The sequence below is a fragment of the Oncorhynchus gorbuscha genome, unplaced genomic scaffold, assembly GCF_021184085.1.
Source record: "Oncorhynchus gorbuscha isolate QuinsamMale2020 ecotype Even-year unplaced genomic scaffold, OgorEven_v1.0 Un_scaffold_3080, whole genome shotgun sequence".
NCBI lineage: Eukaryota > Metazoa > Chordata > Actinopteri > Salmoniformes > Salmonidae > Oncorhynchus > Oncorhynchus gorbuscha.
The window spans coordinates 1-57,483 of record NW_025747423.1 but is presented as its reverse complement, the minus strand read 5'-3'; the positions used below and the strand labels follow the sequence as shown (position 1 = coordinate 57,483).

At 45.3% G+C, this 57,483-nt stretch overlaps 3 protein-coding genes across 9 annotated transcripts; all 3 read right to left on the bottom strand.

Moving 5' to 3' along the window:
* Window positions 1-4,359: 4,359 nt before the first annotated feature.
* On the bottom strand, window positions 4,360-9,970 carry LOC124027302. The gene is made up of 4 exons (XM_046339765.1): window positions 9,687-9,970; window positions 5,389-6,309; window positions 4,867-5,056; window positions 4,360-4,590 (listed from the first exon to the last, which is right to left on the bottom strand). Exons 2-4 carry the CDS (start codon window positions 6,210-6,212, stop codon window positions 4,360-4,362), a joined length of 1,245 nt encoding a protein of 414 aa, XP_046195721.1. The 5' UTR covers window positions 6,213-6,309; window positions 9,687-9,970.
* A 372-nt stretch (window positions 9,971-10,342) lies between these two features.
* Window positions 10,343-25,250, bottom strand: LOC124027301. Of its 2 annotated transcripts, XM_046339764.1 has the most exons (5): window positions 24,977-25,250; window positions 24,484-24,685; window positions 12,046-12,187; window positions 11,252-11,490; window positions 10,343-10,594 (listed from the first exon to the last, which is right to left on the bottom strand). In XM_046339764.1, the coding sequence occupies exons 2-5, from the start codon at window positions 24,549-24,551 to the stop codon at window positions 10,399-10,401; spliced, it is 645 nt and encodes a 214-aa protein (XP_046195720.1). In that variant the 5' UTR covers window positions 24,552-24,685; window positions 24,977-25,250; the 3' UTR covers window positions 10,343-10,398. The 2 variants fall into 2 exon arrangements, with proteins under 2 accessions (XP_046195720.1, XP_046195719.1); XM_046339763.1 differs by lacking the exon at window positions 24,977-25,250 and having other exon boundaries at window positions 24,484-24,762.
* A 910-nt stretch (window positions 25,251-26,160) lies between these two features.
* Window positions 26,161-51,829, bottom strand: LOC124027300 (paralemmin-3-like). 6 transcript variants are annotated; one of them, XM_046339762.1, is made up of 9 exons: window positions 51,607-51,829; window positions 46,545-46,596; window positions 45,547-45,627; window positions 41,107-41,222; window positions 37,092-37,164; window positions 31,756-31,786; window positions 31,400-31,456; window positions 27,436-30,087; window positions 26,161-27,395 (listed from the first exon to the last, which is right to left on the bottom strand). In XM_046339762.1, the coding sequence occupies exons 2-8, from the start codon at window positions 46,587-46,589 to the stop codon at window positions 28,862-28,864; spliced, it is 1,629 nt and encodes a 542-aa protein (XP_046195718.1). In that variant the 5' UTR covers window positions 46,590-46,596; window positions 51,607-51,829; the 3' UTR covers window positions 26,161-27,395; window positions 27,436-28,861. The 6 variants fall into 6 exon arrangements, with proteins under 6 accessions (XP_046195718.1, XP_046195714.1, XP_046195717.1 ...); XM_046339758.1 differs by lacking the exon at window positions 51,607-51,829 and having other exon boundaries at window positions 26,161-26,785; window positions 26,833-27,395; XM_046339761.1 differs by lacking the exon at window positions 51,607-51,829 and having other exon boundaries at window positions 26,161-26,785; window positions 26,880-27,395.
* Window positions 51,830-57,483: the final 5,654 nt, after the last annotated feature.

The window sequence follows — 57,483 nt, the reverse complement described above, 5'->3', positions numbered from 1 at the left end:
TGGTTGTTTATGTATGAAGTATAGAGAGGACATGGTTGTTTATGTATGAAGTATAGAGAGGACATGGTTGTTTATGTATGAAGTATAGAGAGGACATGGTTGTTTATGTATGAAGTATAGAGAGGACATGGTTGTTATGTATGAAGTATAGAGAGGACATGGTTGTTTATGTATGAAGTATAGAGAGGACATGGTTGTTTATGTATGAAGTATAGAGAGGACATGGTTGTTTTGTATGAAGTATAGAGAGGACATGGTTGTTTATGTATAGTATAGAGAGGACATGGTTGTTTATGTATGAAGTATAGAGAGGACATGGTTGTTTATGTATGAAGTATAGAGAGGACATGGTTGTTTATGTATGAAGTATAGAGAGGACATGGTTGTTTATGTATGAAGTGGTTGTTTATGTATGAAGTATAGAGAGGACATGGTTGTTTATGTATGAAGTATAGAGAGGACATGGTTGTGAAGTTAGAGAGGACATGGTTGTTTATGAAGTATAGAGAGGACATGGTTGTTTATGTATGAAGTATAGAGAGGACATGGTTGTTTATGTATGAAGTATAGAGAGGACATGGTTGTTTATGTATGAAGTATAGAGAGGACATGGTTGTTTATGTATGAAGTATAGAGAGGACATGGTTGTTTATGTATGAAGTATAGAGAGGACATGGTTGTTTTTAGAGAGGACATGGTTGTTTATGAAGTATAGAGAGGACATGGTTGTTTATGTATGAAGTATAGAGAGGACATGGTTGTTTATGTATGAAGTATAGAGAGGACATGGTTGTTTATGTATGAAGTTAGAGAGGACATGGTTGTTTATGTATGTAGGTTAAAGTTCAGTATAGTAAGGTTAGCAGTGTGGTTAAAGTTAGGGATAAGGTTAGCAGTGTGGTTAAAGTTAGGGTAATGGTTAGCAGTGTGGTTAAAGTTAGGGATAATGTTAGCAGTGTGGTTAAAGTTAGGGATAAGGTTAGCAGTGTGGTTAAAGTTAGGGATAAGGTTAGCAGTGTGGTTAACATTAGGGATAAGGTTAGCAGTGTGGTTAAAGTTAGGGGTAATGTTAGCAGTGTGGTTAAAGTTAGGGATAAGGTAAGCAGTGTGGTTAAAGTTAGGGATAAGGTAAGCAGTGTGGTTAAAGTCCGGGATAAGGTAAGCAGTGTGGTTAAATTTTGGGATAAGGTTAGCAGTGTGGTTAAAGTTAGGGATAAGGTTAGCAATGTGGTTAAAGTTAGGGATAAGTTTAGAAATGTGGTTAAAGTTAGGGATAAGGTTAGCAGTGTGGTTAACATTAGGGATAAGGTTAGCATTGTGGTTAAAGTTAGGGATAAGGTTAGCAGTGTGGTTAAAGTTAGGGGTAAGGTTAGCAGTGTGGTTAAAGTTAGGGATAAGGTTAGCAGTGTGGTTAAAGTTAGGGATAAGGTTAGCAGTGTGGTTAACATTAGGGATACGGTTAGCATTGTGGTTAAAGTTCGGGATAAGGTTAGCAGTGTGGTTACATTTCGGGATTATGTTAGCAGTGTGGTTAAAGTTCGGGATTATGTTAGCAGTGTGGTTAAATTTGGGATAAGGTTAGCAGTGTGCTTAACATTAGGGTTAAGGTTAGCAGTGTGGTTAAAGTTCGGGATAAAGTTAGCAGTGTGGTTATAGTTAGGGATAAGGTTAGCAGTGTGGTTAAAGTTTGGGATAAGGTTAGCAGTGTGGTTAAAGTTCGGGATAAGGTTAGCAGTGTGGTTAAATTTTGGGATAAGGTTAGCAGTGTGGTTAAAGTTAGGGATAAGGTTAGCATTGTGGTTAAAGTTAGGGATAAGGTTAGCAGTGTGGTTAAAGTTAGGGATAAGGTTAGCAATGTGGTTAAAGTTAGGGATAAGGTTAGCAGTGTGGTTAAAGTCCGGGATAAGGTTGGGGTTAGGTTTAAAATATCATTTTTAGAAGAAATAGGCATTGTTTAGACTTTGTGGCTGTGATAACTAGTGGCGACCGTATGTTAAGGCCAGGTGGTTTTACTGACCTTGTGACTTAACCAGGAAATAAACTTTGAGCCCCCAGTGTTTCGTCCGGTTCTAAGAGCGCTCGTCAAAGCGTATGATTAAGCCCCGACCTTTTACCTACTCAGGAAAACTCCTGGGCCTATATAGATTACGTTTGGTGAGGGAAGGATATAACATACCTCTGATTGACTATCCGGATACTCATCTGTCTGTGGTGGAGGCCACATGCCCAGCTTCCCAAGAGACTGTCGTGCTGGAGAGTGTGGGAGGAGGAGAGGAAACTATGGTTACATCATGATCTATAATTGACAATAAAACTATAATTGCTCAGACACGGAGTCACAGAGAACTCTTGTTGTATTAGCACACCCTAACCCTGGCGTTCCTCTATTCAGTACTGTACCCAGATCAGCCTGTCCCTGTCTGTCTGGCAGCTACTGTGGGCCTACCGCTGACAACATACACAATACGCCCAGCTTGCCTTGGCACAGCACATCGTAATAATACTGGCACTAATTATTACTGTGATAACAGCTTCATACTGGTCACATCACTAAGCACTTTGAATGATTTCCAAGGGCGATTTACACCCTGAAATGTATAACCATTAGATTGTATTAGCTCATTACATATTCAGTCATGTTAAACATTCCCTTAGTGTCTACTAACTCCCAGAATCTAAAGTTGCCTCACAAGCATATATTCTAGGCTGGGTTCTACAATTCATCTCGGAAAAGATTTTCTAAAGCACTTTGTGTTTTGCTGACACAATGAAGGGTCAAGACATGAGTCAGTGATTTTCACTTTCATATATTTTCACTCACTTTTTGATCTGACAGTTAATTGTACAGACGATCCCAACTTTAGTTTAATCAGTTACCCAGTAGTGTATCATTCAGCCTGTTGGCAAAGGTTGCTTACCAAACAGCACCCACCCTATTCCGTGCACTACTTTGGCACCCTATTCCCTATTTAGTGCACTACTTTTGACCAGAGCCCTGGTCAACAGTAGTGCGCTATTTAGTGAATAGGGTACCATTTGGGATGCACAATAAGACTGTGATCTCTGGAGCAGAACTATTGACGACAGTGAGAATGTTGTATTAGATGTTTGATGATGTAGCACTACCTGACCCAATGGGAGATGAAATAATATCCTCACTGCACTATTACACTGTCTTTTCATCATCTCTCCTGACACACACACACACACACACACACACACACACACACACACACACACACACACACACACACACACACACACACACACACACACACACACACACACACACACACACACACACACACACACACACACACACACACACACACACGCGGAAACAATTGAACACACACACACTATACACTAACCTGTTGGTGTTGCAGAGGCTGTCCGCGATGAGGGGGTAACAGATAGTTCAGGGGTCACCAGTCCGTTCTGTAGTAGTAGAGGTGGAGGAGGAGAAGTGGGACTCTGTACCTCCCTACTGGCTGGCCTCCCCCCCTCCTCCTCCTTCCCCGTACAGACTGCTCCTCTGCCTCCGCAGCTCCTTCTCTCTCTCCCTGGCTTCCCGGATATCCTGCTCCACCTTGTCCTGAGACACCGATGAGGAGCGCAGCTTGAAGAAGGGGTTCTCCTTTGGAACCTCCTCTTCCTCCTCCTCCTCCTCCTGATCCATCCTCCCTCCATCCTCATCCTCCAAAACCCCTTCTCTCTTCTCCGCTGAGTGCACTGGTTGAGGAGTATATAGAAGCGGAGTCGACCACGGTGAGGCCCTGTGTCTCGGTGAGCGTGCCCGTACTGTGGGAGTGCCTGAGGGGCTTGGAGACGTGGTGGACGTGGGCCGGAGCGGGGAGAACCAGGTGGTGGTGGTTATCCAGGATGATTATCTGGCCCCCGGCGCTCTCGGAGAGAGTGGGGCCCCGGGGGACAGGGGCCCCATGAGGGGTGTAGGTGATGCCTTTAGGTGTTCCGGAGGGGCTCTGGTTCTGGGTCTGGGACATCAGCTCCAGGCTACTACGTCTTCTCTCCCCGAACGAGCCTCCGACAAAGGACACGGATGAAGCGTCATTCCCTGGATCTCCAGGGTGGAGAGGTCACTCGCCGAAGCCCAGGAGGGTGCCTTGCTCTGGGACAGTATCATCGAGGATGTCTCCTTGGGCTCCTGGAAAGCTTCGAATAACTTCTTCCTTTCCTTGAGCTGGCGTACTGTCCCCTTGTCATAGGAACCTCTAACTTTCCCTAGTCGAACCAGGACCTGTTCCCTCTGGGTCTCTACACTGATCTCCTTCTGCATCTTCTTCCCCGCAAACAGACGGTCCTTCCCCCTGGCTCTTGTCCGACTTGGAAGGAAGGGTCTCAGTCAAGATTGACTTCCTTAGGGGGGATGTCCACATATTCCTGGGTGGGAGGATTGTTGTGGAGGCCCCTGGATCTCCTGAGGGACTGCTCACGTTGCACTGCCCGACGGATCTCCCTCTCGATGGGGGTCTCGTCGGCCGGAGGCGAGGTGAGGGTGGGGGTGGAGGTGGTGGTTTGGAGCTCCACAGTACTACCAGGGGAGAAGTCGGCAGATACGCCGCTGTCACTCTGGTTGTCATCGAACAAGTTGTTTCCCAACTTCATCTTTGAAGCTTTGCTGTGACTGTCTCTCGACATCAACAACCCAGAGTTTGTCCTCTTTTCTTCGCTCCGTTTCTCTTTTTTCTTCCTGTCTGCCTCGCCCGCTGTGCCAAGTCCACTCGCTCTCTGCCCTCTCTCTTCACCTGTTTGCCTGTTGTCTCCCTCCCTCTTTCCCACCTTTCTCTCTCCACCCGCCTGCTCTTTCACTACAACACAGCCAGAGCCAAGGAGATCTGCCTTGACCTGATTAGCTGGCTCCTTGGCGACTGTCGCCAGGGGCGGAGCCAGAGTTGCTCCCTTGAACACCTGTTGTGCTGCCACTTCCTGGTTACTATGATGCGTCAGAGCAGCAGTGACATTTCGTAACAACTGCTCCCCCTGCTGTTTGTCTGGTGTAACTACACCCGGGGGCTGAGCCAGGTCTACTAGGTGGCTACAAGAGGAGGATCTAGAGGAGGTGGATTGCTCAGGCTGAGGGAGTTTGCTTCTGGTACTGTCCAGCCTAACCCATTGCCTCCGGGCTGAGCTGATGTCTAAAGACTTGGAGTCAACACTCTGGTTCTCCTCTCCATCACCGGCAAGAGCTGATTCAGGATTTTCCGGGGACTCAGAGAATATGTCATCGGAACTCTCTCTTTTTAGTGGAGAGTGGGTGGTAGTTCTAGTTTCAGCAGCCTTCATAGTATCATGGTTGTTATTGTCTGACATTGTCTTCTCTCTGTCACCACTGATTGGGCACTCACTAACCTCTTGCTTGTCAGCTACCTGCACTGATGGGGGCTACTGCTAGTTTCAACAGGACCCCCTTCTACAGAAGCCTTCTCAGTAGCACACACCGTCTCTGACAGCCTCTGCTCAAATTCACTACTAGCTGGATTCAACTCCAACCGCACAGCGCCATTTTCCATCATCTCAACAGACTGAAACTCCTCTACTTTGTCTTCCTTGGCACCATCTTCTTCTTCTTTGTCTTCCTCCACAACGTCATCAAGGTGAGATCTCGAAGGCCACTCCTGGCTACCCTGGCTGTCAGATGATGACATTTCCTCCTCTACAGAGTTAGAGATCACCTCCACCTTACCATCACTGATACAGTCAATGGTCTCCTCTTCTTCTTCTTCCTCCTCCAATGCACGTGGCTGGGTCTCTGGAGCGCCCTCTGCAGGTGAGGCTTGGCCAGTGCAGGCAAGAGGCGACCGAAAAGCAGCGGCATCTTCCTCCTTCTCACAGTGATTGTCATCTATCATTTTAAGGTCTCGTTTCAATTCACTATCACCCACCTGAATTCTACTACTAGGCACCTGATTTACCCCAGAAAGTGCCTCCTGCTCCATTTTAGGAACCACTTCTGCCATTTTGTTTGTTGAGTCTGTAAGGTTCTCACTTGAGGGAGACACTTGGGGTCTAGGCTTTGGAGCATCTGGAGATTCTGACCCCAGGTCTTCTGACTTTGCCCTGGGTGCCTGTTTGACCAACGGGTGAGGAGGAGGGTCCATTTCGCCCTCCTCCATGCCCCAAACCTCGCTGGCCCACTCGTCCAATGAGTCAGCTGAGCTCTGTCGGTTGGCCACAGGCTCCATTGTTGCCATGATGAGACGGGTAGACTGCCAATTGGCTGGCTCTGTTGACTTGAAACAACAGTCTGGACTAGAACAGTTTATAACAGTCAGTATTCAGCAGGTCGGTCTGGGAGAAAGAGGACAGAGAGGATATGGAACGATTAGTGGAGCTGAACAAAAAACAAACCTGGCGTGAAAACCCATTTTCAGACCAATTTTCTGTCCTCTAGGCTACAAACGCATAAAGTCAAATAGTGTTGTATTATGTCATTCATACTGTATTCCCATACTCCTTACTGTTTGACACACCATTCACTCTGTGTTGTAAAGCTAAATGGTTTATACACCTGTTATAATGCCAACCAGTTGTTGTTGTTAATGCATTGCAGAATGGTTATGGTATTGTATTGTGTTAGTCTTTGGCAATGAGGTAAAATGACTAATACACACGATTCTCCTCCTCTGCAGTAGCCTGACGACTCAAACTGAATTCTTCCGCTGTTCTGTAGTTCGCTACGTACTTCAGTGAGGAGAAGAAACGTTCATGGGCGTGGCGCTCGGTTGGAGCAATATGGTTGGGTAGCCAGGCAACCTCTGCAGTGCAACTTGGAAAGTTTTCTGCTGAGTGGGTCAATCTTTAATGTGCTTAACCACCTCAGAGCCAGAGGCTCAGCAATGCTCTCTCTCACACACATGCATGCGAGTGTTGTACACCAGCTGAGTGAGCAGAACAATGGGTCTGTACTTTGTCCTCATTATTGCCATGGCACCCATGGCACCTCTCTCTCTCTCCCTTTCAAACAACTTGAATAGGTTCATTTACACTCCAAAACAGTCTCACCTTCTAATGTATCACTTAAGCCCCCAAAACATTATAGTATATTTTTCTCCCCATCCTTACTTTAATCAACACTTTCTCTCTAGCATCTCATTTATCCCCCTTCTCTCTCACAGTCACACTTTCTCTCTAGCATCTCATTTATCCCTCTTCTCTCTCCCACAGTCACACTTTCTCTCTAGCATCTCATTTATCCCCCTTCTCTATCCCACAGTCACACTTTCTCTCTAGCATCTCATTTATCCCCCTTCTCTCTCCCACAGTCACACTTTCTCTCTAGCATCTCATTTATCCCCCTTCTCTATCCCACAGTCACACTTTCTCTAAAGCATCTCATTTATCCCCCTTCTCTCTCCCACAGTCACACTTTCTCTCTAGCTATCTCATTTATCCCCCTTCTCTCTCCCACAGTCACACTTTCTCTAAAGCATCTCATTTATCCCCCTTCTCTCTCCCACAGTCACACTTTCTCTCTAGACATCTAATTTATCCCTCTTCTCTCTCCCACAGTCACACTTTCTCTCAAGCTGTCTCTCGCCCCCCTTCTCTCGCTTCCTGGTTAGTCAGGTCCCCAGTTTCTAACACCAGACAGAAAAAAAAGATTCTGCATCCATCCTCCCTGCTGCTAAACCATTCACAGTGTGATTCACAGTACTGTGGGTTTTACACACACACACACACACACACACACACACACACACACACACACACACACACACACACACACACACACACACACACACACACACACACACACACACACACACACACACACACACACACACACAGTGCCCTGAGTTTTGGCACGCGCTGTAAGGAATCATTAGCAGAGGCATGTGGGACAGAACAGAGAGGACTGGGGGTGAACCAATGGGATGAACAGTAGATCTGGGACAGTACGACAGTGTGCAGCGGTCCTGGCCTGGCATACTGCACGTTACATTCAGAAAACAATGCCATGTCCTGACCTGGACGTGATTACATTCACATAACAATGCCCTGTTAGAACGGACAAGCCTGGACACCTTCACTATGAATGGAGGAACATGGGATAGGACATGGGGTGATGGGTTTATAACTGGCCATAGGGGCCTACCCTGCAGGCTATTCATTGGTTCACCTCCTGCCCTGCAGGCTATTCATTGGTTCACCTCCTGCCCTGCAGGCTATTCATTGGTTCACCTCCTGCCCTGCAGGCTATTCATTGGTTCACCTCCTGCCCTGCAGGCTATTCATTGGTTCACCTCCTGCCCTGCAGGCTATTCATTGGTTCACCTCCTGCCCTGCAGGCTATTCATTGGTTCACCTCCTGCCCTGCAGGCTATTCATTGGTGGGAAAATGTTGTGGATAGAGCTAGAATATCAAGGTTGGACATGCACCTTTTTACAGATAAATGATATTGTGACAGACAAGGCTGTCCCCTCTAACCATTACATTTCTATCATCAAAGTAGATCATACTTTTTACAACATAAGAATATTGGAAACGTGCAAGTCAACCACAAAGGTAGTGTACATTGGGACGCAGCCTGACTTGGATTCCAACAGTGAATACATTTCAAATGGATATGTAAATGAGTGTTCCTCCACTTGAGAAAATAACAGGTCCTTGGGCTATGAAAGAGGAGGGACACACACACACATGAAAATGATGTTTCGCCACAGTAGGGAGGAGTAAACATTTAACTATTGTGAGAAAGAAAGCTCCTTAAATCCCTATTTAGGAACACACACACACACACAGACAGTCTTGTTTAACTAACCTTGTGGGGACACACAATTGATTCCCATTCAAAATCCTATTATCCCTAAACCCTGATTCAAACTTTATCCCCAAAACTTAACCTGAACACTAATTCTTGCCTTAACCCTAAACGGCTAGAATTAGCCTTTTTTTTCTTGTGGGGACTGACAAAATGTTCCCAGTTGGTCAGATGTTTTTTTGTTTACTCATCGTGTGAGGGAGCTGTTGTTGGAAAGGTGGAATCCTATGACGGTGCCATCTTTAACGTCACTGAGCTCTTCAGTAAGGCCATTCTACTCCCAATGTTTGTCTATGGAGATTGCATGGCGGTGTGCTCGATTTTACACAACTGTCAGCAACGGGTGTGACTGAACTAGCCGAATTCACTAATTCAAAGGGGTGTCCACATACTTTTGCATATATAGTGTATTTTACAGGGAGCACAAAGCTGACCTCCAATGGGACTGTCCCAGGATATTCCCATGTGCCGTGAGGTAACAGGGAGTTGGGAAGATGCAGATCAGTGGGATATAATATAATAGGCTAATATCTCTCCTCATTAGCAACGGGGCTAAACTTGATCAAAGGAGCTTCAGGAAATGTGATCATCATTAAATATACATTTCCCACAGGGGGTATTGCATATAAACTTCATATTTTCTTTTATGGCTGGCAATTATCTGGCAACTAGTGGTATGTAAAGTATGTTTTCCATGTAATAAACATTGTATTGAAAACATCAAACCAACAGCATATTACAAATGAGATCTGTAACAGGAATTTGTAATCTGATAAAGCTAACCTTTTCCACACAAGAAGGACTACACTGTACCAGTAGCATGGTTACATACGGTGCATGGCACACACTGTGACATCACTTTAAAAGGAGCCCCTCAATACCTAGTAAGTTTATGGCACCTACCTGTTGATATGGTATCGTCTGTGCTGGTGACGACGCCACTGGGCTGGAACGGTCCTGATACACAGGGGACCTTCTTATTCTTGTTGTGGAATTTGGGACGTCGATCCTACAGGTACGTCATGTCTAATCAGAACCAAGTACCCAAGTAGGACCATGTACCCAATAGTTCTGAAAGTAGGTTACTCTCTCCCTGGCCCTGTCCATGTCCGTACTCACACCCACATTTCCCCCCTTGCTTGTGCACGCCCACATCTGCAGAAACACTCTCTCTCTCTCACAAATGACAAATTGTTCACTGTTCCATCCAGTTTAATCTGAGAATTAACAGTATGAGAACTTTAATGCATGGACAAATGAGGTTATGCCAAATTATACAAAAGTAATCCAATTATAAAAGACTTTTCTTTCCCATTGTGCATAGAGTCCTAATGACGTCCCGACATTCCCGCTGGATCCCACTGTCTCTGTGAATTAGCTTCAACTCTGGGACATTAAATCAGTCTGTGAACGTAATTACATCTGTTAAAGAAGCAAAGAAGACAGAATAATATGACAAATCGTGCATCTTTTTCCCCTCAAAATTCTACAGGTCATCGACAAACAGTAAACACAGAAATATTGGATTACAAAACAGATGACAGAAAACGTGTGTCTCTACATCGGTCTCACGGCCCCCACTCTCTGATCGAGCTTCGTCGTCTCCTCCTCGTCCTCAGTGTTTCCAGGGGAGCTGATAGGAACCACAGAGGGCATCCCCCGGCTCCATCACCACTGGCGGCGGCAGCCCCATACACTCCACCTGTTTCCTGAACTCTTCCATCTCCTCTTCCTCCACCTCTCTCCCACCCTCCGTCTTCCTCAGCAGGTACAGGTCCGTGGACTCCCTCCTCCTGGAGCTCACCTCCCACCTAAAAAAATAATGATACTTTACTGTTGTGCTTTTCTTTCTTGTAGTCACACCGGCACTTGTTTTTCTCCCGTCACTGGTTTAGCTGATAGAGCGGATTCAACTCTTACCCTACGAGATCCAGAGCTTGCTGGTTCTCCTGTTCTACCTGATAATTCATTTCACCCACCCAAGTCTAAATCAGTCCCTGATTAGAGGTCCAGAGTTGAGTTTGAGGGTGATAGAGGCTATCCACTGGACACACACTGGTTGAATCAATGTTGTTTCCACGTCATTTCAGTGAAATGACTTCTGTGCCCAGTGGGTGTTTTGAAGAACGGTTCACTTGGAGTGATTGTAATGCAGAATGTGGTTGTTTCTACCTACCTGACCTGAGTTGAATAGCCTACACCAGTGTTTCTCAACTCCAGTCCTGATCTACCCCCCAACGGTACACATTCTTGCTGTAGCCCTGGGCAACCACACCTGATTCAACTTGTCAAGGCCTTGGTGATTGGTTGACTAGTAGAATCAGGTGTGTTTGTGTGGATCTACAACAGAAATGTGGGTACACCTGGACCAGAGTTGAAAAACACTGGAATACCCCCTAACAGTAAGTTGTTCTGGATAAGAGTGTCTGCTAAAATGGCTCAAATGTACAATTCTATAAATGACCCACTTCATCACCAGACAGTCTGGGCAGGAGGTCTCCAGGAAGACCCCAGTGAGGTTGAATCGGCCCCCCACGTCGAACTGGAAGGTGCTGTTGTCGTTGATGAGTGAGATATTGTAGGTTAGAGACTCGCATCGGCTGCCGAAACGGTTAGTCTGGGTGTAGTGGACGGTTGTGGTGGTGTTGGAGTTCTGGGTGGTGTTGGGGGTGGAGGGTGAAAACTCCATGGTGATGCCGTCTCTGGTCTGTGAGAGAGATGAGATGTGATTATTATTCGTTTTCATACAGAAACCACTATAGAAACAATCCATACAACATACAAAATTGTAACAGAACAATTACCGGTACAATGAACGTGGAAAGGCAGGTTAAATGTAGCCTAGTTGACAAGTGTGCTAAAAATCTATTTAAAGGGGGCAATCTGCAGATGTTACATCCATTTTTGGACTTAAACATTTATGATATTATTATGATTTATGATATTTATGATATGTACCCATTGATTCTTGAAGAATAGAACTTATAAATGCCTCATGAGCTTAGTTCAACTGCCATACCCCATACAGAACCCCAAATATAAGCTTGTTTTAATCCAATGTTTTGTAAACATTGTAAATGCCTCAAAATATGCTTAAAACTATAATTGTGATACCTTGGATGGTCAGTCCTTGCTTCCATAGCTCTGTCTATGAATTTGAGAGTGGTTACATTTTTCCAGGCCTATTCCTTGTTTTAACTTTGGACCAGGATCTGCAAAGGGTTCTAGGGAATAGGGTGCCACATAGTGGATAGGGTGCTACCTTGAGACTCTCCAGGGATGCAGGGTGGCTCAGGCTGCCTGCGACGAGGGCCCATTTCCTCAAGAGCTGCTGGTCTAGTCGTGGTGGATCCATGGGCTTAAGGAGGTCCTCACAGGCTAGAGCTGCAGCAGGAGCTGATTGGCTAAAAGGCAGGAAGTACAGGAGAGTCGTGGCACATAGAGCGAACATGGCTTCAGTGTCTAGGTCTCACTATATCTATGCACCAGTATATCTATCTACTGTGGGTCTATCTATAGCTATAGAATCTAAGATATGTATCACTATATCTATCTTATATATTTATATGTAGCACTATACCTACAGCATCTATCTACTGTATGTCTATGTGTCATTGATGTGTCTGTGTGTATGGAACACTGGTGCTGGGATAGAGGGGTCCAGTCTTATAGCTCTGCTATGGTACAATGTTCTTCAATGTCAGAAAGTTCCACAGTTGCAGAGTACCAGTAAACTGGCACTTTTCCAAGGCAATTCCAAGGTTGCGAAATAAAAACGATATTTTTTGTTAATCTATGTTCTGTGCTTATCTGGTGAAAAGTTGCATGCTTTTATCTGAGACATTATTCCATAGTGTCAAACATGAAACAATCCATGAGACTCATTTACGTCTAGTGTTCTCCTAACTCTTCTAGTGTTCTCCTAACTCTTCTAGTGTTCTCCTAACTCTTCTAGTGTTCTCCTAACTCTTCTAGTGTTCTCCTAACTCTTCTAGTGTTCTCCTAACTCTTCTAGTGTTCTCCTAACTCTTCTAGTGTTCTCCTAACTCTTCTAGTGTTCTCCTAACTCTTCTAGTGTTCTCCTACCTCTTCTAGTGTTCTCCTAACTCTTCTAGTGTTCTCCTAACTCTTCTAGTGTTCTCCTAACTCTTCTAGTGTTCTCCTAACTCTTCTAGTGTTCTCCTAACTCTTCTAGTGTTCTCCTAACTCTTCTAGTGTTCTCCTAACTCTTCTAGTGTTCTCCTAACTCTTCTAGTGTTCTCCTAACTCTTCTAGTGTTCTCCTAACTCTTCTAGTGTTCTCCTAACTCTTCTAGTGTTCTCCTAACTCTTCTAGTGTTCTCCTAACTCTTCTAGTGTTCTCCTAACTCTTCTAGTGTTCTCCTAACTCTTCTAGTGTTCTCCTAACTCTTCTAGTGTTCTCCTAACTCTTCTAGTGTTCTCCTACTCTTCTAGTGTTCTCCTAACTCTTCTAGTGTTCTCCTAACTCTTCTAGTGTTCTCCTAACTCTTCTAGTGTTCTCCTAACTCTTCTAGTGTTCTCCTAACTCTTCTAGTGTTCTCCTACCTCTTCTAGTGTTCTCCTAACTCTTCTAGTGTTCTCCTAACTCTTCTAGTGTTCTCCTACCTCTTCTAGTGTTCTCCTAACTCTTCTAGTGTTCTCCTAACTCTTCTAGTGTTCTCCTAACTCTTCTAGTGTTCTCCTAACTCTTCTAGTGTTCTCCTAACTCTTCTAGTGTTCTCCTAACTCTTCTAGTGTTCTCCTAACTCTTCTAGTGTTCTCCTAACTCTTCTAGTGTTCTCCTAACTCTTCTAGTGTTCTCCTAACTCTTCTAGTGTTCTCCTAACTCTTCTAGTGTTCTCCTAACTCTTCTAGTGTTCTCCTAACTCTTCTAGTGTTCTCCTACCTCTTCTAGTGTTCTCCTAACTCTTCTAGTGTTCTCCTAACTCTTCTAGTGTTCTCCTAACTCTTCTAGTGTTCTCCTAGTTTTTCTAGTGTTCTCCTAGTTTTTTTAGTGTTCTCCTAACTCTTCTAGTGTTCTCCTACCTCTTTTAGTGTTCTCCTAACTCTTCTAGTGTTCTCCTAGTTTTTCTAGTGTTCTCCTAGTTTTTCTAGTGTTCTCCTAACTCTTCTAGTGTTCTCCTACCTCTTTTAGTGTTCTCCTAATTCTTTTAGTGTTCTCCTAACTCTTCTAGTGTTCTTGTAGTGCTCTCCTAGTGTTCTCCTAACTCTTGTAGCGTTCTCCTAACTCTTGTAGTGTTCTCCTAACTCTTCTAGTGTTCTCCTAACTCTTCTAGTGTTCTCCTAATTCTTTTAGTGTTCTCTTAACTCTTCTAGTGTTCTCCTAACTCTTCTAGTGTTCTCCTAACTCTTCTAGTGTTCTCCTAACTCTTCTAGTGTTCTCCTAACTCTTCTAGTGTTCTCCTAACTCTTCTAGTGTTCTCCTAACTCTTCTAGTGCTCTCCTAGTGTTCTCCTAACTCTTCTAGTGTTATCCTAACTCTTCTAGTGTTCTTCTAGTGCTCTCCTAGTGTTCTCCTAACTCTTCTAGTGTTCTTCTAGTGCTCTCCTAGTGTTCTCCTAACTCTTCTAGTGTTCTTCTAGTGCTCTCCTAGTGTTCTCCTAACTCTTCTAGTGTTCTTCTAGTGCTCTCCTAGTGTTCTCCTAACTCTTCTAGTGTTCTTCTAGTGCTCTCCTAGTGTTCTCCTAACTCTTCTAGTGTTCTTCTAGTGCTCTCCTAGTGTTCTCCTAACTCTTCTAGTGTTCTTCTAGTGCTCTCCTAGTGTTCTCCTAACTCTTCTAGTGTTCTTCTAGTGCTCTCCTAGTGTTCTCCTAACTCTTCTAGTGATCTCCTAACTCTTCTAGTGTTCTCCTAACTCTTCTAGTGTTCTCCTAACTCTTCTATTGTTCTTCTAGTGCTCTCCTAGTGTTCTCCTAACTCTTCTAGTGTTCTCCTAACTCTTCTAGTGTTCTCCTAACTCTTCTAGTGTTCTCCTAACTCTTCTAGTGCTCTTCTAGTGTTCTCCTAACTCTTCTAGTGTTATCCTAACTCTTCTAGTGTTCTTCTAGTGTTATCCTAACTCTTCTAGTGTTCTTCTAGTGCTCTCCTAGTGTTATCCTAACTCTTCTAGTGTTCTTCTAGTGCTCTCCTAGTGTTCTCCTAACTCTTCTAGTGTTATCCTAACTCTTCTAGTGTTCTTCTAGTGCTCTCCTAGTGTTCTCCTAACTCTTCTAGTGTTATCCTAACTCTTCTAGTGTTCTTCTAGTGCTCTCCTAGTGTTCTCCTAACTCTTCTAGTGTTCTTCTAGTGCTCTCCTAGTGTTCTCCTAACTCTTCTAGTGTTCTTCTAGTGCTCTCCTAGTGTTCTCCTAACTCTTCTAGTGTTCTTCTAGTGCTCTCCTAGTGTTCTCCTAACTCTTCTAGTGTTCTTCTAGTGCTCTCCTAGTGTTCTCCTAACTCTTCTAGTGTTCTTCTAGTGCTCTCCTAGTGTTCTCCTAACTCTTCTAGTGTTCTTCTAGTGCTCTCCTAGTGTTCTCCTAACTCTTCTAGTGTTCTTCTAGTGCTCTCCTAGTGTTCTCCTAACTCTTCTAGTGTTCTCCTAACTCTTCTAGTGTTCTCCTAACTCTTCTAGTGTTCTCCTAACTCTTCTAGTGTTCTCCTAACTCTTCTAGTGTTCTTCTAGTGCTCTCCTAGTGTTCTCCTAACTCTTCTAGTGTTCTCCTAACTCTTCTAGTGTTCTCCTAACTCTTCTAGTGCTCTTCTAGTGTTCTCCTAACTCTTCTAGTGTTATCCTAACTCTTCTAGTGTTCTTCTAGTGTTATCCTAACTCTTCTAGTGTTCTTCTAGTGCTCTCCTAGTGTTATCCTAACTCTTCTAGTGTTCTTCTAGTGCTCTCCTAGTGTTCTCCTAACTCTTCTAGTGTTATCCTAACTCTTCTAGTGTTCTTCTAGTGCTCTCCTAGTGTTCTCCTAACTCTTCTAGTGTTATCCTAACTCTTCTAGTGTTCTTCTAGTGCTCTCCTAGTGTTATCCTAACTCTTCTAGTGTTCTTCTAGTGCTCTCCTAGTGTTCTCCTAACTCTTCTAGTGTTATCCTAACTCTTCTAGTGTTCTTCTAGTGCTCTCCTAGTGTTCTCCTAACTCTTCTAGTGTTCTTCTAGTGCTCTCCTAGTGTTCTCCTAACTCTTCTAGTGTTCTTCTAGTGCTCTCCTAGTGTTCTCCTAACTCTTCTAGTGTTCTCTAATTCGTTTAGTGTTCTCTTAACTCTTCTAGTGTTATCCTAACTCTTCTAGTGTTCTTCTAGTGTTATCCTAACTCTCCTAGTGTTATCCTAACTCTTCTAGTGTTCTTCTAGTGCTCTCCTAGTGTTCTCCTAACTCTTCTAGTGTTCTTCTAGTGCTCTCCTAGTGTTCTCCTAACTCTTCTAGTGTTCTTCTAGTGCTCTCCTAGTGTTCTCCTAACTCTTCTAGTGTTCTTCTAGTGCTCTCCTAGTGTTCTCCTAACTCTTCTAGTGTTCTCCTAATTCTTTTAGTGTTCTCTTAACTCTTCTAGTGTTCTCCTAACTCTTCTAGTGTTCTCCTACCTCTTCTAGTGTTCTCCTAACTCTTCTAGTGTTCTCCTAACTCTTCTAGTGTTCTCCTAACTCTTCTAGTGTTCTCCTAACTCTTCTAGTGTTCTCCTAACTCTTCTAGTGTTCTCCTACCTCTTCTAGTGTTCTCCTAACTCTTCTAGTGTTCTCCTAACTCTTCTAGTGTTCTCCTACCTCTTCTAGTGTTCTCCTAACTCTTCTAGTGTTCTCCTAACTCTTCTAGTGTTCTCCTAACTCTTCTAGTGTTCTCCTAACTCTTCTAGTGTTCTCCTAACTCTTCTAGTGTTCTCCTAACTCTTCTAGTGTTCTCCTAACTCTTCTAGTGTTCTCCTAACTCTTCTAGTGTTCTCCTAACTCTTCTAGTGTTCTCCTAACTCTTCTAGTGTTCTCCTAACTCTTCTAGTGTTCTCCTAACTCTTCTAGTGTTCTCCTAACTCTTCTAGTGTTCTCCTACCTCTTCTAGTGTTCTCCTAACTCTTCTAGTGTTCTCCTAACTCTTCTAGTGTTCTCCTAACTCTTCTAGTGTTCTCCTAGTTTTTCTAGTGTTCTCCTAGTTTTTTTAGTGTTCTCCTAACTCTTCTAGTGTTCTCCTACCTCTTTTAGTGTTCTCCTAACTCTTCTAGTGTTCTCCTAGTTTTTCTAGTGTTCTCCTAGTTTTTCTAGTGTTCTCCTAACTCTTCTAGTGTTCTCCTACCTCTTTTAGTGTTCTCCTAATTCTTTTAGTGTTCTCCTAACTCTTCTAGTGTTCTTGTAGTGCTCTCCTAGTGTTCTCCTAACTCTTGTAGCGTTCTCCTAACTCTTGTAGTGTTCTCCTAACTCTTCTAGTGTTCTCCTAACTCTTCTAGTGTTCTCCTAACTCTTCTAGTGTTCTCCTAACTCTTCTAGTGTTCTCCTAACTCTTCTAGTGTTCTCCTAACTCTTCTAGTGCTCTCCTAGTGTTCTCCTAACTCTTCTAGTGTTATCCTAACTCTTCTAGTGTTCTTCTAGTGCTCTCCTAGTGTTCTCCTAACTCTTCTAGTGTTCTTCTAGTGCTCTCCTAGTGTTCTCCTAACTCTTCTAGTGTTCTTCTAGTGCTCTCCTAGTGTTCTCCTAACTCTTCTAGTGTTCTTCTAGTGCTCTCCTAGTGTTCTCCTAACTCTTCTAGTGTTCTTCTAGTGCTCTCCTAGTGTTCTCCTAACTCTTCTAGTGTTCTTCTAGTGCTCTCCTAGTGTTCTCCTAACTCTTCTAGTGTTCTTCTAGTGCTCTCCTAGTGTTCTCCTAACTCTTCTAGTGTTCTTCTAGTGCTCTCCTAGTGTTCTCCTAACTCTTCTAGTGATCTCCTAACTCTTCTAGTGTTCTCCTAACTCTTCTAGTGTTCTCCTAACTCTTCTATTGTTCTTCTAGTGCTCTCCTAGTGTTCTCCTAACTCTTCTAGTGTTCTCCTAACTCTTCTAGTGTTCTCCTAACTCTTCTAGTGTTCTCCTAACTCTTCTAGTGCTCTTCTAGTGTTCTCCTAACTCTTCTAGTGTTATCCTAACTCTTCTAGTGTTCTTCTAGTGTTATCCTAACTCTTCTAGTGTTCTTCTAGTGCTCTCCTAGTGTTATCCTAACTCTTCTAGTGTTCTTCTAGTGCTCTCCTAGTGTTCTCCTAACTCTTCTAGTGTTATCCTAACTCTTCTAGTGTTCTTCTAGTGCTCTCCTAGTGTTCTCCTAACTCTTCTAGTGTTATCCTAACTCTTCTAGTGTTCTTCTAGTGCTCTCCTAGTGTTCTCCTAACTCTTCTAGTGTTCTTCTAGTGCTCTCCTAGTGTTCTCCTAACTCTTCTAGTGTTCTTCTAGTGCTCTCTAGTGTTCTCCTAACTCTTCTAGTGTTCTTCTAGTGCTCTCCTAGTGTTCTCCTAACTCTTCTAGTGTTCTTCTAGTGCTCTCCTAGTGTTCTCCTAACTCTTCTAGTGTTCTTCTAGTGCTCTCCTAGTGTTCTCCTAACTCTTCTAGTGTTCTTCTAGTGCTCTCCTAGTGTTCTCCTAACTCTTCTAGTGTTCTTCTAGTGCTCTCCTAGTGTTCTCCTAACTCTTCTAGTGTTCTCCTAACTCTTCTAGTGTTCTCCTAACTCTTCTAGTGTTCTCCTAACTCTTCTAGTGTTCTCCTAACTCTTCTAGTGTTCTTCTAGTGCTCTCCTAGTGTTCTCCTAACTCTTCTAGTGTTCTCCTAACTCTTCTAGTGTTCTCCTAACTCTTCTAGTGCTCTTCTAGTGTTCTCCTAACTCTTCTAGTGTTATCCTAACTCTTCTAGTGTTCTTCTAGTGTTATCCTAACTCTTCTAGTGTTCTTCTAGTGCTCTCCTAGTGTTATCCTAACTCTTCTAGTGTTCTTCTAGTGCTCTCCTAGTGTTCTCCTAACTCTTCTAGTGTTATCCTAACTCTTCTAGTGTTCTTCTAGTGCTCTCCTAGTGTTCTCCTAACTCTTCTAGTGTTATCCTAACTCTTCTAGTGTTCTTCTAGTGCTCTCCTAGTGTTCTCCTAACTCTTCTAGTGTTATCCTAACTCTTCTAGTGTTCTTCTAGTGCTCTCCTAGTGTTATCCTAACTCTTCTAGTGTTCTTCTAGTGCTCTCCTAGTGTTCTCCTAACTCTTCTAGTGTTATCCTAACTCTTCTAGTGTTCTTCTAGTGCTCTCCTAGTGTTCTCCTAACTCTTCTAGTGTTCTTCTAGTGCTCTCCTAGTGTTCTCCTAACTCTTCTAGTGTTCTTCTAGTGCTCTCCTAGTGTTCTCCTAACTCTTCTAGTGTTCTCCTAATTCGTTTAGTGTTCTCTTAACTCTTCTAGTGTTATCCTAACTCTTCTAGTGTTCTTCTAGTGTTATCCTAACTCTCCTAGTGTTATCCTAACTCTTCTAGTGTTCTTCTAGTGCTCTCCTAGTGTTCTCCTAACTCTTCTAGTGTTCTTCTAGTGCTCTCCTAGTGTTCTCCTAACTCTTCTAGTGTTCTTCTAGTGCTCTCCTAGTGTTCTCCTAACTCTTCTAGTGTTCTTCTAGTGCTCTCCTAGTGTTCTCCTAACTCTTCTAGTGTTCTCCTAATTCTTTTAGTGTTCTCTTAACTCTTCTAGTGTTCTCCTAACTCTTCTAGTGTTCTCCTAACTCTTCTAGTGTTCATCTAGTGCTCTCCTAGTGTTCTCTTAACTCTTCTAGTGTTCTCCTAACTCTTCTAGTGTTCTCCTAACTCTTCTAGTGTTCATCTAGTGCTCTCCTAGTGTTCTCCTAACTCTTCTAGTGTTCATCTAGTGCTCTCCTAGTGTTCTCCTAACTCTTCTAGTGTTCTTCTAGTGCTCTCCTAGTGTTCTCTTAACTCTTCTAGTGTTCTCCTAACTCTTCTAGTGTTCTCCTAACTCTTCTAGTGTTCTTCTAGTGCTCTCCTAGTGTTCTCCTAACTCTTCTAGTGTTCTTCTAGTGCTCTCCTAGTGTTCTCCTAACTCTTCTAGTGTTCTTCTAGTGCTCTCCTAGTGTTCTCCTAACTCTTCTAGTGTTCTTCTAGTGCTCTCCTAGTGTTCTCCTAACTCTTCTAGTGTTCTTCTAGTGCTCTCCTAGTGTTCTCCTAACTCTTCTAGTGTTCTTCTAGTGCTCTCCTAGTGTTCTCCTAACTCTTCTAGTGTTCTTCTAGTGCTCTCCTAGTGTTCTCCTAACTCTTCTAGTGATCTCCTAACTCTTCTAGTGTTCTCCTAACTCTTCTAGTGTTCTCCTAACTCTTCTATTGTTCTTCTAGTGCTCTCCTAGTGTTCTCCTAACTCTTCTAGTGTTCTCCTAACTCTTCTAGTGTTCTCCTAACTCTTCTAGTGTTCTCCTAACTCTTCTAGTGCTCTTCTAGTGTTCTCCTAACTCTTCTAGTGTTATCCTAACTCTTCTAGTGTTCTTCTAGTGTTATCCTAACTCTTCTAGTGTTCTTCTAGTGCTCTCCTAGTGTTATCCTAACTCTTCTAGTGTTCTTCTAGTGCTCTCCTAGTGTTCTCCTAACTCTTCTAGTGTTATCCTAACTCTTCTAGTGTTCTTCTAGTGCTCTCCTAGTGTTCTCCTAACTCTTCTAGTGTTATCCTAACTCTTCTAGTGTTCTTCTAGTGCTCTCCTAGTGTTCTCCTAACTCTTCTAGTGTTCTTCTAGTGCTCTCCTAGTGTTCTCCTAACTCTTCTAGTGTTCTTCTAGTGCTCTCCTAGTGTTCTCCTAACTCTTCTAGTGTTCTTCTAGTGCTCTCCTAGTGTTCTCCTAACTCTTCTAGTGTTCTTCTAGTGCTCTCCTAGTGTTCTCCTAACTCTTCTAGTGTTCTTCTAGTGCTCTCCTAGTGTTCTCCTAACTCTTCTAGTGTTCTTCTAGTGCTCTCCTAGTGTTCTCCTAACTCTTCTAGTGTTCTTCTAGTGCTCTCCTAGTGTTCTCCTAACTCTTCTAGTGTTCTCCTAACTCTTCTAGTGTTCTCCTAACTCTTCTAGTGTTCTCCTAACTCTTCTAGTGTTCTCCTAACTCTTCTAGTGTTCTTCTAGTGCTCTCCTAGTGTTCTCCTAACTCTTCTAGTGTTCTCCTAACTCTTCTAGTGTTCTCCTAACTCTTCTAGTGCTCTTCTAGTGTTCTCCTAACTCTTCTAGTGTTATCCTAACTCTTCTAGTGTTCTTCTAGTGTTATCCTAACTCTTCTAGTGTTCTTCTAGTGCTCTCTAGTGTTATCCTAACTCTTCTAGTGTTCTTCTAGTGCTCTCTAGTGTTCTCCTAACTCTTCTAGTGTTATCCTAACTCTTCTAGTGTTCTTCTAGTGCTCTCCTAGTGTTCTCCTAACTCTTCTAGTGTTATCCTAACTCTTCTAGTGTTCTTCTAGTGCTCTCCTAGTGTTCTCCTAACTCTTCTAGTGTTATCCTAACTCTTCTAGTGTTCTTCTAGTGCTCTCCTAGTGTTCTCCTAACTCTTCTAGTGTTCTTCTAGTGCTCTCCTAGTGTTCTCCTAACTCTTCTAGTGTTCTTCTAGTGCTCTCCTAGTGTTCTCCTAACTCTTCTAGTGTTCTCCTAATTCGTTTAGTGTTCTCTTAACTCTTCTAGTGTTATCCTAACTCTTCTAGTGTTCTTCTAGTGTTATCCTAACTCTCCTAGTGTTATCCTAACTCTTCTAGTGTTCTTCTAGTGCTCTCCTAGTGTTCTCCTAACTCTTCTAGTGTTCTTCTAGTGCTCTCCTAGTGTTCTCCTAACTCTTCTAGTGTTCTTCTAGTGCTCTCCTAGTGTTCTCCTAACTCTTCTAGTGTTCTTCTAGTGCTCTCCTAGTGTTCTCCTAACTCTTCTAGTGTTCTCCTAATTCTTTTAGTGTTCTCTTAACTCTTCTAGTGTTCTCCTAACTCTTCTAGTGTTCTTCTAGTGCTCTCCTAGTGTTCTCTTAACTCTTCTAGTGCTCTCCTAGTGTTCTCCTAACTCTTCTAGTGTTCTCCTAACTCTTCTAGTGTTCATCTAGTGCTCTCCTAGTGTTCTCTTAACTCTCCTAGTGTTCTCCTAACTCTTCTAGTGTTCATCTAGTGCTCTCCTAGTGTTCTCCTAACTCTTCTAGTGTTCTCCTAACTCTTCTAGTGTTCATCTAGTGCTCTCCTAGTGTTCTCTTAACTCTCCTAGTGTTCTCCTAACTCTTCTAGTGTTCATCTAGTGCTCTCCTAGTGTTCTCTTAACTCTCCTAGTGTTCTCCTAACTCTTCTAGTGTTCATCTAGTGCTCTCCTAGTGTTCTCCTAACTCTTCTAGTGTTCTTCTAGTGCTCTCCTAGTGTTCTCTTAACTCTTCTAGTGTTCTCCTAACTCTTCTAGTGTTCTCCTAACTCTTCTAGTGTTCATCTAGTGCTCTCCTAGTGTTCTCTTAACTCTTCTAGTGTTCTCCTAACTCTTCTAGTGTTCTCCTAACTCTTCTAGTGTTCATCTAGTGCTCTCCTAGTGTTCTCCTAACTCTTCTAGTGTTCTTCTAGTGCTCTCCTAGTGTTCTCTTAACTCTTCTAGTGTTCTCCTAACTCTTCTAGTGTTCTCCTAACTCTTCTAGTGTTCATCTAGTGCTCTCCTAGTGTTCTCTTAACTCTCCTAGTGTTCTCCTAACTCTTCTAGTGTTCATCTAGTGCTCTCCTAGTGTTCTCCTAACACTTCTAGGATTCTCCTAGTTTTTCTGCAGACATACAGTGTATCAATTGTGTTATTGACTATACGTTTGTTTATCCCATGTGTAACTCTGTTTTGCTTTATCTTGGCCAGGCCGCAGTTGTAAATGAGAACTTTTTCTCAACTAGCCTACCTGGTTAAATAAAGGTGAAATAACATTTTAAGAATTGCCCTGGTACAATACGAAGTGCAATTAACCTGTTGTATGTTCAGAGCACTGGTGTGGCTTAGCATCGTACCGCAATGAGGTATTTATTTAACAATTCTAACTTTTACTTTCATGTCTATAAATGCCTAGTTGTGGAAATTGGAACACCCTGGATAAAAACAGGTTTGTATTGTTCGTAGAGATTCTGCCTTTGTTGACAAGAAAAGTTTGGCTTGTAAAACCCTATGGTTTAGAGTTGGTTGATTTTCCAGATTAACTGACCTTCATTTCTTGGAAAGTAATGATGGACTGTCATATCTCTTTGCTTATTTGAGCTGTTCTTGCCATAATATGGACTTGGTATTTTACCAAATAGGGCCATCTTCTGTATACCACCCCTACCTTATCACAACACAACTGATTGGCTCAAACATATTAAGAAGAAAATACATTTCACAATTTAACAAGGCACACCTGTTAATTGAAATGCATTCCAGGTAACTACTTCATGAAGCTGGTTTAGAGAATTCCAAGAGTGTGCAAAGCTGTCATCAAGGCTAAGGGTGGCTACTTTTAAAGAATCTAAAATATATTTGAATTTGTTTAACACTTTTTAGGTTACTACAATGATTCCATATGTGTTATTTCATAGTTTTGATGTCTTCACTTTTATTCTACAATGTAGAAAACAGTAAAAATGAAGAAAAACCCTTGAATGAGTAGGTGTGTTGACTGGTACTGTACTTCAAAATACACAATATACAAATATCTTTAAAAACCTAAATACTCTTAAAACGTGAAAACATTCTATCGAAAATATTTTTTGGGGGGGAATATTTAGGTTTATAACACCACAGCAGAAGATTCTGATGAGTAAGCTAAAAGTGAAGCCCGACAGCGTTCTCTACTACATGGTTTCCCAACCCTCTCCTCGCCCCCCAGACGGTTCACATTTTTGTTTTAACCCTGAACTGGCACACCTGATTCAAATAGTCAACACCCAAAATGAGCTCCTGTAAAACTGCAGGCCTTAACACTGAGAAAGTGTAATGGCATCAGCTCCTAACAAAGTTTTAGCTCTGAATAGTGTGGACCCTATAGACTCTGGAAAAGTGTTAAATTGAACACTCAGAGTTGATTCAATGCTGAAGAATTTGCTGTGAACATCCCTACTGGATTCCACTGTCTCTGTGAATTAACTGAAGCTCTAGGACTTTAACTCAATGAATGTCATTAAATCTGTTAAAGAAGCCAGAATATGATGAATCATTCAGTACAGTACAAGCATACAGTACATTGACAAACAGTACATACAGAACTGATTTATTACAACACAGAAAAAAAGTGTCACCACGTCTCTCTTTCACTGCCCCGTCTCTCCCAGAATTTATACTTCCATCACATTGATGGGTCTTCTTCTACCCGTCTTAAGAGGGCCGGGAATCAGGGACGAGAGGAATCACAGAGGGATTTCCCAAGATACATCAGCACTGACGACGGGAAGAACGCCACGTTTCCTGAACTCCTCCATCTCCTCTTCCTCCACCTCTGTCCCGTCCCGTCCTCCACCTCTGTCCCGTCCCGCCCTCCACCTCTGTCCCGCCCCGACCCGCCCTCCACCTGTCCCGCCCTCCACCTCTTTCCCGCCACGCCCTCCACCTCTGTCCCGTCCTCCACCTTCCTCAGGAAATACAGCTCCGTGACACCCTTATTACGGACCTCACCTTGTATTGAAAAGGAGATGAGATACCATTACCTTAGCTTGAATAACATCTTTAATGAGACCAAACAGGTTTATGTTCCACAGAGCATTATGGGTACTGTAGTTAATCATGCTACCCACCTCATCACCAGGAAGTCTGGGCAGGAGGTCTCCAGGGAGACCCCAGTGATGTTCCAAAAGCCCCTCATGTCTAACTGGAAGGTGCTGTTGCCGTTGACAATGGGGATGCTGTCGGGTATATACACTACTTGCACCAGCCGCCATGCCGGTTCCGGTTCTGGTGTTGGTAGCAGATGTAAACTCCATGGTGACTGTCTTCTCTCTGTGAGAGAAGAGATGTGGTTATTATTGGTTTTCATACAGCAGCCACAAAAACAATAGAAACAATCACAATATTTAAAAAAAAACTATAAAAAAACAATTGCAATGAATAAATGGGGAATGACAAGTAAAATGCAATTTAATCCAAAATGGCACCCTATTCCCTTTATCAAGCTTTAATTTAGACCACGGACAAAAGCAGTGCTCTACATACAGGGAAGAGGGTGCCATGTAGGGAATAGGGTGCTACCTTGAGAGCTAATTTGGTTGAGTAATACCAGGGGTGGCTCACACTGTCTACGATGAGGGCCCATCTTCCCAAGAGCTGCTGGTCTAGTCGTTGTGGATCCATGGGCTTAAGGAGGTCCTCACAGCCTAGAGCAGCAGCAGGAGCTGATTGGCTCGAAGACAGGAAGCAGAGGAGAGCTGTGGCATATAGAGCGAACATGGCTTCAGTATCTAGGTTTCACTATATCTATACACCATATCTACAGTATATCTATCATATCTAAAACATGTATCACTATAATTATCTTGTATTTCTATATCAACAGTATGTCTATACTTCATTGATGTGTCTGTGTGTATAGAACACTGGTGCTGGGATAGAGGGGTCCAGTCAAAGCTCTGCTGTCCTGCTATGGTGAAATGTTCTTGAAATGTCAGAAAGTTGCACAGTTATAGTGCCAGGAAAAGGACTCTTTTCTATGGCAAATTCCAGGATTGCAAAATAAAAAAAGTTTTTTTAATGCTCATCTCATGTACAGTTTTGTGCTCATTCAAACCAGTGATCTTTTGGTTACTGTCCCAATGCTCTTAGCCACTAGGCTACCTGCTGTCCCATTTTTATACTCTCCCAATTAATACATTTCTTAGTAAGAGTTTTTTCTACAGACAAACAGTATTGCTTTGGTATAGCATACTTAAGTAATAAGGCACGAGAGGGGTGTGGTATTTGGCCAATATACCAAGGCTAAAGGCTGTTCTTATGCACAAATCAACACGGAGTGCCTGGATACAGGCCATGATATATTGGCCACATACCACAAACCCCTGAGGTGTCTTATTGCTATTATAAACTGGTTACCAAGGAAACAAATGACTGGTTTTGTCATACCCGTGGTATACGGTCTGATATACCACAGCTATCAGACAATCAGCATCCAGGGCACAAACCACACAGTTCATAAAATACAATGACCTTTGCTATGTTCAGAGCACTGGTGTGGCAAAAGCCTGTGTGGGAAAAAGTTAGTGTCTGCATTCCAAATGGCACCCTAGTGCCCAAGAGCCCTGGTCAAAGATAGTGCACTATGAAGGGAGCGGGGTGCCATTTGGGATGCACAGTTGTGTGTTTGGACTCTTCCCGTCAAAGGTTACTCCATAATCTGTGTGTTTTAGCTTAGAATGGAGCAACATGGTAGTTTTTCATTGTCCAATGTTGACAAATGGTGAGACAGGAGACAGGACATCAAATAATATTTCACAAGTGTCAGTTTAATCACTAAACCATTATTGAATAGTTCAAAAGTATCCCGTTGAAAGAAAGATATACATAAACCCCCACTCCCACTTGATTTCATGGTGGCTATATACATGTCAGAGCACTGTTTTTATTCTATGGAAAATACACTGAGAAAATAAAATGCATAGAATTTAGATATAAAAACATACTTTCCCTTTAACAATTGATAATGGACCAAAATAAGATTAAAACATGTTGACTCCAATGCTTCCCACAGTTGTGTCAAGTTGGTTGGCTGTCCTTTGAGTGGGGCTCCTTTCTTAATCCACACAGAAAGCTGTGGCAGTTCTTAACACTGAAACCGGTGCGCCTGACACCTGTTACCAAACCCTGTTCAAAGGCATTTCAATATGTTGCTTGCCCATTGACCCTCAATGGCACACAATCCATGTGCAAGTGAATTTAACAAGTGGCATCAATAAGGGATCATAGCTTTCACCTGGTCAGTCTGTCATGGAAAGAGCAGGTGTTCCTAATGTTTTGTACACTCAGTGACCTACTTTCAACCAGAGACCATAGACCCTGGTCAACAGTAGAGCACTTTGTTAGGACTAGGGTTTCATTTGTGACACATACCTACTGTACTGGTCATGATTCAACCCTCAGGCCTTTCTGACACATACCTACTGTACTGGTCATGATTCAACCCTCAGGCCTTTCTGACACATACCTACTGTACTGGTCATGATTCAACCCTCAGGCCTTTCTGACACATACCTACTGTACTGGTCATGATTCAACCCTCAGGCCTTTCTGACACATACCTACTATACTGGTCATGATTCAACCCACAGGCCTTTCTGACACATACCTACTGTACTGGTCATGATTCAACCCTCAGGCCTTTCTGACACATACCTACTGTACTGGTCATGATTCAACCTCAGGCCTTTCTGACACATACCTACTGTACTGGTCATGATTCAACCCTCAGGCCTTTCTGACACATACCTACTGTACTGGTCATGATTCAACCCACAGGCCTTTCTGACACATACCTACTGTACTGGTCATGATTCAACCCACAGGCCTTTCTGACACATACCTACTGTACTGGTCATGATTCAACACTCAGGCCTTTCTGACACATACCTACTGTACTGGTCATGATTCAACCCTCAGGCCTTTCTGACACATACCTACTGTACTGGTCATGATTCAACCCTCAGGCCTTTCTGACACATACCTACTGTACTGGTCATGATTTCAGGCCTTTCTGAACATACCTACTATACTGGTCATGATTCAACCCACAGGCCTTTCTGACACATACCTACTATACTGGTCATGATTCAACCCACAGGCCTTTCTGACACATACCTACTGTACTGGTCATGATTCAACCCTCAGGCCTTTCTGACACATACCTACTGTACTGGTCATGATTCAACCCTCAGGCCTTTCTGACACATACCTACTGTACTGGTCATGATTCAACCCTCAGGCCTTTCTGACACATACCTACTGTACTGGTCATGATTCAACCCACAGGCCTTTCTGACACATACCTACTGTACTGGTCATGATTCAACCCACAGGCCTTTCTGACACATACCTACTGTACTGGTCATGATTCAACACTCAGGCCTTTCTGACACATACCTACTGTACTGGTCATGATTCAACCCACAGGCCTTTCTGACACATACCTACTGTACTGGTCATGATTCAACCCTCAGGCCTTTCTGACACATACCTACTGTACTGGTCATGATTCAACCCACAGGCCTTTCTGACACATACCTACTGTACTGGTCATGATTCAACCCTCAGGCCTTTCTGACACATACCTACTGTACTGGTCATGATTCAATCCTCAGGCCTTGCATTGGACAAAATAAGATAAGGGCCTTCGATAAGCATTTCCCTTGTAAAATAATTAACTAAAAACACACATAAGCGCCCCCCCCAAACAGAACTCTTATCACAGGCTGCACAGTTCAGTTTAAAGCAGGTTCTGTGTGAATAGTAGGAAGGATACACAGATATAGCATAATGGATCAAGACTGGTCTTTCATTCTCAGTACCAGCCAACAGTAACACAGCCAAGGCTAACAGGGTTGTGTTCATTAGAAAGAAATACTGAGTTCATCAGGGTTGTGTTCATCAGTGTTGTGTTCATCAGGGTTGTGTTCATCAGTGTTGTGTTCATCAGTGTTGTGTTCATCAGTGTTGTGTTCATCAGTGTTGTGTTCATCAGGGTTGTGTTCATCAGGGTTGTGTTCATCAGGGTTGTGTTCATCAGTGTTGTGTTCATCAGGGTTGTGTTCATCAGTGTTGTGTTCATCAGTGTTGTGTTCATCAGTGTTGTGTTCATCAGGGTTGTGTTCATCAGGGTTGTGTTCATCAAAATAAAATAAAACCGACTCGAACAGGGAGGGCCTACCTGGACCTGGTCCAATAAGAAAAACAATGGTTTTGAATTTTCATTTCAAAACATTTCGCCCTACTGAACAAAACCCAGGTTCCTCTGGATGGGTAACTGAGCTATACCCTTAGGGAAGGAGATCCACAAGGCACTTCAGTAATAACACCATCTTACCACCCCCCATCATTCACAGTGTTAGAGGCAGACTCAAGTCCCTCTTGTAGTATTAGACAGAGAAAGCATTGGAGAATTTGGTAGAGATAGAGAGCGAATGAAATGATTGATCACATGACAGAGCAGCACTGGCAGGTCTTGCGTTTGGGAGCCACATCGACCCCTCCCTCCGCCTCTCCCCTGGTAGCGGTCAGTGTCTCTGGGGCGGCTGGAGCCTGCTCCCCCAAGGCCAGGGTCTGGGCCTTGGATGGGAACAGCAGGGGCTCCTGCTCTGGCTCAGTCCGGGGCTCCACTAGGGACACCTCCAGGAACTGGCCCCCAGGGAGGATGGCTGATTCTGGGGCCACCGAGGCCTCCTCTTCCCCCTCGACTTCCACTTCAGTCTTCACTTCCACATCGCCCTCTGCCGGCTCGCCTGCAGCCTCTCCCTCTGCGTCGGGCCTGGGGGTGAGTAAGGTCTCAGAGTAGACGGGAACGGCAGCCACAATGCCATCTGGGGCCTGCAAGTCAGACAAAGGAGCTTCCTCTACTGGCTGTGCCTCTTCTTCTCCACCACTGTTTCCCACACCCTCCATCTGTCCTCCTAAATCTCCTATTACTGTGTCCATCTGTCCTTCTCCTAAATCTCTAGTTACTATGTCCATCTGTCCTTCTCCTAAATCTCCTATTACTGTGTCCATCTGTCCTTCTCCTAAATCTCTAGTTACTATGTCCCTCTGTCCTTCTCCTAAATCTCCTATTACTATGTCCATCTGTCCTTCTCCTAAATCTCCAGTTACTGTGTCCATCTGTCCTTCTCCTAAATCTCCTATTACTGTGTCCATCTGTCCTTCTCCTAAACCTCCAGTTACTATGTCCATCTGTCCTTCTCCTAAACCTCCAGTTACTGTGTCTGCCTCTGTCTCAGTCTCTTTTGCTACTTCTGAGGACTCTTCAGGAGTTGTCTCTGGTTTCGCCTTCTCAATTCCTCCTTCCTCAGGAGATTCTGACCTCTGATTGGACGCGGCCGAGTCTACTTCCTGTTCCTGACCCATAGAGGAAAGATCATTTGCCAGCTCGTCTCCCTCGTCATTGATAATCACTCGCTCCGCTCGCATCATGATCAGTCCTCCTTCCTCGATTACCGGAGCCTCGCCTGGCTCCGCCTCCGTGAACCCCAGGAACGTCATGGTTATGGCACCATCTTCAGGGACGACTGTCACTGGACCGTTGGTCCCGTTGTGCAGTCCGCCCTCCTCTGATGCATTGTGGGTAGCAGCTTGCCCCTCCCCCTCTCCTCTCCCATTGGTGAGGATCTCAGTTCGTTCCAATAGTGCTGCCTCAACTGTTCCTAAAACTGTGACAAGACAGACAGATCATAGTTAGGAAATGTTTCACTCATTTTCCCAGTCTTCTATCAGCAAGACCCTTGGCAAGGATGCACATGAATCTTACAAAGCTCTGGAAAGTCCAGCTAGAATAGTGAGCACGGAAGAAGCAGGAGAGTGGAACATTTGTAGAAACTTGGAGAAAGTTATGGAGAGTAAAGGAGAAAGACAAGAAAAGAGGCCGGCCAATGGGACGAGTGATATTAGAAATCTAAAAGAAGTGAAGAGAGAGCAGCTTCCAGAATCAACGCTGTTCTGGACTCATGACAGAAGGTCCTAATGATAGGAGTGACATTTCAGCACCAAGCCTAAGGCATGTTGCCCGTCCCTGTGACCCTGAATCCAACCAACCAGATCATTTCCACTGACTTGGCTTGTGTTGTGTGCTCTTTGCCCCATAGAAATAGAATTACTAGACCCATCATGGTGCAGCCAAACAGCAGTGGTCTAAAGGAATTTTCACGTTCTAGAAATTATATTTCTATGCTTTCCCCTGATAACTTCACACATGAGATTCTTCATCAGCATCAATTTATATGTATTCCATCTCATTCAAATGCATAGATACTGTATGCATGTATGAACTTCCACTGACGAATTAATACAACGTATTGCCTTTGTAATACAAATACCATCAAAAGGCCAGTACAGTCTGTAGTGTCTTCTGGGACTACAACCCATTTCAATTGATTCAGAGTGAAGGATGAAGAGTGAAGGATGAAGAGTGAAGGATGAAGGATGAAGATGTGAAGGATGAAGAGTGAAGGATGAAGGATGAAGAGTGAAGGATGAAGGATGAAGAGTGAAGGATGAAGAGTGAAGGATGAAGGATGAAGAGTGAAGGATGAAGAGTGAAGGATGAAGGATGAAGAGTGAAGGATGAAGAGTGAAGGATGAAGAGTGAAGGATGAAGAGTGAAGGATGAAGGATGAAGAGTGAAGGATGAAGATGTGAAGGATGAAGAGTGAAGGATGAAGGATGAAGATGTGAAGGATGAAGAGTGAAGGATGAAGAGTGAAGGATGAAGAGTGAAGATGTGAAGGATGAAGAGTGAAGGATGAAGATGTGAAGGATGAAGGATGAAGATGTGAAGGATGAAGAGTGAAGGATGAAGATGTGAAGGATGAAGATGTGAAGGATGAAGAGTGAAGGATGAAGATGTGAAGGATGAAGAGTGAAGGATGAAGAGTGAAGGATGAAGAGTGAAGGATGAAGATGTGAAGGATGAAGATGTGAAGGATGAAGATGTGAAGGATGAAGATAACATTGTTAACCCCTTACCGGATTCAGCCTCTACTTCTTCCTGTCCATTCTCCAAGATAACTGCTTGGTCTGCTTCTGTGGGAATATATGGAAATAAGACTCTTTTTAAATCAGTGTTTATTAAGCCCAACATTCAACTGTCCCGATTCTGTTCAAATCTATTGGGTTATTTACGATGTCTTTTTACCACACATCACATTCATTACCAACTCAAACAGAAACAAAGATGTATTATTTTATCTTTCAACAATTCAATTGATTGGGTCAAGTAATATCAAGCTAGTGGAGCAACGACTGCTACCAGCGGTTGCCCACAGTAACCGGTGATGACAGCTAGACAGTCGCTCATTCATTCAGAGACGGGTGACACCTACCTGCTGTAGCCTCCACCACCACCGCTGCATTCTATTGGAGGAGACAGACAGGGGCGGGGTTAGACACTCCAACCACATACCATTCTTTTATTATTTTCAGTCTCAAGTTGTAACCGTGACCCTAGATGAGGAATGCCATTATAAAAGGGGAGATGAGCAATGTCATTCACGCATTTTCAACCCACAAGAGGGAGCTAATGAGACTTTAGGGCCCAGCATCCACCAGCGACTACTCAATACTAAATATACCTACTTTAAAAAAGTAGACTCAGTGAAATGACGTTGCCACAAGCAGCGCCGCAGATTTTGAGATGAGTGAGATGCAAAGACTTCCCTCTCACACAAAAGCTCAGTGTTGAGGGTAGCCCCATCTCTGCCATGCCACAAAAACCCCCACTATCATACGAGTCAACCTTCACCGGTCTGCTCCTTGGCTACGAGACTAAACGACACGCTCGGCGTGCGATTCCCGTCTCTACAACCTCTAAAATCAAAGGTTAGGAGAAGAAATACAAACATAAGAACAAAAGACTTGAAGAGGAGGAGAATTCTTTGTTGTAAAATACAAGGTCATTCTGAGGTAAACAGTCACAGTTGCCTTGAGGTGGAGCGATCACACGTCTAAGTGGTACATTGTTGATGCAAGGAGGGCTTGGTCTTGGTAAAGCTCCTGCCTCTGAACGAGAGGTGCTACATCAAAGCTGCATGGTACATTGTTGATGCAAGGAGGGCTTGGTCTTGGTAAAGCTCCTGCCTCTGAACGAGAGGTGCTACATCAAAGCTGCATGGTACATTGTTGATGCAAGGAGGGCTTGGTCTTGGAAAAGCTCCTGCCTCTGAACGAGAGGTGCTACATCAAAGCTGCATGGTACATTATTGATGCAAGGAGGGCTTGGTCTTGGAAAAGCTCCTGCCTCTGAACGAGAGGTGCTACATCAAAGCTGCATGGTACATTGTTGATGCAAGGAGGGCTTGGTCTTGGAAAAGCTCCTGCCTCTGAACGAGAGGTGCTACATCAAAGCTGCATGGTACATTGTTGATGCAAGGAGGGCTTGGTCTTGGTAAAGCTCCTGCCTCTGAACGAGAGGTGCTACATCAAAGCTGCATGGTACATTGTTGATGCAAGGAGGGCTTGGTCTTGGTAAAGCTCCTGCCTCTGAACGAGAGGTGCTACATCAAAGCTGCATGGTACATTGTTGATGCAAGGAGGGCTTGGTCTTGGTAAAGCTCCTGCCTCTGAACGAGAGGTGCTACATCAAAGCTGCATGGTACATTGTTGATGCAAGGAGGGCTTGGTCTTGGAAAAGCTCCTGCCTCTGAACGAGAGGTGCTACATCAAAGCTGCATGGTACATTGTTGATGCAAGGAGGGCTTGGTCTTGGTAAAGCTCCTGCCTCTGAACGAGAGGTGCTACATCAAAGCTGCATGGTACATTGTTGATGCAAGGAGGGCTTGGTCTTGGTAAAGCTCCTGCCTCTGAACGAGAGGTGCTACATCAAAGCTGCATGGTACATTGTTGATGCAAGGAGGGCTTGGTCTTGGTAAAGCTCCTGCCTCTGAACGAGAGGTGCTACATCAAAGCTGCATGGTACATTGTTGATGCAAGGAGGGCTTGGTCTTGGTAAAGCTCCTGCCTCTGAACGAGAGGTGCTACATCAAAGCTGCATGGTACATTGTTGATGCAAGGAGGGCTTGGTCTTGGTAAAGCTCCTGCCTCTGAACGAGAGGTGCTACATCAAAGCTGCATGGTACATTGTTGATGCAAGGAGGGCTTGGTCTTGGTAAAGCTCCTGCCTCTGAACGAGAGGTGCTACATCAAAGCTGCATGGTACATTGTTGATGCAAGGAGGGCTTGGTCTTGGAAAAGCTCCTGCCTCTGAACGAGAGGTGCTACATCAAAGCTGCATGGTACATTATTGATGCAAGGAGGGCTTGGTCTTGGAAAAGCTCCTGCCTCTGAACGAGAGGTGCTACATCAAAGCTGCATGGTACATTGTTGATGCAAGGAGGGCTTGGTCTTGGAAAAGCTCCTGCCTCTGAACGAGAGGTGCTACATCAAAGCTGCATGGTACATTGTTGATGCAAGGAGGGCTTGGTCTTGGTAAAGCTCCTGCCTCTGAACGAGAGGTGCTACATCAAAGCTGCATGGTACATTGTTGATGCAAGGAGGGCTTGGTCTTGGTAAAGCTCCTGCCTCTGAACGAGAGGTGCTACATCAAAGCTGCATGGTACATTGTTGATGCAAGGAGGGCTTGGTCTTGGTAAAGCTCCTGCCTCTGAACGAGAGGTGCTACATCAAAGCTGCATGGTACATTGTTGATGCAAGGAGGGCTTGGTCTTGGAAAAGCTCCTGCCTCTGAACGAGAGGTGCTACATCAAAGCTGCATGGTACATTGTTGATGCAAGGAGGGCTTGGTCTTGGTAAAGCTCCTGCCTCTGAACGAGAGGTGCTACATCAAAGCTGCATGGTACATTGTTGATGCAAGGAGGGCTTGGTCTTGGTAAAGCTCCTGCCTCTGAACGAGAGGTGCTACATCAAAGCTGCATGGTACATTGTTGATGCAAGGAGGGCTTGGTCTTGGTAAAGCTCCTGCCTCTGAACGAGAGGTGCTACATCAAAGCTGCATGGTACATTGTTGATGCAAGGAGGGCTTGGTCTTGGTAAAGCTCCTGCCTCTGAACGAGAGGTGCTACATCAAAGCTGCATGGTACATTGTTGATGCAAGGAGGGCTTGGTCTTGGTAAAGCTCCTGCCTCTGAACGAGAGGTGCTACATCAAAGCTGCATGGTACATTGTTGATGCAAGGAGGGCTTGGTCTTGGTAAAGCTCCTGCCTCTGAACGAGAGGTGCTACATCAAAGCTGCATGGTACATTGTTGATGCAAGGAGGGCTTGGTCTTGGAAAAGCTCCTGCCTCTGAACGAGAGGTGCTACATCAAAGCTGCATGGTACATTGTTGATGCAAGGAGGGCTTGGTCTTGGAAAAGCTCCTGCCTCTGAACGAGAGGTGCTACATCAAAGCTGCATGGTACATTGTTGATGCAAGGAGGGCTTGGTCTTGGAAAAGCTCCTGCCTCTGAACGAGAGGTGCTACATCAAAGCTGCATGGTACATTGTTGATGCAAGGAGGGCTTAGTCTTGGTAAAGCTCCTGCCTCTGAACGAGAGGTGCTACATCAAAGCTGCATGGTACATTGTTGATGCAAGGAGGGCTTGGTCTTGGTAAAGCTCCTGCCTCTGAACGAGAGGTGCTACATCAAAGCTGCATGGTACATTGTTGATGCAAGGAGGGCTTGGTCTTGGTAAAGCTCCTGCCTCTGAACGAGAGGTGCTACATCAAAGCTGCATGGTACATTGTTGATGCAAGGAGGGCTTGGTCTTGGAAAAGCTCCTGCCTCTGAACGAGAGGTGCTACATCAAAGCTGCATGGTACATTGTTGATGCAAGGAGGGCTTGGTCTTGGTAAAGCTCCTGCCTCTGAACGAGAGGTGCTACATCAAAGCTGCATGGTACATTGTTGATGCAAGGAGGGCTTGGTCTTGGTAAAGCTCCTGCCTCTGAACGAGAGGTGCTACATCAAAGCTGCATGGTACATTGTTGATGCAAGGAGGGCTTGGTCTTGGTAAAGCTCCTGCCTCTGAACGAGAGGTGCTACATCAAAGCTGCATGGTACATTGTTGATGCAAGGAGGGCTTGGTCTTGGTAAAGCTCCTGCCTCTGAACGAGAGGTGCTACATCAAAGCTGCATGGTACATTGTTGATGCAAGGAGGGCTTGGTCTTGGTAAAGCTCCTGCCTCTGAACGAGAGGTGCTACATCAAAGCTGCATGGTACATTGTTGATGCAAGGAGGGCTTGGTCTTGGTAAAGCTCCTGCCTCTGAACGAGAGGTGCTACATCAAAGCTGCATGGTACATTGTTGATGCAAGGAGGGCTTGGTCTTGGTAAAGCTCCTGCCTCTGAACGAGAGGTGCTACATAAAAGCTGCATGGTACATTGTTGATGCAAGGAGGGCTTGGTCTTGGTAAAGCTCCTGCCTCTGAACGAGAGGTGCTACATCAAAGCTGCATGGTACATTGTTGATGCAAGGAGGGCTTGGTCTTGGTAAAGCTCCTGCCTCTGAACGAGAGGTGCTACATCAAAGCTGCATGGTACATTGTTGATGCAAGGAGGGCTTGGTCTTGGTAAAGCTCCTGCCTCTGAACGAGAGGTGCTACATCAAAGCTGCATGGTACATTGTTGATGCAAGGAGGGCTTGGTCTTGGTAAAGCTCCTGCCTCTGAACGAGAGGTGCTACATCAAAGCTGCATGGTACATTGTTGATGCAAGGAGGGCTTGGTCTTGGTAAAGCTCCTGCCTCTGAACGAGAGGTGCTACATCAAAGCTGCATGGTACATTGTTGATGCAAGGAGGGCTTGGTCTTGGTAAAGCTCCTGTCTCTGAACGAGAGGTGCTACATCAAAGCTGCATGGTACATTGTTGATGCAAGGAGGGCTTGGTCTTGGTAAAGCTCCTGTCTCTGAACGAGAGGTGCTACATCAAAGCTGCATGGTACATTGTTGATGCAAGGAGGGCTTGGTCTTGGTAAAGCTCCTGCCTCTGAACGAGAGGTGCTACATCAAAGCTGCATGGTACATTGTTGATGCAAGGAGGGCTTGGTCTTGGTAAAGCTCCTGCCTCTGAACGAGAGGTGCTACATCAAAGCTGCATGGTACATTGTTGATGCAAGGAGGGCTTGGTCTTGGTAAAGCTCCTGCCTCTGAACGAGAGGTGCTACATCAAAGCTGCATGGTACATTGTTGATGCAAGGAGGGCTTGGTCTTGGTAAAGCTCCTGCCTCTGAACGAGAGGTGCTACATCAAAGCTGCATGGTACATTGTTGATGCAAGGAGGGCTTGGTCTTGGTAAAGCTCCTGCCTCTGAACGAGAGGTGCTACATCAAAGCTGCATGGACGTATTATTATGGGATGTATTATTCCTCTGAAAGGAGCCTCGTCGGTCAGGACTGGTGGGAAGAACGGACGTAATGATCGGGGCTACTTGTTCTAGCATGTATTCTAGCTAGCCCATTCAATTGGTCTGCGTGCATCAGTGAGTGTTTGTGTGCGTTACTCACAGCTTGGCCATCCTAATTCTCTCTGTGTCTGTAGGTGTGTGTAGGTGCGCACATTTTAGTGCCAGATGTCCTCACAAGAGTAGTAAACCAAGTGAGGCCAGTCCTGACTTGTAAAAAAATATATTTTAGGATTAGAATTAGAGTTTAGGGGGGAAATGTGAATCAATTGTTGGTCCCCAAAAGGTCTTCACAAGTATAGTAAGACGGTTTGTGTGTCACTCACAGCTCGGCCATCTTCCATCTGCTGCTCCAGTTTCTCCTCCTCCTCCGTTAACCGTTGACTCTCTGTCTGCAACCTGACACACACACAGACACACAGTTCTTTAGCGTTCAGTTCCAACCTCAGCCAGAACAAACCATTCACTTTTAACCTCACATTGATAAAAAGGTAGTGCTATAAGAAACTTACAATACATGTAAATACACTACGAGGTACAGAGACTATAACCCCTACGAGGTATAGAGACTATAACCCCTACGAGGTACAGAGACTATAACCCCTACGAGGTACAGAGACTATAACCCCTACGAGGTGCAGAGACTATAACCCCTACGAGGTGCAGAGACTACAACCCCTACGAGGTGCAGAGACTATAACCCCTACGAGGTGCAGAGACTATAACCCCTACGAGGTGCAGAGACTATAACCCCTACGAGGTGCAGAGACTATAACCCCTACGAGGTATAGAGACTATAACCCCTACGAGGTACAGAGACTATAACCCCTACGAGGTATAGAGACTATAACCCCTACGAGGTATAGAGACTATAACCCCTACGAGGTACAGAGACTATAACCCCTACGAGGTACAGAGACTATAACCCCTACGAGGTGTAGAGACTATAACCCCTACGAGGTACAGAGACTATAACCCCTACGAGGTACAGAGACTATAACCCCTACGAGGTACAGAGACTATAACCCCTACGAGGTGCAGAGACTACGACCCCTACGAGGTACAGAGACTACGACCCCTACGAGGTACAGAGACTACGACCCCTACGAGGTACAGAGACTACGACCCCTACGAGGTACAGAGACTACGACCCCTACGAGGTACAGAGACTATAACCCCTACGAGGTACAGAGACTATAACCCCTACGATGTACAGAGACTATAACCCCTACGAGGTGCAGAGACTATAACCCCTACGAGGTGCAGAGACTACGACCCCTACGAGGTACAGAGACTATAACCCCTACGAGGTACAGAGACTATAACCCCTACGAGGTGCAGAGACTACGACCCCTACGAGGTGCTGAGACTACGACCCCTACGAGGTGCTGAGACTACGACCCCTACGCCGTGCAGAGACTACGAGCCCTACGAGATGCACAGACTACGAGCCCTACGAGGTGCAGAGACTACAACCACTACGAGCTGCAGAGACTACGACCCCTACGAGGTGCAGAGACTACGACCCCTACGAGGTGTAGAGACTATAACCCCTACGAGGTGTAGAGACTATAACCATTACGTCGTGCAGAGACTACGAGCCCTACGAGGTGCAGAGGCTACGACCCCTACAAGGTGCTGAGACTACGACCCCTACGCCGTGCAGAGACTACGAGCCCTACGAGATGCACAGACTACGAGCCCTACGAGGTGCAGAGACTACAACCACTACGAGGTGTAGAGACTACGACCCCTACGAGGTGCAGAGACTACGACCCCTACGAGGTGCTGAGACTACGACCCCTACGCCGTGCAGAGACTACGAGCCCTACGAGATGCACAGACTACGAGCCCTACGAGGTGCAGAGACTACAACCACTACGAGGTGTAGAGACTACGACCCCTACGAGGTGCAGAGACTATGACCCCTACGAGGTGTAGAGACTATAACCATTACGAGGTGTAGAGACTATAACCATTACGAGGTACAGAGACTATAACCCCTACAAGGTGCAGAGACTATAACCCCTACGAGGTATAGAGACTATAACCCCTACGAGGTGTAGAGACTATAACCACTACGAGGTGTAGAAACTATAACCCCTACGAGGTACAGAGACTATAACCCCTACGAGGTACAGAGACTATAACCCCTACGAGGTATAGAGACTATAACCACTACGAGGTGTAGAGACTATAATCCCTACGAGGTGCAGAGACTATAACCCCTACGAGGTGTAGAGACTATAACCACTACGAGGTGTAGAGACTATAACCCCTACGAGGTGCAGAGACTATAACCCCTACGAGGTGCAGAGACTACGACCCCTACGAGGTACAGAGACTATAACCCCTACGAGGTACAGAGACTATAACCCCTACGAGGTGCAGAGACTACGACCCCTACGAGGTGCTGAGACTACGACCCCTACGAGGTGCTGAGACTACGACCCCTACGCCGTGCAGAGACTACGAGCCCTACGAGATGCACAGACTACGAGCCCTATGAGGTGTAGAGACTATAACCCCTACGAGGTGTAGAGACTATAACCCCTACGAGGTGCAGAGACTATAACCCCTACGAGGTGTAGAGACTATAACCCCTACGAGGTGTAGAGGCTATAACCACTACGAGGTGTAGAGACTATAATCCCTACGAGGTGCAGAGACTATAACCCCTACGAGGTGTAGAGACTATAACCCCTACGAGGTGCAGAGACTATAACCCCTACGAGGTGCAGAGACTACGACCCCTACGAGGTACAGAGACTATAACCCCTACGAGGCACAGAGACTATAACCCCTACGAGGTGCAGAGACTACGACCCCTACGAGGTGCTGAGACTACGACCCCTACGAGGTGCTGAGACTACGACCCCTACGCCGTGCAGAGACTACGAGCCCTACGAGATGCACAGACTACGAGCCCTACGAGGTGTAGAGACTATAACCCCTACGAGGTGTAGAGACTATAACCCCTACGAGGTGCAGAGACTATAACCCCTACGAGGTGTAGAGACTATAACCCCTACGAGGTGTAGAGGCTATAACCACTACGAGGTGTAGAGACTATAATCCCTACGAGGTGCAGAGACTATAACCCCTACGAGGTGTAGAGACTATAACCACTAAAGTCAGAGATGGGTGTATAATCTGAAGCTGGGATCTAACAAACAGCCACAACCCTAGACAGACAACATGGAGAGTAAAGAATGTCTTAGAGAATAAGAGTCTTCATACAGCTACGGTGTAGACTATGAGGTGAGGCTGGCCTCCAACAAACACACTGCACGTACAGCACAACACATATAAGAGTTGAGAGTATAGAAAGCCCTAGAAAGAAAGTGTGGTGAGTATGGTATCTATGGTGTGAACCAAGCATCGAGAGTATCTAATAAGTATCTAGCCCTATACAGGTAACGTAGTGAGTATACATGTAGCCCTATACAGGTAATGTAGTTAGTATACAGGTAGCCCTATACAGGTAATGTAGTGAGTATACAGGTAGCCCTATACAGGTAATGTAGTGAGTATACAGGTAGCCCTATACAGGTAACGTAGTGAGTATACAGGTAGCCCTATACAGGTAATGTAGTGAGTATACATGTAGCCCTATACAGGTAACGTAGTGAGTATACAGATAGCCCTATACAGGTAATGTAGTGAGTATACAGGTAGCCCTATACAGGTAATGTAGTGAGTATACAGGTAGCCCTATACAGGTAATGTAGTGAGTATACAGGTAGCCCTATACAGGTAATGTAGTGAGTATACAGGTAGCCCTATACAGGTAATGTAGTGAGTATACAGGTAGCCCTATACAGGTAATGTAGTGAGTATACAGGTAGCCCTATACAGGCAATGTAGTGAGTATACAGGTAGCCCTATACAGGTAACGTAGTGAGTATACAGGTAGCCCTATACAGGTAACGTAGTGAGTATACAGGTAGCCCTATACAGGTAACGTAGTGAGCATACAGGTAGCCCTATACAGGTAATGTAGTGAGTATACAGGTAGCCCTATACAGGTAATGTAGTTAGTATACATGTAGCCCTATACAGGTAATGTAGTTAGTATACATGTAGCCCTATACAGGTAATGTGGTGAGTATACAGGTAGCCCTATACAGGTAATGTAGTGAGTATACAGGTAGCCCTATACAGGTAATGTAGTGAGTATACAGGTAGCCCTATACAGGTAATGTAGTGAGTATACAGGTAGCTCTATACAGGTAATGTGGTGAGTATACATGTAGCCCTATACAGGTAATGTGGTGAGTATACATGTAGCCCTATACAGCTAATGTAGTGAGAATGGGGTATATAATAGGAGATTCCTACTTGTCTATGTGTTGCTCCATCTCCTGGGCCTGGGAGCCCCACAGCGGGGAACGAGGCTCTGAGGATGTGGGGGAAGAGGGGCCGTCCATCAGCCACTGGTCTCTAAGAGACTTCCTCTGGATGGAGAAAGAAAGCGCGAGAGAGGGAGGGAGGACACAGGGAGAGAGAGAGGGAGGACACAAGGAGAGAGGACACAGGAAGAGAGGGAGGACACAAGAAGAGAGGACACAGGAAGAGAGGGAGGACACAGGAAGAGAGGGAGGACACAAGAAGAGAGGGAGGACACAAGAAGAGAGGGAGGACACAAGAAGAGAGGGAGGACACAAGAAGAGAGGGAGGACACAAGAAGAGAGGGAGGACACAAGAAGAGAGGACACAGGAAGAGAGGGAGGACACAAGAAGAGAGGGAGGACACAAGAAGAGAGGGAGGACACAAGAAGAGAGGACACAGGAAGAGAGGGAGGACACAAGAAGAGAGGGAGGACACAAGAAGAGAGGACACAGGAAGAGAGGGAGGACACAAGAAGAGAGGGAGGACACAAGAAGAGAGGACACAGGAAGAGAGGGAGGACACAGGAAGAGAGGGAGGACACAAGAAGAGAGGGAGGACACAAGAAGAGAGGACACAGGAAGAGAGGGAGGACACAGGAAGAGAGGGAGGACACAGGAAGAGAGGACACAGGAAGAGAGGGAGGACACAGGGAGAGGGGGAGGGGGGACACAAGGAGAGAAAGAGAAGCATGTGAGTCAACATTGTCAACTTCATAGGCATCATCCAAATCATGCACTCCTACTCAGACACAACATGAGCTTAATGCAACATGGCATTGTCTTTAAATCTGACAGGTTTGTCTTCATTCTCACACACTATTGTTATGTTGTCAGCCGGTGGCTGTGACCTTTAAACCTCCCCATCCAATCAGCTTAGGTCACATCTCTCTAACAGGTGTCCCATCGCTTTAACACTCCAATAAAGCCCTCAACAGGTGTCCCATTCATTTAACACTCCAATAAAGCCCTCAACAGGTGTCCCATCCCTTTAACACTCCAATAAAGCCCCCAACAGGTGTCCCATTCATTTAACACTTCAATAAAGCCCTCAACAGGTGTCCCATCCCTTTAACACTCCAATAAAGCCCTCAACAGGTGTCCCATCCCTTTAACACTCCAATAAAGCCCTCAACGGGTGTCCCATCCTTTTAACACTCCAATAAAGCCCTCAACAGGTGTTCCATCCCATATCCCATACATTCATACAGGAACACACTCCTTTCTGCCCCAAGTGTGCACTTGCTCACCTCACCTTATCGATGTAAGATTACTAGCCTATGCTTACACCAATCCAATGCTTTTAAATGCATGAGGGGGAGTGAATGAGTACACACTTTTGCGAGCAAGGTAACGAATTGGGACACAGGGTCTCTCCTATCCCACCACTGCCTTCCCCTCCCCCTCTCCTCTCCGCTGGCCCCCTCTCACCACCACAGCTGAAGGTGAAATGCACAGCAGAGCACTGACAGGAAGTCTGCAGAGAGCACTTCCTTCCTGTTTCTGTCGCGGCACAGGTCCTCTCAGAGTGCCAAAATGTGTGTTTGCAGAACACCTCCCTCTAACCCAACAGGACTAATATGAAGTTCAATTAAATGTATTGTATTCTCATTCTAAGAAATACCTCATCAAGAGGGCCAGAGGTTTGATTGGTGGGTAAAAACCCAGAAATTCAGATTAGTAAAAAGATGTGATGGGTCCGTACTCCAAAAGATGTCGCATAAACCTTACTACATTTAATGATAAAATAATATGTATTTTGACTGCATCAGGGATAGAGTACACAGACGTTTCAGCTTTACAGTGTGTAGGTACTGAAGACAAAGAGTGCGGACAGCCTCGCAACTTTTTGCATAATTAAGAAATACCCATCGTCCTCCAAGAGTGGCTGAAAACAAAAACAGTCCACCTCCTTCCCCCAGAGGACTAAAATCAGATCAGGTTACATGATTATAACAATTAGAAGGCTATAGCACCTCTGTTGAACTGCGAGGCAGCAACTTTATAGGCGACTTTTACACTACCTTCAGAGTATGCCGCTTCAATGAGTCTGTTCCCTTAATAGACGACCTCTTTAAAAACGGTCCATTTAAATGCATTTCACTGAGTGGACTTTGCAGTTAGCATTGCGTGGCTTCTTCTTATTCATGTTAGGCCACTTTAATAGCCCTTTTAAAGCTGGGGGGGGGTGATAGCAGGCTGTAATTGACCTCTGAGGAAGTCTAGAGACCACTGCTGGTGACAGCCATTGAGAGGTCAATACTACCTTTACCTCTGAGGAGTACAGAGCAGGGTTTGTTCCTTCGGTAGTCGACACAGTACAGTTGCAGACAAGAGGCATTATTGTAGGCTAGAAGTTAGCCAACCAAAAATGGTGGTTTATGCAAGTTCGTTACAATTTAGCCTCATAAGGGTGGTTGGGGGAATCATTCTTGGAGGTGGATCCAGATAGCAGACTAAGGCAGACCAGTCACCTGAAACCAGTTTCTCATTGGGTGTACACAAGCACACAACAAGGATTTGAGGAATGCGCCCCAGGGCAGTGGGAACGCCAATCTGGAAGTGGTGTGAAAACAATGGAGCCGTCCAGTGCAGAGAGCAGAGCACGTAAACACACGCAAACCATTCTAGTGAAGGAAGGACAAACCTCCAAACTCTGGCAGGCCGTTTCAGGAAGGGTGTGTGTGTTCTCAAGTAGACTAGGAGTGTTGCTTGGAATGGAGTTTGGAACTGAAGTAGGCCCCTTGCTAACAAGCTGGAATGAGTCCGTAGAGTTTTGGCGGAACAACATTATGGCTACATTCTACATTTGTGGGGAAAGAAGAATGAATGCGGGGGTTCTGTCCAGTATCCACCACCATATTCACAGAGAGCCTGTGTGTCTGAGTGTCTGAGTGTCTGTGTGTCTGAGTGTCTGAGTGTCTGAGTGTCTGAGTGTCTGAGTGCCTGTGTGTCTGAGTGTCTGAGTGTCTGAGTGTCTGTGTGTCTGAGTGTCTGAGTGTCTGTGTGTCTGAGTGTCTGAGTGTCTGAGTGTCTGTGTGTCTGTGTGTCTGAGTGTCTGTGTGTCTGTGTGTCTGAGTGTCTGTGTGTCTGAGTGTCTGAGTGTCTGTGTGTCTGAGTGTCTGAGTGTCTGAGTGTCTGTGTGTCTGAGTGCCTGTGTGTCTGAGTGTCTGAGTGTCTGAGTGTCTGTGTGTCTGAGTGTCTGAGTGTCTGTGTGTCTGAGTGTCTGAGTGTCTGTGTGTCTGAGTGTCTGAGTGTCTGTGTGTCTGAGTGTCTGAGTGTCTGAGTGTCTGAGTGTCTGAGTGCCTGAGTGTCTGTGTGTCTGAGTGTCTGAGTGTCTGTGTGTCTGAGTGTCTGAGTGTCTGAGTGTCTGTGTGTCTGTGTGTCTGAGTGTCTGTGTGTCTGTGTGTCTGAGTGTCTGTGTGTCTGAGTGTCTGTGTGTCTGAGTGTCTGAGTGTCTGAGTGTCTGTGTGTCTGAGTGCCTGAGTGCCTGTGTGTCTGAGTGTCTGAGTGTCTGTGTGTCTGAGTGTCTGAGTGTCTGTGTGTCTGTGTGTCTGTGTGTCTGTGTGTCTGTGTGTCTGAGTGTCTGTGTGTCTGTGTGTATGTGTGTCTGAGTGTCTGTGTGTCTGTGTGTCTGTGTGCCTGTGTGTCTGAGTGCCTGTGTGTCTGTGTGTCTGAGTGTCTGAGTGTCTGAGTGTCTGTGTGTCTGAGTGTCTGAGTGTCTGAGTGTCTGTGTGTCTGAGTGCCTGAGTGCCTGAGTGTCTGAGTGTCTGAGTGTCTGAGTGTCTGAGTGTCTGAGTGTCTGTGTGTCTGTGTGTCTGTGTGTCTGTGTGTCTGAGTGCCTGAGTGTCTGAGTGTCTGAGTGTCTGAGTGTCTGTGTGTCTGAGTGTCTGTGTGTCTGAGTGTCTGTGTGTCTGTGGTCACTTTTCTGGCCATTTGACGTTACACTTCAGAATAAATAGTCCTACATAGTGAGAGGGGTGACTGGTCGGGGACAGTGAGAGGGGTGACGGGTCGGCGACAGTGAGATGGGTGACGGGGTCGGGGACAGTGAGAGGGGTGACGGGTCGGGGACAGTGAGAGGGGTGACGGGTCGGGGCCAGTGAGAGGGGTGACGGGTCGGGGACAGTGAGAGGGGTGACGGGTCGGGGACAGTGAGAGGGGTGACGGGTCGGGGACAGTGAGAGGGGTGACGGGTCGGGGACAGTGAGAGGGGTGACGGGCCGGGGACAGTGAGAGGTGGTGACGGGTCGGGGACAGTGAGAGGGGTGACGGGTCAGGGGACAGTGAGAGGGGTGACGGGCCGGGGACAGTGAGAGGGGTGACGGGTCAGGGGACAGTGAGAGGGTGATGGTCAGACCTTCAGAGTGTGTGTGTGTGTGTGTGTGTCACCTTGAGCTGCTGTAGCCTCAGCCGCTCCTCCTCCATCTCCCTCTTGGCCCTCTCCTGTTCCTCCTGCAGACGACGCTTCTCCTGAGAGAGAGGGGAGAGAGCGAGAGAGAGGGAGGAGAGTGTAAGAGAGAGGGAGAGAGAGAGGGGAGAAAGGGGGAGAGCAAGAGAGAGGGGGAGAGCAAGAGAGAGGGGGAGAGCAAGAGAGCAAGAGAGAGGGGGAGAGCAAGAGAGGGGAGAGCAAGAGAGAGGGGGAGAGCAAGAGAGAGGGGAGAGCAAGAGAGAGGGGAGAGCAAGAGAGAGGGGAGAGCAAGAGAGGGGAGAGCAAGAGAGAGGGGGAGAGCAAGAGAGAGGGGGAGAGCAAGAGAGAGGGGAGAGCAAGCAAGCAAGAGAGGGGGAGAGCAAGAGAGAGAGAGGATGGAGGGGTGAGGGGGCCCGAGAGAGAGAGGATGGAGGGGTGAGGGGGCCCGAGAGAGAGAGGATAGAGGGGTGAGGGGGCCCGAGAGAGAGAGGATGGAGGGGTGAGGGGGCCCGAGAGAGAGAGGATAGAGGGGTGAGGGGGCCCGAGAGAGAGAGGATGGAGGGGTGAGGGGGCCCGAGAGAGAGAGGATGGAGGGGTGAGGGGGCCCGAGAGAGAGAGGATAGAGGGGTGAGGGGGCCCGAGAGAGAGAGGTGGAGTGATAAACAAAGAGGAAGAAAATAGAAACAGAGGGAGAATAAAGAGAAAACAGAAAGAAGAGGTGAAGATGTAAAAGAAAAGAGGAGAACACCTGGTCAAACCTGTCACACAGGAACCCTCACCATAGAGAGGTGGTCACCCTGTCACTGTGTCTCCATGGAAATACTGTGGCGTTGTTTTACTGGGCTGAGGGAGGCTGCCTGGTGCGACACACTGCACTATGGGTAAATTATTCAGTAGCTACGGACAGACAGCGCAAGGAGCAGTGCTTAGTTTCCATGGGCCTGTATGTGTGGTTGTGTGTGTCAGGTGCTTGACTCACAGTGATCGCCTGCAGTCTCTGTTGGTACTTCTCTGCCTCGTCCATCTTCAATCTGTGTGACAAGAAGTTAAAGGTTATAGGTCACAGATATCATTTACCTTAGGAAGTAGTTCAAGTGCTGCTCTAGGAACAGTTTAGCCTTTAAGAGCACAATTAATACAGTTATATGGACAGGTGGGGACCTGATCCTAGATCAGCCCTGACCCAGAGATACCTGGAAGCCTTAGTTGTTTATCTGGACGTTTCTATCTAGCTTGTGTTGTTTCACATTACGTATCCCTTGTGACATGGCCTCGGGCATCACAAGGCAAGTGACTGTATAACTACATGTTTGTATCCTCACAGCTGACACACAGCGGGACAATATGACTAGCCTGACTTGGTACGTATGAACACAGCCTGGAGGATGTGCTGCACCCGCCAACCTTTATTATAGAGCCTTTGTTTCCTACAACGTAGAAACAGATCATATATGCCATTTAGCAGACGCTTTTATCCAAAGCCTGCATACATTTTACATACGGGTGGTCCCAGGAATTGAACCCACTATCCTGGCTTTTCAACCGCCATGCTCTACCAACTGATCTATAGAGGACCAGGAGATATATTTCTCCTGTGTAGAAACGACAGTGATATTTCCTACTCGCCAAGGGAATACTGGAGACTAGACCCCACGCACACAAAATGATCAAGTCCACTAGAAAAACATGACAATCACTAGTTTATACCTGCGATCTGGTGTAAAAAGCAACCCATCCCCACCTACTCTTCATTCTTCTACACACAGTTCCCATCCTCTGCTCCAAGCCTTAGAAAACTCCCTGATTACCTCCCTCAAACCCCAACCTCCCTGGTGTTTGGAGGCATTGGGGCTATGGACAGCTTATAACCAGCTTATGAGCCTCCGTAGGGACTACGCCGGGCCTCATGGGGAGCCAGGAATAGCAGTGAGGAGATAAACAAACCGTCTTTGATGAGGAGCATTGTTGAGCTCCCTACAGACCGAGTCTGATAATTAGATACAATATGATGATACGCAGCAGAGAGAGGGAGAGAGAAAGTTGGAGAAAACTTGCACAATGACTTCGTATTAGTCCAAGAGGGGTGGTGATCTCCTACATGCTTCTACGCCACATGAGGGCCAGTATGTAGACACTCCTTCCAGACCAGGTCCATACGCACTACACTGTTAACTCAATGACATTTACAAATCAAATTGTAAGTGTAGACTAACAGTGAAATGCTGACATACAGGTCCTTCCCAACAATGCAGAGATAACACAAGGAATAAATACACAATGAGTAACTAATATATATATATATATATATATATATATATATATATATATATATATATATATAGTGTCCGTTACAGTAGGTGAGAAACGTCATCTTATGGACCCACCACACTAGCTAGCGGTGGCTAACGTTTATTTGGTTGGCATGGCTTCAGTGCAAACACTCTCAGAGCCTTGGTGTGAAACACACACAGTGTGTAAAAGGATGTATATTTGCCTTGTGGGGAGGCTACATGGTTTCTGCTAGCGTAGCGTTAGCACTCGCTGTGGGAACAGGTGGTTGTATAGCAGGGGCAGTAGCGTATCTTAATCACGACGGGCCCAGGTGCCCCAAAACAATTACGGGCCCCTACCACCACCCATATTTCCCTTAAAATGTCAATGATTTTGTTGGTACGGCTGTGTGTTAATATTACTAAGCATTGTAACAGCAATGCACATTTGAAACTGTTACCAGAGAAGCCGCAATATAGAACAATATATTCAGCACAAATACAAACAAAAAAATCATTAAAATAACTTTTATCGGCAAATAATAGGCAATAGGTTTTATAATAGCCTATATTATAAAACATAAGTATATAGATCAATTTCTTGACAGAAACACAGCTAATGACCCAGGACATGTTCGCTGAAGTCGCGCACGGTGGCAAAACTGACATACCGCTATTTCAAATGATCTGCCTCCTGCAGAGGCCGATAGCAAAAACACCAGCAAATCAATCAAGAGGAGCATCCAAACAGATGTCTTAAATGGCAGAATGTCTCTTAACAGTATATGATACGCATGTGCTTACTAATTATTCATATAGCCTAGTTAAACGTATAGGCTATGATGACAATGAAATGGCTCAGTGGCCGTGCACCAAAACATGGTTTCCTAAGACAGATCGTGCATAGTCGAAGAATGACAAGCAATGTAGATTCATCTCAATAAATCTGGATTTAAATAGGCTGTCTGGGCAGCCTGCCCTGTAGAAAATAGAAGCTTACTCACTCATTTGATTGACATTCGACGGGCCTTGCGCTCAGCGAAGTCATTGACTAAGGCATTCAAATCCATGGTGCCGGCCCTGGTGATTTCAACGGACAGAACAGCCAACCCACTCAGTCTCTCCTGTCCCATGCTGCTCCTCAGGTATGATTGACTCGTTTTCATTTTGGAAAAGGAGCGCTCGGCACTGGCTACCGTTACAGGCAGAGTCATGAAAAGGAGCATCGCTGTAACTACTTCCCAAAATGTGACGGAATTGTAATGCACAATCCTGACCAGGTCTCTCAGCGTAGTGTGCTTGGCTATTTCCTTCTTACAAATAGGCCCTGAGAGAGAGTAATTGGCCAGGGAAGCTTGCTGATACATCTGTGCTGTGATGTTCAGCCAGTCAGGCCTGAGGTCTCGTAGAGCGCATCATCATCTGCGTTGGCCAGGGTCGTGGGATGGATGGATGGAGTCAAACAGACTCGACGTTGCCCGCAGACTTTTAAATCTGTTTGACAGCTGGTGGATAACGATGTCAATCTTTGCATTAAAGTTGTTGACTCTAAAACTACTCTCCCCAGAAGACAGTCGCTCGTCCTCATAAAACTGTTTCATCTCTGGCACATTTTTGACAGAGTTGTTGAGAGTCAGGTTAAGATTGTGCATTGCGCAATGCACATAAACAGCATGCGGCTCTTTATCTGATATTCTGGCCGGCACACGCCGGATAGACCCGGCTCATGTTAGCAGCTCCATCATACCCCTGCCCACGCCATTTTGAAATATCCAGCCCATTATCCTCTATGCTGCCTAGGATTTTATGTCGAGTCTCCAGAAATCCCAAAAACAACTGTGATGGTCAGATCTGTGGTGACATTATTTACATCCCTTATCAATCTCACATAGCGATGAACTTGGATTAACTGGTCTACTTTGGAAACATCCGGTCTGGTGTCCATAATAGAAAGAAAAGAAAAAATGGGTCTCCCTGAATGTCACATTTCACTCGCTCAGCGAAGATTTAAATCAGCTCATTTTGGATTTGAGGACGGGGATAGTTAACGGACCCTGAGGTAGTTAACGGATGACAGCAGTCCAATTATACTGAGAAAATTCCCACTGTTGGCTTTGCCTCAGCTTTTCACAGTGCCCTCTGAACGCCAAGTAACATGATGCAAGCGTGAAAGTTACATTAATAGGATAGGCGTCCCGCTAGCGGCACACCTCGACAACATCCGGTGGAATTGCAGAGCGCGAAATTCAAATTACATAAATATTTAACATTCTTGAAAATACAAGTGTTATACATCAAAATAAAGATGAACATCTTGTTAATCCAGGCTTTACGGCGAAAGCATACCCTGCAATTATCTGAGGACAGTGCCCCACTTACGCATACCCTGCAATTATCTGAAAAGCACTTACAAAAGCATACCCTGCAATTATCTGAGGACAGCGCCCCACTTACAAAAGCATACCCTGCAATTATCTGAGGACAGCGCCCACTTACAAAAGCATACAAAACATTTATCACAGCGCCCCACTTACAAAAAGCATACCCTGCAATTATCTGAGGACAGCGCCCCACTTACAAAAGCATACAAACATTTTCAAGCCAAAAGTCACAAAAAGTCAGAAATAGCAATAAAATTAATCACTTACCTTTGATGATCTTCATCTGGTTGCACTCACAAGAGTCCCTGTTTTGTTCGATAAAGTTCCTCTTTATGTCCCAAAAACTCAGTTTTGTTGGCATGTTTTGTTCAGTAATCCACTGGCTCAAAGGCGGTCACAACAGGCAGACGAATTCATCCTAATAGTACCGGTAAAGTTTGTCGAAACATGTCAAACAATGTTTATAATTCATCCTCGGGTTGTCTATTGTCTAAATAATCGATAATATTTCAACCGGACAATAGCGTCTTCAATTGAAAGGAAAAAGAACAAAGGGTGCGCATTTGGTCACGTGCTCAAAGGAGCTCTGGTTCATTCTGCATGCCACTTACAAAATGGTCTCATTCTTCCTAATTTTTCAGAATACAAGCCTGAAACAAATGTCTGACTGTTGACATTTAGTGGAAGTCATAGGAACTGCAATCTGGGTCCTAACCCAACAGAATGTATAGGCATTCAATTGAAAATTACACACATCCAAAATATCCCACTTCCTGGATGGATTTTCCTCAGGTTTTCGCCTGCCATATCAGTTCTGTTATACTCAGACATCATTTTAACAGTTTTGGAAACGCCAGAGTGTTTTCTATCCAAATCTACCAATTATATGCATATCCTAGCTTCTGGGCCTGAGTAAAAGGCTATTTGGGCAACTCAGTCATCCAAACTTACGAATACTGCACCCTATCCTAAAAAAGTTAACTATGCGCTGCAACACCTGTCGCCAGAAATGTGCTGCGTTACGCACGCCTTTCTCCATTTCTGCGTCAAAAGGTGCCATTGAGCTTCCACTGCTCATATACCAAACAGGCACCCATGTGAATCTGGGATGTCTCATGACATGCTATTTTGGATGTTAGATGGCACCAATCTCTCACCCCATTCACCCTCGCATCAGAGAAGAAAAGGGCACTCCAATCTCCGAACAGCCAGCAAAGATCACAATACGTGCAATCTAGCTTGGCCGAATAACATAGCCATGTAAGTGGTAATTTGATTCCAGCCTTGGTTGTAGTGGTGTAGTATGACTTGAAAAAACACCGCCTTTCGTCATCTCTTGGGAATGGGCCAGTAGGTTTACACGAGCCTAATGCAATAACATGCCATTTACCTTTTGCATCCACATTTGTTGCATAATGTCCTGTCAGTTGGATAGGTAAAAGGCCATCTGTCCCACTTCCACAGCCGCCACGATTCTAGCCTCGCCCTGCTCCTCTTCCTCCACGCCCGGGGATAGCTTGTCCGGCCTGGCTTGTGCTCAGGGTCGTATCCTCCGATATCTGACAACCTGTATCCTCCTCTGTCAAAGCTGCTTCTTCTGGCACGATGGAACAGCTTGGCCTTGGCTCACTTGACCCGCTAAAAGCTGCTGCTGGCGATGAGAAACCTACATCCTCTTCTGGTCCCGTTACATTGCTTGTGCTAGTAAACGGCTGCACTTGAACTGCATCTGAAAAATGAAACATTTTGATACCTCCTTTGCTTTCTCATTTTTGGCCTTTTGGGCTCCACTTTTAAATCCGTAATTTTTTTTTATTCTCGACTTTCTCTCTTTACTCATTTTTACGGCCGTTGTCTCGTTAGCTAGCTCAACGATGACAGAAACAACAACACTTTGGAAAGTATTTGCACAATGAATCCAAGAATGCATTTCATTATCTAAACATGGCATTGAAACTATTAAATAATATGATTTATTTAGCAAGTTAATTGGATTTATTGTCATCAATACACTAAAATATCACGCTGACGTATGTAGTGGCATCAGTGGGATCATTTATCATAAAGGCTACATTAAAGAAAGATCTTCTCATCAAATGGTAGACGTGATGGACCCGCATCAACAATTAATACTTGGGCACGGTGAGGCGGTATTCAAATTACATAGGGGGCCCGCAGCTCCAGGCCCGGGTACGTAGTGGGACGTGATGTGACTACATAGGGGCCCGCAGCTCCAGGCCGGGTACGTAGTGGGACGTGATGTGACTACATAGGGGGCCCGTAGCTCCAGGCCCGGGTACGTAGTGGGACGTGATGTGACCACATGTCAGTCTCTCACAGACACACGGTTACTCAGCAGTAATAGAAGGTTGTGGACGTGTCGTGCACAAGTACACATTGAGGTGGACGTGTTGGGGGTTGTGTCAAACTCACATGAGGGGTTTCTAGTCAAGTCTCAGATCAAATGATGAGGGTTAGGTTGGGAAAAGGCTAAATCAGTCCATACGGTGACATCACCGTGGCGATCAAACAGAGTTCAGCCACGCACACTGACACAATTACCCCTGTGTTGCCGTCGGCGACCGACGCAGCACGACACACTTCAAAGCAATGACTGTTTCTGCTCCATTTCCTCCTGACATTTGGAGTTAGAGGGGGACAGAGACCAGGCTGACCCTGAGAGGTTCAAACAGGAAACACACACACACACACCCGTTGTCCATTAGCACAGGTAGAGGTTGTACTTGCTAGTGGAGCATGTCAACACTACCTCAATTAGCGCAGTAATGTTAAGTAAATGTGCGTGTATGGCTTCATTTACATGCATGATGGTTTTAGGGTGCAGACAACAGTTGTACAGTAGTGGCTAAAGCATAAACAGACTGGGATCCTATCCAGGCTATTCCACTAGTACCCCGGGGTTCTGATCTGTACCTAGTAAGCTACTACTTAAGGCGTCATGCCATGGGATAAGACAATGGTTTACACTACAGTGGAGGTCGTACTGGAGCAATACACATTGCACTGAAGGTTGGGTCATTTGGGAGTGAAGATGAGATCGTAAAAGGGCTCACTTGTTGCCATGGAGACAGAGTTAATCCAATCTAGAGTGTGAATAAGTATATTTTAAGTCTGAGCGGCCCGGGGAAGTATTTTACTTTCCGAGAGGACTTCAACAAATCAGAATTATCTGGGTTCTACGCCCTAGCCTCTGGGAGGAAGTGCAACTGTGCTCGACTAGCCTTGACTGGCTACCTCTTGTCGACAGAAAGGAAGTCCGGTCTGGTGTGTGAATGTGAGAGAGATGCGTTGTGGAGATAAGGTGTGTGTGTGTCTGTGGGGTGGGGGTGCGGAGGGGGTGGACAGGCTTCAGCATTCAGCATCCAACACAACAAGACAGCCTTTCAAAGGATGCCGAATAGCACCATGGGCCCAACAAATAAAAATAAAGAATCAAGGCTTCTTCCTCTGTCTATCCGTGTCAGACACATTGCCACAGTCCAAGGCCATTGGAAACTGGCATCGCATCTCTCTCTGGGTGTTTGGGAAGAGGGAAAGAACACACACCAGTAAGTGTCCTCCAGACGATCAGCGACGAGCCATCCAATCACAAACACCCAGACCTCACACACATCCCCTGCTGTTGTTATTGGCTGCCGGTCAGGAGTTGATTGAAATAGACCCCACCAATCATAACAGAGTTCCTGGAAAGAGTCCTCATTCTTTATGTGTGTGAGAAAATAATCAAAGGCAATTCCTCTTTGTGTGTGTGTGTGTACACTCAATCATAGAGTCTGTAGCTTGAGGGGGCGATTTGATGCAAAGTGCTTTTTCATCACCCATAGATTTTTCAGTGCCTCACAGAGGGTCAGTCTGGTAGAGAAATCCTCTTTGTCATGGTTGTGCTGCTGGTTTAGATACAGACACCAACCTAGGAGGAGCCAGATAAATCAATCATAGTGTTGCGAGTGTGTGTGAGAGAGATGAGAAGAGTGTGTACGTGACCGAGTGTGTCTGATATACAGTACAAGTCAAATTTGGACACCTACTCATTCAAGGGTTTTTCTTTAATTTGACTATTTTCTACATTGTATGACATAACACATATGGAATCATGTAGTACGCAAAAAAAACAAGTTCAATTAAAGTAGCCACCCTTTGCCTTAATGACAGCTTTGCACACTCTTGGCACTCTCTCAACCAGCTTCATGAGGTTGTCACCTGGAATGCATTTCAATTACCAGATGTGCCATGTTAAATTGTATTTTGTGGAATTTATTTCCTTCTTAATATGTTTGCGCCAATCAGTTGTGATGTGACAAGGTAGGGGTAGTATACAGAAGATAGCCTTATTTGGTAAAAGACCAAGTCCATATTATGGCAAGAACGGCTCAAATAAGCAAAGAAACAAGAGTCCATCATTACTTTAAGATATGGTCAGTCAACACAGAACATTTCAAGAACTTTGAAAAAAAAACATCAAGCGCTATGATGAAACTGGCTCTCATGAGGACCACCACAGTAGTGGAAGACCCAGAGTTACCTCTGCTGCAGAGGATAAGTTCATTGGAGTTACCAGCCTCAGATATTGCAGCCCAAAGAAATGCTTCAGAGCTCAAGTAGCAGACACATCTCAACATCAACTGTTCAGAAGAGACGGCGTAAATCAGGCCTTCATGGTCGAATTGATGCAAAGAAACCACTACTAAAAAAGACACCAATAAGAAGAGACTTGCTTAGGCCAAGAAACACGGGCAATGGACATTAGACCGGTGGAAATCTGTTCTTTGGTCTGATGAGTCCACATTTGAGATTTTTTGTTCCAACCGCCGTGTCTTTGTGAGACGCCGAGTAGGTGAACGGATGATCTCTGCACGTGAAGCATGGAGGAGGTGGTGTGATGGTGCTTTGCTGGTGACACTGTCAGTGATTTATTTAGAATTCAAGGCACAATTAACCAGCATGGCTACCACAGCATTCTGCAGAGATACACCATCACACCTGGTTTGCGCTTAGTTGGACTGTCATTTGTTTTTCAACAAGACTATGACCCAAAAACACACCTCCAGGCTGTGTAAGGGCAATTTGACCAAGAAGGAGAGTGATGGAGTGCTGCATCAGATGACCTGGCCTCCACAAATCACCCGAACTCAACCCAATTGAGATGGTTTTGGATGAGAAGGACTGCAGAGTGAAGAAAAAGCAGCCAACAAGTGCTCAGCATTTTGGGAACTCCTTCAAGATGGTTGGAAAAGCATTCTAGGTGAAGCTGGTTGAGAGAATGCCAATTGTGCAAAGTTGTCATCAAGGCAAAGGGTGGCTAATTTGAAGAAACTAAAATATATTTTGATTTGTTTAACACTTTTTTGGTTACTACATGTATTTCATAGTTGATGTCTTCACTATTATTCCACAAAGTATAAAATAGTAAAAATAAAGAAAAACCCCTGAACGAGTAGGTATGGCCAAACTTATGACTGACACTTCATATATTGTGTGTGTGATGACAGGAATCTATGGTGTTTGCTTGGGCCAGATCCAACAGCACACTGCCCACTATAATGTCTTTGTGACAGGCTGGGTCAGGGGAATGTAAACACTGCATTCCTATTGAGCGGTGTTTGTATGTATGTGTATGCTGCAATAGCAGCCCAGTGTCAACAGTGAACAGACTGGGAGTGTGGCAGGGATCATCAAAGGAAACTACAGATCACTATTCTTAGTCATTTATCAAGTTACTCCACATAACAAATGTCTGGTGGATTCAATGACTTCCTACACACACACACACACACACGATTATTTCAGTATTGCATCATTATCTGCAACGGTGCTTGGAGTGCACAGTAATGTCATTATACAGTACATGACAAATAACATGTAGGTTTGTGTGGGATGTTTCCTCCTCTTCACAGTGTTGGGCTGTAAGGAGTCTCAGCCCAGGGTGCATCAATGCCCCTCTGTCAGGTGCTCCTTTGAGTACCGCACACACACACACAATAATGTCTCTGTTTGTCCAGGGGCCGGGCTTCTCCTCCTCCACCGCGCTCTCTGCAATATCCTCCACTGGTGCAGTGGAAACTAAGGTACAACACACACACACCACCCCTTCACTCACTGCCTACCTGATCCCTCAACCCTGGAGGCAGCTCTCTAAGCCTGGCCTACTGAACACTTCTCTGAGGGGAATTACCAGCTGAACTATCTGAGCTACACTGGCTGTGTCCCAATGGCACCCATTGCCTACATAGTGCACTACTTTTGACCAGAGCTCTATGGGCCTGGGTCAAAAGTAGTGTACTACGTAGGGAATAGGGTGCCATTGGGACGCATACAGTGAATTGAGGGGAGTTAAAAGGATAAAGTACCAGACAAAAAAAGTGTAACTTTTGCCATTGATCAGGCATAGAGCTGAGGGTTCTCTGTAGTTGGAGAGTAAGCCATGCTGACTGTCTAAGACTAAGCCATGAGAGAGAGAGAGAGAGAGAGAGAGAACAAGAGATGAGAGGACAACAACATTCTACTGAGACGGAGCAGGACACGACATGCTGTTGAAACACTGATGTCTGTGATTGTGTGTGTGTGTGTGTGTGTGTGTGTGTGTGTGTGTGTGTGTGTGTGTGTGTGTGTGTGTGTGTGTGTGTGTGTGTGTGTGTGTGTGTGTGTGTGTGTGTGTGTGTGTGTGTGTGTGTGTGTGTGTGTGGCTTATTTGAGTTATTCATAAGCCCTCATGTGTCAGGCTCGATATCTTCAGGAAATGTGGGAGTGTGTGTATATATAGAGGTGAGACAGGGGTGAAAGGTCAGCATGTAGGTCTCCTATCTAGAACCACTGTTTAAATACAACCTGACAGGTAACACAAATCCTAACACACACACACACGAGGTGAAGCACCAGTTGATTGACATAACCAGGAGAGGGGGAGGAGTCAGATAGAGGAGGAGTCGGAGAGACAGAACTGCTGGGTACATTATCATTTCTTTCTTTTCAAGGTTCTTACACGTTTGCTTTGGCAAAATGTTTGACTTTGTAAGTTGCTACACTTTCCATATCAATAAACTTTGTTTCTTGAATTTAATTGAAAGTGTGAGAGAGAAACAGAGTGAGCAAGGGAGAGAGAGCGATCGAGTGCGAGAGAGAATAAGATCAAGAGACTAACAGGGGCCCAGATTGAGACACCTGTTTTGACAAGACACCCGGGCTGCCTCACAGCACAAACATGTCACACACACGATTTCCAATTGTCGGCAGAAACGTTCAGATGTTT

Excerpts from the sequence above, each read along its gene's own strand:
- LOC124027302 (XM_046339765.1), bottom strand. The coding sequence starts at position 6,212 with ATGGCAACAATGGAGCCTGTGGCCAACCGACAGAGCTCAGCTGACTCA. Across the intron at positions 5,057-5,388 it reads AGTAGCCCCCATCAGTGCAG|CCACCTAGTAGACCTGGCTC; the intron begins GTAGCTGACAAG and ends CTCCTCTTGTAG. Across the intron at positions 4,591-4,866 it reads CCAAGGAGCCAGCTAATCAG|AGTGACAGCGGCGTATCTGC; the intron begins GTCAAGGCAGAT and ends GATGACAACCAG.
- LOC124027301 (XM_046339763.1), bottom strand. The coding sequence starts at position 24,722 with ATGAAAACCAATAATAACCACATCTCTTCTCTCACAGAGAGAAGACAG. Across the intron at positions 11,491-12,045 it reads CATCCCTGGAGAGTCTCAAG|ACCAGAGACGGCATCACCAT; the intron begins GTAGCACCCTAT and ends TCTCTCTCACAG. Across the intron at positions 10,595-11,251 it reads CCAGACTGTCTGGTGATGAA|GTGGGAGGTGAGCTCCAGGA; the intron begins GTGGGTCATTTA and ends TTATTTTTTTAG.
- LOC124027300 (XM_046339762.1), bottom strand. The coding sequence starts at position 46,589 with ATGGACGAGGCAGAGAAGTACCAACAGAGACTGCAGGCGATCACT. Across the intron at positions 45,628-46,544 it reads AGAGACTGCAGGCGATCACT|GAGAAGCGTCGTCTGCAGGA; the intron begins GTGAGTCAAGCA and ends CCTCTCTCTCAG. Across the intron at positions 30,088-31,399 it reads AGAAGTAGAGGCTGAATCCG|TTTTAGGAACAGTTGAGGCA; the intron begins GTAAGGGGTTAA and ends GTCTTGTCACAG.